General features: G+C 33.3%; 6 protein-coding genes and 1 pseudogene across 14 annotated transcripts; 2 read left to right on the top strand and 5 right to left on the bottom strand.

The window, feature by feature from the left end:
- Window positions 1-7,283: 7,283 nt before the first annotated feature.
- On the top strand, window positions 7,284-11,880 carry LOC125861437 (methylthioribose kinase). Its single transcript, XM_049541336.1, has 6 exons — window positions 7,284-7,631; window positions 7,817-8,126; window positions 9,608-9,782; window positions 9,903-10,104; window positions 10,821-11,035; window positions 11,451-11,880. Exons 1-6 carry the CDS (start codon window positions 7,446-7,448, stop codon window positions 11,623-11,625), a joined length of 1,263 nt encoding a protein of 420 aa, XP_049397293.1. The 5' UTR covers window positions 7,284-7,445; the 3' UTR covers window positions 11,626-11,880.
- Window positions 11,881-12,007: 127 nt separating this feature from the next.
- LOC125861520 (uncharacterized) lies at window positions 12,008-13,008 on the bottom strand. The gene is made up of 2 exons (XM_049541396.1): window positions 12,697-13,008; window positions 12,008-12,612 (listed from the first exon to the last, which is right to left on the bottom strand). Exons 1-2 carry the CDS (start codon window positions 13,002-13,004, stop codon window positions 12,207-12,209), a joined length of 714 nt encoding a protein of 237 aa, XP_049397353.1. The 5' UTR covers window positions 13,005-13,008; the 3' UTR covers window positions 12,008-12,206.
- A 6,841-nt stretch (window positions 13,009-19,849) lies between these two features.
- Window positions 19,850-20,729, bottom strand: LOC125851702 (uncharacterized; annotated as a pseudogene).
- A 4,678-nt stretch (window positions 20,730-25,407) lies between these two features.
- On the bottom strand, window positions 25,408-43,320 carry LOC125861316 (DNA repair protein REV1). Of its 9 annotated transcripts, none has more exons than XM_049541247.1 (25): window positions 43,073-43,320; window positions 42,731-42,875; window positions 42,247-42,362; window positions 42,073-42,149; window positions 41,473-41,972; window positions 40,220-40,363; window positions 39,921-40,053; window positions 39,745-39,833; window positions 39,590-39,640; window positions 39,310-39,513; window positions 38,426-38,545; window positions 37,040-37,132; window positions 36,481-36,540; window positions 36,314-36,400; window positions 36,099-36,182; window positions 35,938-36,010; window positions 35,243-35,311; window positions 35,064-35,162; window positions 34,331-34,561; window positions 34,147-34,217; window positions 33,426-34,024; window positions 31,307-31,367; window positions 27,534-27,629; window positions 27,330-27,402; window positions 25,408-25,444 (listed from the first exon to the last, which is right to left on the bottom strand). In XM_049541247.1, the coding sequence occupies exons 1-23, from the start codon at window positions 43,273-43,275 to the stop codon at window positions 27,573-27,575; spliced, it is 3,366 nt and encodes a 1,121-aa protein (XP_049397204.1). In that variant the 5' UTR covers window positions 43,276-43,320; the 3' UTR covers window positions 25,408-25,444; window positions 27,330-27,402; window positions 27,534-27,572. The 9 variants fall into 9 exon arrangements, with proteins under 9 accessions (XP_049397204.1, XP_049397209.1, XP_049397225.1 ...); XM_049541252.1 differs by having other exon boundaries at window positions 25,408-25,495; XM_049541268.1 differs by having other exon boundaries at window positions 27,330-27,629; window positions 35,076-35,162.
- Window positions 43,321-47,093: 3,773 nt separating this feature from the next.
- LOC125861514 (transcription factor bHLH113) lies at window positions 47,094-48,966 on the bottom strand. Its single transcript, XM_049541393.1, has 5 exons — window positions 48,672-48,966; window positions 48,475-48,588; window positions 48,329-48,394; window positions 48,109-48,249; window positions 47,094-47,529 (listed from the first exon to the last, which is right to left on the bottom strand). The coding sequence occupies exons 1-5, from the start codon at window positions 48,936-48,938 to the stop codon at window positions 47,377-47,379; spliced, it is 741 nt and encodes a 246-aa protein (XP_049397350.1). The 5' UTR covers window positions 48,939-48,966; the 3' UTR covers window positions 47,094-47,376.
- A 4,800-nt stretch (window positions 48,967-53,766) lies between these two features.
- On the bottom strand, window positions 53,767-54,512 carry LOC125861559 (LYR motif-containing protein At3g19508). Its single transcript, XM_049541424.1, has 2 exons — window positions 54,208-54,512; window positions 53,767-54,069 (listed from the first exon to the last, which is right to left on the bottom strand). The coding sequence occupies exons 1-2, from the start codon at window positions 54,415-54,417 to the stop codon at window positions 54,016-54,018; spliced, it is 264 nt and encodes an 87-aa protein (XP_049397381.1). The 5' UTR covers window positions 54,418-54,512; the 3' UTR covers window positions 53,767-54,015.
- A 3,249-nt stretch (window positions 54,513-57,761) lies between these two features.
- LOC125861545 (uncharacterized) lies at window positions 57,762-60,208 on the top strand. Its single transcript, XM_049541413.1, has 3 exons — window positions 57,762-58,402; window positions 58,489-58,615; window positions 59,983-60,208. The coding sequence occupies exons 1-3, from the start codon at window positions 58,305-58,307 to the stop codon at window positions 60,097-60,099; spliced, it is 342 nt and encodes a 113-aa protein (XP_049397370.1). The 5' UTR covers window positions 57,762-58,304; the 3' UTR covers window positions 60,100-60,208.
- Window positions 60,209-63,070: the final 2,862 nt, after the last annotated feature.

The raw sequence follows: 63,070 nt of genomic DNA on the forward strand, positions 1-63,070 counted from the left end.
TAAAAAAGTACTTGTAAAGAATAATAATTTATGTTTAATTAATCAATTTTTAAAATAATTGTCTTGATATTGAAATAATAATTTATGCTTGATCAAAATTTCAAAAATATTTATGTGATTTTTTTTAATTTCTAAAAAACAGCTCATGTTACTAAGCTACTCAAAAGTATTTATTTTGTCAATAAACATTTAGTCAAACACTCCAACTCTCCAAAATAAATATTTTACTTTAATAATAATAATTAAAGTAACACTTTTAACTTTTCCATGAATTTGATCAAGCGGGTCATATGTGTCCATGGATGATGAGGTGGATCTAGCCTTACAATTAGTGGTGGCAAATGGGCAGATTGGGTCAATTTTAAATGGATTGAAACTGAGTTAATATAAAATGAGTAATAATTCAATCCGTCCATATTTGATATGGATAAAAAAGGATTGGGTAACAAATGGGTTGGGTAAAATACTAGTTTACCAATATTTTTATTTATAAATAATACTCTACTTAAGAATTCAACGTGGAGAAAATATTTTAGTCTTCTTTTAGATGAAAAATGTTGAAAATGCTTCATTTAATTTTATTGCACATAAAAGTAAAAAAAAAAAACCTAACTTTTCAATATAAAATAAATTTATGTAATAACAAGGGGAAAATATTTTTAATTTCAAAGTAAATAAATAGTTGCATTTTAGGACTAAAACATGTTTAATGCACTTTAAGCAATGTCAATACTAATGCATGATTTGCGTATTTTACACTATTATTTATTATCCAATATAAAATTTAACAAATAAAAAAATATAATTATAATTAACAAAAAAAATGTACATTTAAAATATATTTTTTTGGAGGGGCAAAGATTTCACCTTTTCAATTATAGAGAAAAATAATTAGTTCTATAGAAGAATATAAAAAGGAAGAGAAGTTACAATTTTTTTTAGTGATATCATGAATTTTGAGCGAATAAAAGTTAGAAGTTTAATCCATTTGGCTAATTCAAACTTTACCCATATTTTACCCATATTTTTGTGGATTGAATATGGATATCAACCCATATTTTACCCATGTAAAAAGTCACTCACCCAACTCATTAAAATATGGACGAATTGGACGGGTTACCAAAATATGGGCTCATTTTACCGGCACTACTTACAATCAATAAAACTTTTGTTTAAGCTCTGTAATTATTCTAAAAATCTACTAAATATTCGTAAAAAGATAATTATAAAATTAATTATTATTTTATATTAATTTAAGAACCTAGTAGAGTTTCATAAATTTAAATTCTGGATTAAGATTAGCTTTGGATGTGACTCATATGGGAATTTTCCATTGTATTTATAGGCACCAATTTCAGTGGAATGGACCACTGCATTCATTTTCAATAGACACTTTTTTTTAACGAGTTATCTCGAGATAAATTATTTCATAATAAGTTATTTTGGAATAAGTTATTTCATTATGCATATGAAATAATTTATCACATCACTAGAACATAAATGGTGGATAAATAACTCAGGACTGCCAAATATCTCTAACCAAACACATTATAAAATAATTTTTCATTTTATCCATTAAATTAGTATACCTTATAATTCACACCAAACGACTTCTTAGTACTAGTTTCTGTAGAAATCTCACATCTAGGATTAGAAAAATCAAGGATTGTATTGATGATTAAAATTGTTAAGTACATACTCCTTATATAGGGAGAGTATTGTAGAGTCCTAAGTTAGTTATACTTAGAGTCCTACTACAATACCTATTACTACTAAAATAATAATAATGCAATTATAAATAATCTAATCCTAGTTGTACTATAATCCTAATCGTAATCTAATCCTAGACGTAATATAATCCTAATAGATATAAGTAGTCTAATCCTAATGCGACTTTAATTCTACAGCAATGTTGTAAACTCGTTAAATAACTTTGTTGGACCTGTTCCTTTGACATGTTCCAATCATCAACTTCCTTCATCTTCAACACTTGTTGTAGACTCGTCATTCAGCTTCGTTGGACTTATTCCTTTGACATGTTCCAATCACGAGCTTCCTTCATCTTCAACACTTCCCCTCAAGCTAGAGAGTAGAGGAATGGTTACTCCTAGCTTGCTTTGAATACCCAACAAAAACTTTGAATACCCAACAAAAACTTGTTTTGTCAATGCTTCAGTATGAATATGATGTCTAGTCGTTGCTTGTGATAGTTAATTCATCTGCAGATTGATACGAGTAGTCCCATCAGTAAAAATACTTAAGAGCGGTATGATTATTCCTACCACATATTTGACATGACTCATTACTATTTTTATCCTTATTTTCACTTCTGAAACTTTTATTGTTCGGAGAACCTAGTCCATATTGACTATTTTGAGAACCCATTCCCTGTCCAGTAGGCTTGAAACATGTTTCTCTGGAGCTGATGTTGTTATTTCCTCTACCCTTACCTTTTGGGTCAGAGAATATCATGTTATGGTTTTGTTGTGACACATCTTCTTTATCTTTCCTTATATCAAAACTCGTGAGAGCATAAATAAATTGATCAAGGGTGGGATATGGTGCCTTACCTAATATGACAGCCCTAAAGGTCTTGTATTTGAGACCTAAACCCCTAGCAAAATTAATTACTTTTGTTGCTTGATTATAAGATTTTTCCAAGCATTTCCACATTTCCTTGGCAGTTGAGAAACCCACAATTAGGTACATGTTTTTTTCGATCAAGGTGCTTGAGATCCAACTTCTTAGTAACACATCTTTCTCCTTCCAATCATCAATGGTGCCACTATCTTTTGCATCCATCTTAACCACTACAACTTTCCCAACAGTCTGTCCAGTGGAACAACTGCTTTTACTTGTTCATTTTCTGTGATGAGATAGGTTAGTCTCATTACATAAATCAATTGGGATATTTGTGTCCTCCATATGAGGTAATTTGTTCGCTTAAGTTTAATGGAGCAAGCGTCAATAAGTTGGTGAAGTGAGGAAGTCAACATAGTGTTGGTACAAGTGGTCATTGCAATTTAACATGTTTTTATTTTTTTATTTTTTATTAATACTCAGAGAGCGGAAAAGCTTTTATTCTCTGATACCATGTACAAATCTCACGTCTAGGATTAGAGAAATCAAGGATTGTATTGATGATTAAAATCGTTAAGTACATACTCATTATATAGGGAAATAATTGTAGAGTCCTAAGTTAACTATACTTGGAGTCCTACTACAATACCTATTACTACTAAAATAATAATAATGCAATTATAAATAATCTAATCCTAGTTGTACTATAATCCTAATCGTAATATAATCCTAATAGATATAATAGTCTAAAGTGACTCTAATTCTACAGCAGTGTTATAAACTCGTCAGACGGCTTCGTTGGACCTGTTCCTTTGACATGTTTCAATCATGAGCTTCTTTCATCTTCAACACCTATTGTAGACTCGTCAGTCAGCTTTGTTGGACCTGTTCCTTTGACATGTTCCAATCATCAGCCTCCTTTATCTTCAATAGTTTCTTGGTTATATTAAATAAGGGTAAAATTATTAGAAAATATTTATATTATTTCAATTATGTAAAATATCACTCATCGTAAAACAGAATAAAAAAAAGTAAAAATACCACTTGCTTTGAAATGAAGAGAGTTTTATTGAGCTATAAATACGTAATTAAAGTTCATAGTCCCTCAATTTCAAAAGAAGTTATGTATTCTCTCTTTGTCCCTGATTACTTGTCCATATTTGAATTGACACACTTATTAAGAAAATAATGATTGGCATAGTGAGTTTACTATTACCCATATGAATTATGAAATTGATGAATTAAAAACTTAGGATTTTCAAGAAGTTCTACATTTTTCAAAGTAATTAATTGAGGGTATAATATGTTAAAAAAATTGTTCTTTCTTGATTTGTCAAAATGGACAACTAATTAGGGACAACTAAAAAATGAAAAGTAATTAGGGACTGAGGGAGTACTCCCTTGTCCCTAATTACTTGTCTACTTTTGAATTGACACACATATTAAGAAAATAATGATTGACATAGTGAGTTTATTTCACCCCTATTAATTATGAAGTAGATGAATTAAAAACTTAAGATTTTCAAGAAGTTCTACATTTTTCAGAGTAATTAATTGAGGGCATAATAAGTAAAAAAAAGTTGTCCTTTGTAATTAACTGAGGGCATAATAAGTAAAAAAAAAGTTGTCCTTTCTTGATTTGTCAAAATAGATAAGTAATTAGGGACAAATAAAAAAGAAAAAGTGGACAAGTAATTAGGGACAAAGGGAGTATTTGATCACACCTCTTAAAAAAGAAACTACTCAATTCTGAAAAATAAAATGTATCTCTACTAACTTATTTTTAACAAACACTTTGAAAAATCCTCCATAATGTTGATAACTAATACGAGGAACTTTCACATATAGCCATTCAAAAATAGCCTAATTACTCTCCATAACTATAGTTTGATAATTACAATTCGTAGCTATATGTTATAGAGATGAGAGAGGCGAGCGAGACTGGGAGAGAGAGGAGAGAGGCGAGAGAGGGCAAAGAGTGGGAGATAGGTGAATTGTATATGTATATTGGTTAGATAATTCTATATTATACATATGTATTTGTATATATGGAAAGCGAGATTGGGAGAGGGAGATGAGACGTGAGCGAGATTAGGAGAGGGGGGAGAGAGGCGAGCAAGATTGGGAGAGGGAGGATAAAGGCGAGCGAGAGAAGGCAGAGAGTGGGAGAGAGGTGAATTGTATATGTATATTGGTTAGATAATTGTATATTATACATATGCATTTGTATACATGGCAAGCGAGATTGGGAGAGGAAGGAGAGAGGCGAGTGAGATTGGGAGTGGGAGGAGAGAGTGGGAGAGGGGTGAATTGTATATGTATATCGGTTAGATAATTGTATATTATACATATGCATTTGGATATATGTCAAGTGAGATTGGGAGAGTAAGAAGAGATGCGAGAGAGGCAAGCGGGAGAGGGAGGAGAGAGGCAAGCGAGAGAGGGAGAGTGGGAGAGAGGTGAATTGTATATGTATATCGGTTAGATAATTGTATATTATACATATATATTTGTATATTCTGGCGAATTATACATATATAAACATGACTAATTATACAAACTCGAAGTCAGCCCACGTAATTAATATATAATGTTAGTCGCGAGTGGTAATTATAGCAAACTATAGCTATGATGAGTAATTAAGTAATATAAATTTGCTTAACCACATAATTTTCCCAACTAATATTAGGTTTAAGACCATTTTTTTTTATAATCCTCTATTTTTAAATTTAAATATAAATAGAGACACGAGTGTTATGTGATGCACTTGTTAACATAAGAAAGGTTATATTTGGAAAAATATTAGTCCTATAAATATCAATTATAAAATTTTCACTATCTCTTTCCCTCTGGCCTATTTTAAAGGGATAATTGTACATAATGGCAAACTATTAATTCAAATTAAATGGTATAACCACACTTTGATTTAATTGTGCCCTGTAGCAAATTGTTTGTCAGTCACCTCTCTCCCTCAAAGTCTTGCTTGCTCTCTTTGTCGCTCGCCTCTCTCGCTTTTATACAAACAGAAATGCATTTTTGTATAAAGCGAAAGGAAATTGTATATACACATATTTTCGCTCCCCTCTCCCAAATCTCGCTCGCCACTCTCCCAAATCTCGCTCGCCTCTCTCGCTTATACAAACAGAAACGAAATGTATAAATTGCGCTTCTGTTTGTATAAAGCGAGAGAAAATTGTATATACACATGCAAATACATATATCTTCGTCCTATACACTTCTAATTATACAATACAAATATTTTCCTGCCTAATGTTCTTTTGTCTTTCTCTCTTTCTCATTTTATACATACACAGATTATACAATTGATCTTTTGTATACAACTGCTTTCTTTTGTATATGTATAGCGAATTATACAACTGCTTTCTTTGTATATGTATAGCGAATTATACAACTGCTTTCTTTGTATATGTATAGCGAATTATTCAACTGCTTTCTTTGTATATGTATAGCGAATTATACAACTGTTTATTTTTTTGTATATGTATAGCGAATTATACAACTGTTTATTTTTTTGTATATATATAGCGAATTATACATATATATGTTTGCTATGGAGCGCAATTATGCAAACTTTGCTATAGCATACAAATATGAATTTTGTGTTTGCTATATGTGAAAGTTGCTTTATTTTAAAAGGAATATGACGTTGTTGGGCCTTACTCCAGTTAGCCCTTGGCCTCATAGAGCTAGGCTGAATTGGGCCAGTCCATTTTGAAAAGATGAGTGTAATGCCAATTTCATTTTCTGTGGCAATGACTTTCCACATCTTACAAAGTTAAAAGTAAAATCTCGCTGTGAATAATTTGCTCGAGAAAAAAAATCGAAATTTATCGGTAACGAATATTTATATCAAGTCATACTAGCATACTATAATTAAGTGATAAATTAAGGTCAATATATATAAGTTAACTATGATGTACTGATAATCATGTTTGTAAAGACCTATCATGTATTTGAATTGATTGGTTGTATGCTTGGAATCATGCTAAACAACTAACTGATCTTTGAGCACTAATTAATATATTCAACCCTTATAATGTGTTAATAATAACAGGAAAAAATTAAAATAATTATTCTCTAAACTTATAAAACTACATTGATCATAATAATACTACTCCTATTTAATAGCTGAGAAGTAAATAAACAGTTAATACACAAAACATTACAATTGATATGTCAATTTCTCCGATCAAGTAACATTTTACAAATGAAAGCCAAAGAAATACATAAGCTTGGATAGATTTGTACAGCCTGGAGCCTAAGCCCTAAGGAACCACTTTTTTCAAGCTAAAAGATCAAGGGCAAATGAAAGTTGAAATACAACAGAAAAATTAATCAGTAGAATAGCAACAACAAATAAATTAGTTAACGTCTTAGACCAAACGAATGGATTAACCCAACTTATTTTTAATTGAAAGTCACCTCCTTATGGATGACTCAATTATTTATTTAATAATTTTAACAAAGCGTTTGAATTTGGATAATTCTATTCTTTAGGCTTATTTGAAATTGAATTACAAGTAATTCTTTTGATAAGCACTAATTAATACATTATTTTTATAATATAATTGGAAAATAACTAAATATACTACACAAGTTAAAATTAAATATACATATATAAAACTTAATTTCTTTGTGAGAAAGCTTAGAAATTAAGCGAAGAGTTGGAAATATTGGGAAAAGATGACCAGGTACAATGTAACTATGACTACTCAATATAGGCATGGTACATGCGTCGTTGAGATTCAGGTCAACCTAAATACTTTCCAACTAGTATTAATGACACAAAAATAATAAAAAAAAGCAGCATTTTACTCGTGCTTCCCCTTTGCCCCAAATCAACAATGGCATCTGATGGGTTTAGGCCGTTGGACGAGAAGTCACTAGTGGAGTACATAAAATCGACTCCTTCTTTGGTTTCAATTTTGGGGAAACAGTTCGATAAACTTGAAATCAAGGAAGTTGGTGATGGAAATCTCAACTTTGTCTATATTGTTGTTGCCCCATCTGGTTCGATTGTCATCAAACAGGTGCCCTTCATCCTTTTCTGATAGGATAATCATTCTTCATCTTTTAGTCTACTACGCTGGGCTATGGAGTTTTCAAGTTATTCAATTTTCCCCCCAAATTAACTTAGGGATTCCCCTATTGAATGGCAACTAAACACTTTTCCTATTATGTTGTTGATGTTTCTAAATGGGGATTGTGTATGCAGGCTCTTCCTTATATTCGATGCATAGGAGAGTCATGGCCAATGGCAAAAGAACGTGCTTACTTTGAAGCCACTGCACTAAAAGAGCATGCTCGTCTGTCTCCTGAGCATGTACCTGAAGTTTACCATTTTGACAGGACTATGTGTTTGATTGGTATGCGCTACCTTGAACCTCCTCATATTATATTGAGGAAGGGATTGATTGCTGGGGTTGAGTATCCATTGCTTGCACAACACATTTCAGACTATATGGCAAAGACTCTTTTTTTCACCTCCCTGCTTTATCTTACGACAACGGATCACAAACGTGCAGGTGAGCCATAATAATCTCAATGGCACCTGTGTTTATGCATTAAGCTTTATGAAGTTGTTCACAAAAGTTTCAGTTTAGATGGATAGATGTCAGTTGTGTGAATTTACATGATTGGTTGTTCTATAATCATACTTCTTACAATGGTTGAGCTATATTAGTGAAGGTAAGCGACATTACTGAAAGTTATCTAAACTTCTGGTAAAAATGGTAGATATTGGTTGTGAAGCATGTGCTTTGGTTTCTCCTTGTTTAGTAAAAGTTGTATTAGCTGTGGACTCTTCACTTTTTCGATGCCGCACCCGTGTCGGATTCTTCAAAAATAAGCTACTTTTGGAGAATCCAACATGCACCTATCATTTTTGGAGAGTCTGAGCAACATAGCTTATGAGAAATCAGAGTTTGACCAGGAGAGCTTTTACACTTCAATCAACTAAGTTCATCTGGTGAAGAACAGTTTATCTATTTCTGATTTAAACGTTCGGTGATGAGCTCTGTGTCAGCTAGCTTTTTGTCACTGTCATTTATAGCCATGATAATAGTCATTGCCAATTCAAAATCTGGATCTCTTAGCTCATTAATACATCTTAACTTGCTCATCTCATCCTCCATGTTAAGGAAAGGGAAACATCGGTGTGGCATTGCTGCACTTGTCATCAATAATAACTTGCATTTGTGGTGCATTCCGATTGATACTTTGTCATTGTTGCTGTCCCTGTCTTTTAGTGAGGCAGTACTTTTATTGAGGATGAATATAGTTAGTCAAATGATCAGAAACCACTTCATGATCAAATCTGAAAGTTGGTCGAGCTATCTATTTGCTTATATATTTTTTTTGACAACGATGGTGTCCGGCCTGCTTGGATGCACCTCAACTATTGCACTAGGTACCTGCTAAGTTGGTTTAGCTATCTTGCAGAATTGGTTCAAGTCCTTGCAAGTGTTTACAGTTCTACATGTTCAAGTGTATGGTCTTTTGTACTGTTACTCTTGAGCTTCAGAGATTTGTAATGGCGGACAAGAAAAAGGAGAACAAAATGGAAAATGCGAATTTTTGGCCAAAATATCTGAGATTCTGATTCAGTGACTTTTGGATTAGAATTACAAGTATCTATACAAGTTCAGCTAACCACCCAATTGTCACTAACATCGATACTAATGTATGGAATTCAGTTAGTAAGTGCCAGGTCCAAAGTGTTATTCCTAAAACTTTTCCCTCTCATTCATTTTAAAACAGCCACATGCCCTTTTCATTTCAAATGCAGTACAACACCTCACCTACACTCACTCATAGCATTTACACATATCTTCAGCCTTATAAGGGTGTATGTATATGATGAGTGGCATCTGTTGGCACATTCCAGAGCCAATTCATTATTATCCATTAGAACTATTTACTTTTGGTTTTTGATGGCCACTGGCGAGCTATATCATGGCCATGACTGTTATTTCTATTTGATTTTGACTTCTATTCATTTTTGCAGTTGCTGAGTTTTGTGGAAACGTCGAGTTGTGTAGGCTCACTGAGCAGGTTGTCTTCTCGGACCCCTACAAAGTGTCCGAATATAATCGCTGTACATCTCCTTATCTTGATGCCGATGCAGAGGCAGTTCGCAACGATAATGGTTTGAAGATTGAAGTTGCTGAGCTTAAATCCAAGTACGTTTGTGATTTTTTGAAGATGTTGCTTTAGTGCATCTAACTGATTTGCTTGACTTTTTTCTGTTTTTGTTTTCTTTAGCTGGAAAATCACAACAATCTTTATTTAATACTTTACAGGTTTTGTGAGAGAGCCCAAGCTCTTATACATGGCGATCTCCATACTGGTTCTTTGATGGTCACTCATGATTCAACCCAAGTAATTGACCCAGAATTTTCTTTCTATGGGCCAATGGGTTTTGATATTGGAGCATTTATTGGAAATCTAATTCTGGCGTACTTTTCCCAAGATGGACATGCAGAACAGGCCAATGACCGTAAGGTATATCTGTTTTAACATTTGCCTTTTTGTTCTCTGTTTTTACTACTGCAATCTCCTTGATTCATAGAAAAGGTCTTTGTATGCCAGAAACCAGTTTTTTTTTTTTTTTAAAAAAGATACATGTCCTAATGTCATCACGAGAAATTGAGGCTCGTCTTTAGGCTACTCTTCCAAAGATATGATTGTAAATTTAAATATTCATCTAGAGATTTCAATGAGTTCATAAATTTCTTTACAAGCTAATAAGTGTTCTGAATATATAATATTTTCAAGTGTGGTTTCTTGACTTTTAAATTCTTTAAACATGTTCAAATTAACTTCCTGTGAGATGAAAGATCCTTATATAACCTTCGTATGCTGATGAATTCTCCAATGATTGAGTATGAAAAGAAACTCTGTGTTGTGAACAAAAGTTAGCAGGTCACACCCTAGTCTCCCTACAGATAAGGTCTTAAATTAGAGGGATGGACAATAGTGAGAGATCAGACCACCTTTATTTTCCTTTCACGTCTGTTGTCCATTGGTTCTTGCTTAAATTTTAGTGATGCGTTCCTCATCTTATTGGTTTTTGTATTAGATTTTTTTATCCGGTGAGGACATGTTGATGTGATTATGGATTGGTAGATTTGACATTTGTTTCTTTCTTCAATATTTGAGAAGTCAAGAATACACTGACATATAAAGTTTTTGGCACTTGTGAACTTGTTTGTTTTCAGTCATATAAAGTTTGGATTTTGAAGACAATAACAGAGACTTGGAACCTCTTTCACCAAAAGTTTCTTGCACTCTGGGATGAGCACAAGGATGGTCCTGGTGAGGCTTATCTTCCTGAAATATACAATAATACTGAGCTTCGACAACTGGTAAAGCAGAAATATATGAAAGAACTCTTTGAGGACACCCTTGGATTTGGTGCTGCTAAAATGATAAGGTGATTGGTGAATTCTTGTTTCTAATCTTGCTTGTATGCATTTTCTCTCTCTATGCCTTTTTTAGAATAAAAATAATATTAAATTTAACAACCCCTTGCACAGGGAAGAAAGCAAGTAGCTTGATTCCCACGACAATTTTGGTAACTCAGATGGCACAAAGGTTCTCAATGAACAATTATATACGTGTCATGTGTGTGTGTGTGTATATACAGATGTATGTGTGTGTTTATTTATGAAGGTGGACAAGATGCAATGCTTTCTAATGCCAAATAAGTTCTTTTAGGAATAACATACATTCATGTCAAGCAATAAGTCTTGTTCCGCAACTCAAGACCAATGTCCTTCTTAATCCCAAGAAAGTTCTGAAGTCTTGGTGCATGTGATTGAATGTCTTATTTTCTTAATAATACACAGGAGAATAGTTGGGGTGGCTCATGTAGAAGATTTTGAATCAATCAAGGATGTTGCCAAACGAGCTGATTGTGAGCGACAAGCGCTCAGCTGTGCAAAGAAGCTTCTGAAAGAAAGACGAAACATCAAGAGTATTGAGGAAGTTGTTTCCACAATTGAGCAAGTTCAGTTGCAGTAATGTCTTAAGTTAAAATGGATGATCATGTAACGCCTTTTGACGAAGCGTTGATATGTTTGCTTTATGACTAAGCATTCTGGAGTCTATTAAGATATATAAAATGCATATTGATGATAAATAATCCCCTTTTAGGTATACATTATGCATAAAATGGTGAGTTTTCTTTGCTCAATTGTCATTCTATTGGTGGAGGAACATTATCATTTCCAGTTTATTTCAGCACCAACTTCATATATTTTCACATTCTGTTCTATTTAGTCGATCTTGGTAACTCACTCCAGCTAGCATGACTCTGCTTTTATGGTGACATGCTTCTACTTATTTGCTATGGATATCTGAAGGCATGGAAATAATCCTATAATCTTTTGAAGCCATGGAGAAGTACCAGGCAACATTATTTTGTGGACATTTAACTAAACATATAAAAGAGGAAACGATAGTTGGATAAATTATATAGTAGCTTCATAATTAAGTCATATGAGTGAGATAACTTGTAGTTAATCCCTTGTGCTTATTATTATTCAACAAGGCCATGACACATGTAGCCTTGAATTTGTACAAAGGCATTTAGATAATATTTTTCATATTTGGTCTAATAAAACAAGTTCATTCATTGTGGGGAATTTAGCTTTGTAATCCCTCCAAAGTTGATCAACTGTCTTTCCCATCAAGTCAACAAAGTACTGATTACTATATCCAGTTCTCATCTTCTTGTTAAGCTGTGCTACGAACCCACTTTTCAAGCTGTTACAATAATCAAGAAATCGAGCTGTCACATCGTATCCCTGGTCCCATCGATCACCCTGCCCTGGTTTCACCCAGTGGCTAGGTGCATAACCAGCTTTGAGCCTCACATAATCAGCAATCCCTTCAATTAATCCACCTGGAGCCCGTCCATTCCCGTTCCACTGCCAAATGTGAGTATTCTCGTGGTATAGTACTCCAGTAATCTCTCTTTTGACGTTACCAGAGTAACTCTGAATGTACCTACAAAACATGAATTTATGTGGCACAGTTGAAATTTCATCACATGCATCAGTTCTTATTTATTGAATCAATTTTTAAGCATACCTGGCGCTAACATGAATCTCGTTGCCGCTAGTATAAGCTACTCCACCCATGTCATCGACGTACATATTAATTTTTTGCACGTTTTTGCGGTCAGCAGGAGAGTTCTGCTGGAAAGTGTTCCATATGAAGGAAGTGGCAGCTGCCAATGTTTGCTTGCTATATTGTGCACCAATATCTCGGTTGAAACGGGCACCACCAGGGGTGTTCGCGGCCCTGTTGGTGACCGTGTAATCAACTGCATTGATTTTTTGGGTGAATATTGCAAGAATAATTATCAGAGAAGCAAGAAAGGAAATCATGTTAGCCATATTTTTGCTCAAAGTTAACAAAAACAATCACTTATATAAGTTTTTCTATAAACATAAAATATTTATACCGGGACTAAGTCAGTTGAGTATTCACAATTTTTTTTTCTTTTAAAAGGAGAAGACAGAGTCAGTTGAGTGTGATATGAGGTTTTCCATTCCTTATTCCCATTTATATATTACAGTTTCTTTCCTGTTTTAGCAATTTTTTTTATTTATCGATGAGATATTTATTTATTTAAGAATTAAGATAGACAGAAGTTCTTAATAGATATACTATGAAAAAGAAGAAAAGTGGGGAAAATATAATTTTTAAATTTTAATAAATTATTCTTCGTCGGGTCCTTTACAAATATGTTTTTGAATTTTTGGTATACTCAATAAAGAAATTATATAATAATAATCATCATACGGATTATTACTAAATTATCTTATATCTTTCTTCAAGAAATAGTAGTATAAATCATTTATTGAACAAAATTAAAATGAACTAATAAATATCTTTTTTATTTCCCAAAATTGACATTTGGTTTAGATCAATTTTTGCTTGGCTAAAGGTGTAAATATGAAAATATATAAAAGGCTTGCTTCAGGTGCTGGTGAACATACGTACCGAATTTGACCATGGAACCAATGAAATTTCTGTTTTTTTTTTTTAAATAAAAAAGAATAAATAAAAAAAATTGTCGTTAAAAGCCGCCGAGTAAGAGAAATGGAAAATTCAAACTGCTTTTTAAATAATATATTATACAGCGTGATACTACAGTTATTCAAATGTGTTATTAGTACTAGAAAGGGGAAGTAAAAATTAAAGGAATTACATCTTATCCCAATTAATTTTTTATTTTACAAAAAATCTCTTAAAAAGGTAGGCGAATGATACATAGCTAACATTTCAATACATTATTTCTGATACAAGGTAAACAGATTATTGTTACGCTAAAAAAGGAAAAAAAAACGTAATAATTAATTCTATTAATTTAATTAGCTTGATTTACACCTAACTGATCCTAAACAATCCATATCCAAATAGGTAGCCGATTCAGAGATTACAAATTTCAAATTTCAAAATTACATCTTCTCTATTGAAGAACAATTTTTGAAAATTCATCGATTTCGAAAAAGTGAGAAATTCGAATAAAACTCAAAAATTTTGCTGATACATCATGAATATATCAATTCTACTGAGGCATTCAGAAATTTGGGTGAGCAAAGTTAATTATGAAGGTTACAAAAGTGATGAAATCGTTGTTGGACAATCAATTTCGATTTTGAATCTCAAAGCAACAATTTCAGCTGAGTTAGATATCGATGTATCAAGGAAAAACATTGAAATTCGTTACATCGTAGAAGGTAACTCGTCTCCGATGAAAATTAAGAACGACATGGGTGTTAAATTATATTTAGAAGTGAAACAAAATGAGCCAGGATTTGCAATGTATCAATTATGCATTGACACAAGTGAGAAGATTGGCGGTGATGTACATAATGTTGATGGAACATGCGGAGAAATTATGTGTGTAGAAGGCACTACACAGGATACAGAAGCTCTTGCCATGGTTGAATCAAGAATTTTTCCAGAGACACGGTCGAAGCACGCCCGTCCAGTGTGCTTCTTTCACGACATGCTATAGTCTTGGGTGTCTTCTAGTGGTCTTCTAGCCTTAGGTGATTCATATTATATTCCAGAATTGGAAGTTACAAATTACATAATTGATTAAAAAAGTATAGAGGTGAAAACACGTCAGTTATATAAGGATAAAACAACACTCGTTGATGTGATGACGAAATATAAGATACAGAGCAACTTCAATTGCAAAGTAAAGAGATCTGATAGACAAAGGTATGGGAGTACTTGATATGTTTTGTGAAGAACTGTGTTTGATTTTTTTAGATCTATAAATGGTGATACATTTATTTTATTTTATTGTATGATACATTATTTTTTTTAGAAAGTCTTTGATGGTGATGTTGATTTTTATTTAGTTTGTTGATTATGATATGTGGTAGATTAATAATGATACATTATTTGTTGATACATTAAGTTAAAACTGTTGATACATTAAGATAATATTGTTGAACCATTATAAAATTTAGTTGCAACAATCATATAGACGATACATTCCAAAATTTTGTGATACGTGGATAATTATTATTTTTTTGAATCTGATACAAATTATTTGTGTTGGTCGTTAATATTGTTGATACATTGAGTTAATACTGTTGATATGTTAGGATAACATTGTTGAAACATTAAATAATTTAATAGCAACAACCGTGTAGCCGAAACATTCGAAAATTTTGTGATACGTGGATAAATATATATTTTTTGAATCTAATACATAAAACTACACTAAATAAATTGTGTTGATTTCTGAAAACTGTTGATACATTAATGTATATCATTCTTTGATTACTTTGAAAATTAATGTTTTATATATTATAAAATATAACCGTTATATGTATTAATATGATGAAAAAAATTGTACAACTATGTGTTGGTATGCTTTTCGAATGAATGTGGCTGCGTTATGAAAGCTTGAAAAAATCTGATCTTTTCAAAGTTAGATACTTTAACAGTGAACATACATGTCCAATAAGGGATATGGTACTAACCAAAGTCCAAGAAACAGTCGGGTTTGTATGTGGTGTGACTGCTCCAACATTGGTCAACCATAAACGTATTCATACTCCAAAAGATATAATTGCTGATATTAGAGAATTCTATGGTGTTCAAATATCTTACCAGCAGGCATGGCGTGCTAAAAAACGTGCACTAAAAATGATAAAGGGGTAAACTCTATGATAGATATAGGCAGATGTTGAGATACATATACATGATAAATATTGTGTATCTATATTCTTATATAAGGATGCAGAAGAATGAGGAAGATGAACTTATGTATCTGTTCGTCGCCTTAAGACCATTGATGAGGGGGTTCGATTACTGCAAATCAATAGTTGTTGTCGATGGTGCACATCTTGGCGGAGCTTACAAAGGGACATTTGTATCAGCAAACACACTTGATGGGGCAGGTATGTATTTTTTTTAGTTGTGAGCTGTTTGTAGATGTTATGTATCAACTGAAATAATGTGTGTTGTTCTGTAATAAGGTTGCATATTGCCATTGGCATATAATGTTGTGGACACTGAAAATGACTGTTCGTGGGCATGGTTATTCAAACAATTCAAAAATACATTTGGCGAGCGTGAAAATATGTGTGTTGTATTAGATAAAAATGAGAGTATTATGATATCAAAATTCAAGATACCTCCGTTAACCTGTCTAATATGCAACACCTTTGAATTGCCTTGTTCCAACTCTAACAACAACAAACATTTAGTGATTTGATCCTGAAAATTACATTTAGGGATGTCTAAATATGGTCCAAAGATTGTAGCTCTGAACATTTCAATAACATCATCCCCTATAGACTTCTGAAACTCCTCCAAGAAATTTGTGTTAAAAGGGGCACCAAACCTTAAGACATGTGTTGCTACCTTTTTTAAAACATATTTCATTGACTGCAAAATGAAAAGAAAAAATCATACTATTTATAATGATGTTTTATGATACATAAATAAAAATATCAGTTCACACTAAACAACAATTAACTAACACTAACAGTTACACTTTACTACCACTAAGAGTAAATGATTCATAATAAAAACAATTCGATACATAAAAAAAATACATGCTACCAATCTTCAATTGTCTCATACATCAATGTTAGTTGAACTTATTGTATAACTTGATACATTATACAAAAGGATGACCTGTCTGATACATTAACGACTTTTTTGTTAAATTTGACCAACATTTTTTTCATATTGAGATTTTACATGTATTATCTTCTTCGATACACAGGGTTTTATATGTGTCGACCGAATCTAAAATCAGTATGTATCAAATTAAGATGAGATTTTTGTATGTATCATTTTTTGCCCCAATAAACAATATAGCATAACACATGTAGTTAATGTATCAGTTAATTTCAATCTAACATAACAAACGCAATACAAATCACAAACAAGTTTAATAAAGATTAAAAACACGCACTCAAGGCAATGAAGGTCGGGAAATAGCAGGTGTTGCTTTTCTTCCCTTTTTTTGAGGTTTTTTGCAACCTTTGGTTTAGACGATTCAGGCACCTCTTTGTTCGACTGATTCCTCAAATTTAATGGGTCATGCAAACTTTTTGATCTATTTTATGCCCAGTTTTCATCATCTAAATCGTATATTGTTCGATTAGTATTAGAAGAATTTGATATAGGATATGGATCCATATGTATCAAGAAGAAAAAATTGAAAAAAAATAAAAATGAAAGGAAGAAGATGAAAATTGATATGACAAACTTTTGAAGGGAGAGAGGATGGAGAAGAAGAAGTTCGGAACTGGTTGAACTGAGAGAGAAATTTTAAAAATCAATTTGGGATATTGATTTGTAGCTGATAAGATATTGGAGTGAATTTAGGGAGAAAAAAAAGGAGTGAAATAGGAGGTGGTGAACGTGGGTTGTAGAAGTGATTTATGTATCTGTCAGTTTTGATATTTAAGAGAAAGAAGAGATTTAAGTAATATTTTAAAAAAGTAGAAAAAAATAGACAGTAAAAAACTTAAAGTTGTCTATTTAGGTTATTTTTCCAAAAATGTAATACTAATAATTTTACTATGTATTTATTAATTATAAAAACTTATCTAAATATTGATAAATAAATATTATTTAATAATAAAGACAAAATAAGTATAAAATGTTAAATTATTTTTCGATTTATTTCAAGTCGAATAGTAAAAATAAACATCTATTTTGATATTGTACACTAGTAAAAATAAACGGAAGGAGTACTTATTAAAGAAATATTTAAGCAAGTTTAAGAAAGTACAAGTCCTGATCGATTGACATTAGGTCTAAATCCTATATAAAATTGATACATTTTTTTTTAACCCAAAACTATTTTGTATATTTTAATAGATACTACGTTTGTGCGGGCAAAAAAAAAAAGTCCACTAATTATAGCAATTTATGATTGACGTGTACAATAGTAATTGCGAATAGAACTCCTAAAATATACGACAATCAAATTTGAGAAGCAAGATAAATCAATTTCTATTTGAGAATGTAATTAATTGATAGGGAATATAGACCATAGACAATCAAATTTAAGGTATGAAGGGTTTGAAGGATGTAATCACCTATATTTTTATTTACTTAATTATTATGTTTAGATTTGATTTTTTTCATATGTCAAATACGTGAATTTGTTGTGAGATTCGATCTCAGAATCTTTATCTGCTCTGATATCAAATTAAATTAAAGTGTGACTACCTCATCAAAAAATTTAAATGATAAAGAAATATCATGCTTTTATTTTTGGGAAAAGGGTCAAAAATACCCCTCAACTTTGTTTTATTAGTTGACTATACCCTTACCGTTAAAAAGAAGTTAGTTTTACCCCTGCCGTTACTAATCTCATCATTTATACCCTTCAATTGGATGGAAAACCCTAAATTAACTTAATGTAACCCAATTTCAATTGAAATTACCCAATTTTATATTTTAACCCTAACCCAAACCCGACCCACAATACTAAATAGTAACAAATAACAACAAACCCATCTCTTCTCTTTCTCTCTCACATCTGATAAAAAACTTAGTCATGTAGGATAAGAATATATTCTTTCAAGTCTGATGCTTTATATCCCGAATATCGTTGAAGAGTTGCACTCCATAAATGTGCATTTGGTTGTAGTGTAAACCTTGAAAGGAATAGAACAGAAGCAGCCACCAAAGAATGTAAAAATTTCAGTTGTAATCTATTGCCCACCACCACTTCCTTCGTATATGTATGGCCCGTAATGTAACAAAAATCTTCAACATATGATGGACTAATTCCTCGTACTTCCTGTAAATCACCATATCAAAATACTCTCGTTAGCAAAATCAAATACATAACCGAGTTTTTCATGGGGGAATTCAATTCAATTCAATGTCAGGCGATAATACATACGCAAACAATGAGCATCAAGGAAACGCCTAAAAGCTGAAGTTTTTGCCGATATGGGTTGAGTAAGATGAGCTAAACGGTGTTTGAGGAGGCAGTAATTATTATGGGTTTGAGCAACGATTGCGAAGAAACACCATGAATGGGGTCCAGTTATCTTCAATGGTGTTTCAATGGAGGAAGAACATTAGAAGATGGGTTTGGGGTTTAATTTGATTTTAGTGGGTCGGGTTCGGGTTAAAAGAGAAAATCGGATCATTCAATCTAAGTTGGGTATTTTTAGCTGATTTGGGTTTTCCATCCAATTGAGGGGTATAAATGATGAGATTAGTAATGGCAGGGGTAAAAATAACTTCTTTTTAACGGTAAGGATATAATCAACTAATAAAATAAAGTTGAAGGGTATTTTTGACCCTTTTCCTTTTTTTTTTNATCTCTAGGCAGGGCCAGCTCTTGTCTTTGTAAATTAAGGCTTATGTCTTAGGGTCCCAAATTTTAATCAAAAATAAATTATGTGTTAAAATTTTTATAGAAAAAAATTAATTATTTATGATATAAAGTATATTCTTTAAAAAAAAAAAAATTAATATTGAGTTGATAAAATTTTACCTAAAATCAATAACCGAAAAACAACATTAAATACTAATAATTTTCATCTAAATAATGTAAGAAAAATACATTTTGAATAAATACGTATACGAAATTTGTTTATATTTTAGGCCTCAAATTGAAATTTCTCTTTAGACCTCTAATTATGTTAAGCCGTCCTGTCTCTAGGTAATCTAAATTGATCACCTTATTTTGTTCATTAAAATTTATATGATCATGTAATGCATAAAAGGCTTAAGCAGAGTTATACTTTGCCTTGTAATCAACAAAAAGCTGGTCACGTGTCTTGCCAAGCAATTCAACAAAAAAAATTGTTACTATAACCAATCCTCATCTTCTTATTCAATTCTGCTACAAATCCATTTCTCAAACCATTACAATAATCCAGAAAACGTGCTGTGACCGAATAACCTCATCCCATCGCATACCTTGACCGTTCTTCGCCCAGTTACTAACCACATAACCAGCCTTTAGTCTCACATAATCTGAAATCCCTTCTATTAATCCCCCTGGAAGCACTCACAAATTTTGATTTCGAATCAGTGAATTCTGTTTATTTATAATACGGTAAGTAATATACAATATACATACATATAGTCCTAAATTTGACATGTCTATATAATATACATACATATAGTCCTAGCTAGACACAACGAGTTCACAAAACCCGTTGTGTCTAGACTCTAGTCTGGATCCGCCACTAACCTGGAATCGAGGAATTGCCAAACATGAGTTGACTCATGAAATATGATTCCAGTGGCTCAGTTTTAATGTTTCCGGAATAAGACTGAATGTAACTTGTGCCTAAATGAATTTCATTGCCAACTGTATAAGCAATATATCCATTAGTAGTATTCTAAACAAAAGCATTGAGAGCTGTGTATTGTTTCTTGTCAGCATCAACTGTTTGTTGAAAAATTGCCCAAATGAAATTTGTGGAATTGGCCAGTGTCTGTTTGGTGTAATTTATGCCAACTGCGTTTGTGAATCGAATGCCTCCAGCTGAATTTGGATCCCTATTTGTTACTGTGTACGTTACAGTAACTGCTTGGCCTCCTTTTTGAAATGCTACGAAAAATAATCAAGAAATTACTATGAATAAAAACTTAGCCATTTATGTGTGTATATATATCGATGTTGTTGGTTTGGTGCTCGTCTAAATTCGATCATTGGACTATGTATTTATAGCACTACTACTACTAAATAAAGAACTGTCAAGTTGATCTTTGGACAAAATAATCACAAAACATTCAAAATCATACGATCAATTAATGTTAACAAGAAAATTAGTATTACAGACGAGTTCAACTAAATCTGGATTCGCACTAAAAAGTCTCACTGGGATAAAACGCACCCTAACAAAGATGAACGTGAAACGTGATGAAAGATTAGTTACGCACCCTAACAAAGACGAACGTGAAACCTGATGAAAAATTAGTTACGCACCCTAACAAAGACAAATGTGAAACCTATTATTAAAAATGAAAGATGAGTTACCACGATGCCACAATTGGTTGGTGACAAATCTAATCTTTTGTTTTGTCTTTGTGAGCCTAACATAATTAATTTGATTAGGAGAGGACGACAAGTGGAGCAATAATGGGGGAAAGCGTGAAGATTTGATGGTCCAATGTACTAGTTGTGTTTGGCCGGTTACGTTAAGAAAAAGATTTCTAATGCATTAAATCGATTCTACTAATTTTTCTTAAATAGAGTAATTGAAACAACAAATAGACTCGTAACTCAAAAATATAATGACTTGAGAAAATCCTGTAAATCTAATAATTAAAATTATGGTTATTACAGGTATCTATTCCACAATTTAATGGTGGGCTATTCTTAGGTGATTGGTTTGGTACCTCAAAGTTACTTGACCTCATGTTTTGGTCCTTAATAACACAAAGTAGTAGGGCTAACTTTACAAGTGGATTAATGGTCCAATTTCAAATCAGACAAAAATATAATTAAGAAATAGCCATCTTTTAAAGCTGAAATAAGTTTAGATAAAAAAATTGTTCGAAGTTTGACAAGTGAAAATAGTTTAAACTCCAAACTCTTGCCACAAGAAGCTTTTTTCCCATTAATCATTCACTTTTCTTGCATGGACCAACTAATTCCGACCCGTGAAAAGCTTAAATGTTTCGTTAGGCCCAAGTCCAAGTAACATATATCTGAGGCCCAAACCCCGAGCTTGCTTCTAAAGGAAATATATGACCATCTTTGACAACCTTTTTTAGTTATCATATTTTATTTTATTTTGTCTATGATATTAAAGATATGTATTTTTATTTTTACTTGTCACTTTTAACATATCAAGAGTTATTTTACTCTCAACATTAATTGTTTATTCCCCTAGCCATTTTTTAAGATTTAAGACTATATTTCAATTAATACGAATATTATAGTAAAATATTCATGTCAATCATTAGTTCTTTCAGAAATATGCAAAATCCAAATTGAATAAGTAAAAAGGGCCATAAGTTTGCTGCACTGATACTGTAAGTGACATTGCCTTCTTTTATGCCCAACTAAGTTTTTCTGGACACTTTAACATATATATAGTATTTTTTTTATAAGTTGCTTTAGCATATTTTTAGTAAGATAAAAAAGTTAAATTAATATTAAAAAGAAAAATCATCCAGCAACACACCGCAGCCCGCACTTATCGGTAGACGCGTCTACTTGTAGCGCGAGATGTTCTGTACATCGGACATTATTAAAATTCTTTTAATGCTAAGTTAAGTTACAACAACAACAAATATAGCTCTCGTACATCAAACCTGATGTATAGTAATCTAAAAAATAAAGTAATTTCATCGAAACTCAATATGACAATCTCTCTTTTTTCCACTAGGATAACAAAATTATGACATAAAAGAAGATTAAAAAGAATGAAACAAACTTGAAGCTTGCTAGCTAACTAGTGACCTTTACCCCTATGACTTGGCCCAGAATATGCTTTTTGTTTAACTAAACTCTCTACCACTGAAGTAATCAAAGAGTGTTCCTCCTTAAGGTTTCTTAACCCCTCCACTTTGATGCAACTTGAAAGCCACACAAAAAGGAGTATCATTGCAAAGGCATTTAGAAAAGACTTGAAAGTACTCTTATTCATTTTGCGGTCGTTGTATTTTTTTTGGTAGACGAACACTTGCAAAAGAGCGATCGACCCGAAAATGCTAAAATTCTAATTCTTGTTGTTTGATTTGTGTTTCAGAAAGAAGGATTTGTCAATATATAAAGGTGACAAAAAGTAGCATGGGGGTTGGTGTAACAAAGGTATGTTTCTTGGACTTTGGATGTCCTTGTACTTTGACTAATATTTAAGAAGAATTGAACGTCTCTTTTTCAAAGATTGGAATAATTTTTGGTTTGAAAACGTTAAATCATACAGGTATATAAATGTGGCGCATGTTATGAAAGAATTTTAGAAAAGTCAAACAAAGGAACATTCAGTATAATTATATTCCTCCATCAGCTCCAAAGGAATGACGGAAATTCGATCCGTATACGTACCATAGTCAAAACTCAAATATTAAACTCTTTTGTCGATGTCTCATTTTTTTTTTAAAAAAGAAAGGAATATTTCAAAATTGTAAATATAAAACAATGATAAGCAAAAAGTTAAGCACTTACGCTACTGTTTTAATGGTGATCACGGATATATAGTTTATACAGTAACTTTTTATGTGAGCACTAATTAGTCTAAAGGATTTTTTTTTTTATCTTTTATAGATGCGTCTATCCATTTTCTATCGATCACGTAAAGAATAACACGCAAATTTCCGAAATATAATAAAGTCAACCATTAAGTTATGTCACAGTTATAATTATTTTTGCCACCGCAACAAACCAAATAAACGCTACTTTGTTCTTTTCCTTGACGCACCCACCTGGGAGCTACGGTACAAAATTATTTAAAAGGTTTTACATGATCTCCGTTTATAGATAGATTAGTCATTTTGTAACACATCGCCGCTCTTTTTATTTATTCTTTTCGCTTTTTCGAGTGAGTCTTTCACATTGCGATCAAATAAGAAGAGTCTACCAAGACTTTCCCCCACAAACACATTGGTCGAAAACATGCCTCCCTTCCTCCAACCCACAGACAAATTGGTGTTCTCACAAATGTACACGTTCCCCTACAAAATTGTATGAGCTGGTTTGATACGAAAATTTTGACCAAAGATTAGTTGCCTCAGTTATCTACCTTTCGCCCAAGTGTCGAATATAAATTGGACTAAAAAATAGATATACCGACTACATTGCAAATGTTAATTTTTTAGTATAAAGTCTATTATCCTTTTACCAACACAAACTATCAAAATGTGTATATATCCATTTACTACCATCAGATTTACCAAGTTATTAATTACTGTTGTTTTTTTCAGTTTGACAGCACGAATATTAACTCTTTAGTCTTCACACGTTCTTTCCACGGATTTTTAAACCACCATGAAACACATGATAGTTAATGAAATGTGAACATTACAACAGGATTCCTTCGACGGCATGTTAGGACACAATCTAAAATTCAATCAAGACGACTACCAAATCCATGGGACTAAGATATGTAAGCATTTAATAAGAAGGGAAAATTATGCAGAATAACAAACATTTACCTTACATTAAGTACTATAGCTACAGTTTAAGAAAATTGTAAATCGCAACTACAATTTCCCCAATTCTTGCTATTCACTTAATTTGTATAAATACGAAATTTACATAATTCAATTTCTGATTGTATAAATACAAAATATTGGATATGTTAACCCCCGCTATTTATATACAATTTATGAAAAATACATAATAAATTACCATGTTTGGCAAGTAAAATATACAAACGAGACTCTAAAAAAATCCTTAAATGTATAAATACAAAATTTGTATATACTTACCCCTATTTGTATATTCACAAACGAAATATACAAACTGCAGCCTCCATAGCAAACAGAACTATATCTATGTAATGAAATCAAAAAAATTGAAAAGCAACCGTACGGTTTCAATGGGTCAACAGTCCCAACATATGCTGCGCGCTGTTCGAAAAATGCAATGGCAAAACGTGAAGACTAATATGAGAGCACGAGCAGGTATTCTTTAATTTTCATGGTCAAGCCAGGTGATGGATTACCCTTGCATATAAGCTTAATTTATGAACGTGACAGGCCACCGTTTTTCATGAAAACAAAATAGCTACCCAAAATTCAGAAAATTATCTACCTGACTCGGCACAAAACAAGCAGTGTTCAGTATAAAAGATATATTCCGAAAAACGACATACCTTCTGAAAATTTCTCGAACAGTAAAGATGGATAATAACGTTTAGGTGTTGACTGTAGCAGTGATAAACAACAACAACAACATACCCAGTGAAATCCCACTAGGTGGGGTCTGGGGAGGGTAGAGTGTACGCAGACCTTACCACTACCTCGTTGAGGTAGATAGGCTATTTCCGAAAGACCCTCAGCTCAAGCACATCAGATCCAAGTACAATGACTGTAGCAGTGATATGAGGTCAAAAAGTTACGTACCTACGAAGAAGAATAACTTCAGTTGAAAAGAGAGAAAAGTCATTTTCTAATATCTTATGACATGCAAACACAATAAAAATGACTTATTATACCAAAGTTTGGTATAGTCATATCAGATCATAAGATATTACCGTCCAAGAAGTCTAATGAACTCTAAAGAGTTCCTTCTAGCACTTAATTTGGGTTAACCATGAACTTAGCACCAACCATTAGTCTGCCTCAACACTGCATCTTAGCAATCCACAACCATGGAAACTGCTCCTCACTCCAATCAGCAGTTACAGTGTAGTGAGGCCTGACCAATAACGCCAAAGTACAGATAAATGCAGACTACTACAATTCCTTTCTGTAATAATAAAATAAAAGATGAGCACTATCATCACTGGCAAAATTAAACTAGAAAAGAAGAGAAGTGGGAAGAGCATAGCATACATAAAGGCAGATAAATATACCCTTAAACAGAAGAATCAAGCAAGTCGAGAACAAACAGGCACTGCTTTCCGTCAAACCAGTTTTCTTGACAGCATACCAAAATAGAAGTTTTAACAACCAAGCTTTTGTGAAAACAGATGTAATCAAACTGGTGAAAGCATTTTTTGTAGTACAGGAGCTCCCTAGATACATCACCCACACTAATTTCTCAGTTTTGGAGATGTAAGACCTACTAGTTTGAGCAGTGTTATTAATAAAGTTGTTTCAAAAGTCTTACATAAAAGGATACCAATAGTGACCCTGTTATTTTACCCTTTTCCCCCAAAATATAATAGTTAGGATTTATTATTTGAACGTCACTGTTTGAATTTTTTTAAAGCATAGTGCTAGCTGAAAAAGTTCAAGGTGATGTGTACTGAGTTAAGGGATGATATAATAGAGGTTGTCCAAGAAAATATAGTGGGTGAGGTAGAGGATGATAATTTCAATGATCCCGATCACGTTTTTAGTGGGTCGGGCTAAGTGGGCGGGTCATTAAATGGTTTAGATGGACATTTTTTTATTTTTTGAAATTTTGGTTAGAAATAAAAATTTCATGTAAGCGAATTTTAATTTAAAAAATCAATTAAATAGGTAGAGTGACTTCGTAAGTAAAAACTCATAGTTGAGTGACTTTTCAGTTAAAAATCAAATTGAGTGGCTTTCTGATAAAAGAGACCATAGTTGAATGACCATCTGGACCTCCACAAAGTAAGCCTAAGACAAAAATGAATAGATTGTTTAACTGATTCAAGCAGTTCATGACTTCATTTCACCTAACGTTATCCATCCAAAGAATGAAGCCCCGCTCGACTTCAAGCAAGAGGGAAGACAAACGTATACATAACACAAATTGGAAATAACACTTCTGTAACACACAGGTACCTACCATGATGATCTCAAGCTCTATCACTTTAACCTGGTCCCCCACACTATATGAGATTTCAACTTAAAGAGGAAATAAGTGAAAAATGCGAGAACTACAAGTAACATATGAAAATAAAAAGAAGATACAAAAAATCACAAATGGAATGTGGATTAAAAATACCCTATCACCCTCTTGGTTTACAATGACCACTTGAAGGTTACAAAATCTTCAACAAAACAAAAGCAGCAATTAACAGCTTCAGAAATCAGGAAATATCTCCTAAAGTTAAGGACAGATCTAGGTACTACTGAGACACATGAGCAGAGGGAAAGAAGAGAAATCAAGAAGAAGGAGAACTTACATATTCAATAAAGGGAAAAAGGACAAATATACCCCCAAACTATCATAAATGGTATGCAAATACCCTCCGTCATACTTTTGGGACATTGATGCCCCTGCCGTCCAAAAACTAAAGCATATATACCCTTTATACTAACGGACATACACGTGTCATAATCTTATCCACCGATCCGACATTTATCGACGGATAAGATTGCGCCACGTGTCCCTATTTAGTCTTCCGTTAGAGTGAAGGGCATATATGCTCTAGTTTTTTGACGGTAGGGGCACCAATTTCCAAAAGTATGACGGAGGGTATCTGCATACTATTTATGATAGTTCGAGGGTATATTTGTCCCTTTTCCCTTCAATAAATTTCTCAAGGAATCAAAAGCAAGATTGATGATATAGAGTTTTCACATTTTTTAGTAAATGCTCATTAAGAAACTAGTTCCAGGAAGTTCAAAGAAAGATTGCTAGTGTAGAATGAAGAAGCACTCACATGCATAACCAAAGGCACTATCCTGGGAGACTGGACGTCAAAGATAACAGGGCTCCTCTAACATCATGTGGTACTGTCAAAAGTTCACAAGATCTTCTGTTAAACCAGGTGTGAGTTTTTGTACAAGAGGTCCTTTGCATCGATACACAGTTTACAAGTAGAACAAGTGAGCAGGCAGAATGTGGATTTGTAGGCATAGAGCACCTGACACTTTTTCTTGGTAAAGAAGGCATGCCACACACATCATTCCGTCACAGAAGCAATGTAAAAGCTGCCACCATAGTTCTCACTAACCGATGCCTACAAATTGAGATAAAAAGTTGATCAGGTTAGGTCACAAATTCACTGTTAAAGTAGATTCTAAACTTGAATTTGTTATTGTAAAGAAAAGATTGCTATTTATCTAAACCAATAGTTTCAAATTCAAAGACATTCTAAGATGTCACACTCATTTTATTTTATTGCTACTTCACATTTTCTCTCATCCAGATATAATAACAATATATCCGAAAAGATGCCCTAACTTTATACTTTTACCTTTTTAAGCAAGTCTTCTTAACCACTATCAAAAAATAGATTTTAACTACAATTAAAATTTTAAGTATCATCTAAAGTTTAACTGGGTTTGCAACTAAAAGCCTGCAGTTACTAATTAAAAAGGAGGACCAAAGGAAGCTATTTAGCGGCAAAGACAACTCCAACCAGAACAGCCCTGGTTCTATCAAAGCAGTATTTAACTACTAAACTTGACATCAGTGTTTTGGACGGCGAAAGGCGACAAAAGGGAGGCGAGCGGTGAGGCGCTCGCCTTTTTGAATTAAGGCACCAATTAATACCAAAAAATTAAAATTTTAATTGCATATATAAATATCCAAAATCTTAATAGCAATAACATATATTAGCAAATTTTCAATTCAAAAACTAATAGTAGATACTAAAAGTGTAGAACTTGAATGACTCAATAATTCACAAGACAACAATTAACAAGCAATACTAGAACTCTAAAACTCTAAAAGCAATACTAGAACTCTAAAACTCTAAAAGCAATACTAGAACTCTAAAACTCTAAAAGCAATACTAGAACTCTAAATACTATATTAATTAGTATAAAGCTAAATTAAGTACGGAAGAAATAATTATAGAAGGATTAAAAAAATTTTTTAAAAAAATACAGGCAGATTTCAGTGAGCAGTGAGCACTGCAACAGAACAGAGCACTCAGTTCACGACAACTGAAAACAGGGGACTCAGGTCACTACTACATTACCACTGGAAAACAGAGCACAGTGAAAAGGAGGTCGCGAAGAAGAAGAGAAGAACTGAAGAAGAAGAAAAGAGGAGGTCTCGTCTCGTACCTGGCAGCAGTCGCGAAGAAGCTCGACTCTCGACTCGAAGGGGTCGCGACTGAGGAGAAGAAGAGCGAAGGTCGCGAAGGTGAAAGTTTGCAAAAATATCCAAAAAAAACCCTAATTTTGGCTTTTAATTATTAAATAAGACCTTAAAAAATAATTTTTTTAAAAAAAGGCGAAGCCAGTCGCCTCGCCTCGCCATCACCTTTTCGTCGCCATAGCTCGCCATTTTCAAATCGCCTCGCCTCGCCTAGCTGCAGATAGGCGATAGTGCCTCGCCTTGTCGCCAAAAGCGAAAGGCGAGGGCCATTCACAACATTGCTTGACACCCTTATATTACAAAGGGAAAAGGAATAAACTAATTGAGGTACACAGTGAGACCATAACATACTTAAGAAGAACATAAACACATGTGCAACCGTTTTGATAATGAACTTTGGGCCTAGCTCTACCCCAAAATCAAGCTCGTGAGGTGAGGATTGCCTAAGACCATATAACGAGATTTTTTCCTCACGCAATCGATGTGGGACTTCCACACCCCCTCGCATGCCCAGGATTGAACATTTGGAGCGTGGACAATACAAGTTGGGGGCCTAACATCGGGTAAACCAAAAATTAGAATGGGCGATCTACTACCATGATGTAGTATATGGTATCATCTCATCTTAAAGCTAAGTTGTTACACAGAGCACATTTTTCTTTACCTTTTTTTTTAAATAGGCAACTTTGTATTCACACAAAAGACTCATCAAAATCGATGAGGTGGGATTTACAAACCCCTAGGGGGTGCCATCATACTCAAAACCAAAAAGACAACTAAATTTACAATTGGCTTTTAAACTCCACAAGGCTATCTACTTCCCCCACTAAATTTTGCTTACACCAAAAATACAAAAGACTAAGACATCTCATCTTGATCTCCTGTGGGCTGCTAACCTTTCCTTCATAACATCTCCCATTCCTTTCCTTCCATAGTGTCCACCATATGCAAGCAGGGATATTTTTCCACCAGTCTTCTTTTGATCCTCTCTTTCCGATTCCTTGCCAGTGTGTTAGGACCTCAAAAGTGGTTCTGGGCATTGTCCAGTTAACCCCAAACGAACATGTTCCACAGATTTGTGGCTATCTTGCAATGCAGAAACAAATGACCATTTACTTCAGTCTTCTGTCCGCACATGTAGCACTTTGAACAGATCTGTATACCTCTTCTTTGTAGCACTTCATGGGTGAGACAAGCTCTTCTAATTACCAACCAAGTGAAGCATGCAACTTTTAAAGGAACCTTAATTTTCCAGATTAATTTCCAGGGCCAAACTGTTGTCAAGAAATGATTGGTATTCCTCTCCCAATAACATGACTTAACTGTAAAAACCCCTCTGCTATGCAGTCTCCAAACTGGTTTGTCAGGCTCTGTGACAGTGCCTGGAAACAAGTTTAAAGCATGCAGTAGGTCTGCTACTCTTCCAACCTCCCAATCATTTAGAGCCCTTCTGAACATAAGGTCCCAACCTTGAGGGCTCCACATCTGCACTATAGTGTCATTCTGCTGTAGACTGATAATGTACAGATCAGGAAAAAGTATCCTCAGATTTACATCACCTAACCAGGTCTCATTCCAGAAACTGGTCTTCAAACCATTCCCCACTCAGAAGGTCACCTTTGCACTAAATCAGGCCACATTCTCCTGATGGTTTTCCATACAGAGCACATTTTTATTTACTTAATTCTTTCTGCTCCGATACCTTGGCAAAACTCAACTTAAAAAAGTTAGCTCATGAGGTGAGGATTGCCCCCAGACCATATAAAGAGACCAACTTTCCCTCCCCACAGCCAATGTGGACTTCAACACACTTGTTAACTGAAAGATTGGAACAATTTTCCATGCAACATATGTCAGCAGACCAACAGATTGGGTACTCCCTATTTGCAGACTTGAAGGAGTTTTTGATGGATTTGGCAAAAAAGAGGATAGTCAACATCCAACACCAGTACCAGATATGGTGGGGAATTGGCCACCCATATAACAATCTAGATGGGTAGACTTCAATAACATTTTCCAATATTCATAAATGAAGTATCACAATGTATTGTAACTACTGCAGTCTGCAAGATTGTAATCCCACACACAGCATTCTTACGCAATATCATCACCCTCATGTATTGTTAAAAAATTAAACAACTCTTAAGAAGTAAAACTCCCTAGAACGATAGAAAGAATCTAGAAGAAACCATATCAATTAATGGGTTAACAAGAACAGCAGGACAGCCTGCCCCGTTTTCTGCAAATATGGTTAAATCAATATCTAGTAGAAATTCTTTCAACAATGCATACGAGTCATTTCATTCTTTTGGTAACATGCCATAAACAAGGGAAAACAGTTTACAACGTGATACCATTGCAGACTGTAACTATAAGCAAAAACCATAAAGGGACCTAAACAAGTATCATGTGCTTAATCTCGCAAGGCCGACAGCCAGCAAACATATTTGCTTCCAGTATAGCTAAATTTCATGATTTCCACTAAGAGTCGGAAAGACAAGTTTGAGAAGAAGATCATCCGAACCATATTTTTCTTTATATATGGATACACATCTCAACAAGAAAATAAATGAAACAACTTATTGTTACCTGAAAATGTGGAAGCAAGTTGTTGTAAACTTCTACGAAAACTTTTGACCTTGCAGTTAACCTGATATCACAATCTCAATAATGTCAGACCCAGTCTTCATTCATAACAAATCACGAATGCATTTTCCCTGTTACACTTCCCATATTTATTTGTGCTACTGCTTGCAGTAAAAGAGGTAAACAGTATTATTTTAATTTTTTTAAAAAAACAATGCAAAAGGAATCCAAAATATCCAAACAATAAAAATATTGATGAGATGTCATCATTGTGCTAGACAAGGTATTTACCAAAAGCACCACAAAAAAGAGGATGAAGTTGGAAAGACAGTTTTCAAGAGTCCCTCCAGTTAATCTTCCTCACCAGCTGTTGTGGGGAATGTCCCCCTGTTTGAAGGTAAACGACAGGAGAAGCCCTGTCTCCTGTGTTAATACTTACATTTAACAACATACTTCTTTTTATTTATTTATTATTTATTTATTGTGGAAGGAGCAAGCATATGACAAGAGTACCACAAAAGGTCCTTCGATGGGTGAGGGAAAAGAAAGGAATTTCACATTAAATATATCAATGTCATAAAGGACATGTATTAAGGAGTCATCACTTACATGAGAATAATAGTAGGAGATACAAATACAAAAGAGTTCCTCAGAACAGTGGATCTACACTAGGGATCAACATTGAGCCCCGATTTGTTTATCCTAGTTATGGTTGAGCTAACCCACACAATAAAAGATGAGGTCCCATGGTGGATGCTATTTGCTGATGATAGTGTGAATCAACAAAACTAGCGAGAGCGTCAACCAAAAGCATGAACTATGGAGAAGCCTTTTAGAGAGTAAGGATCTTCGGTAAAATAGAAATAAAAGTGAATATATGCACCAAGTTTAGTTAGAAGAATAAAGTTGAGGTGAGCCTCGACGAAATTGCGGTGCCCAAATACAAACAATTTAGACACCAAGGCTTGTTGTTTCAAGAAAACGGAATAATAAATGAAGATGTTACTCATAAAAATAAAACTGGATGGTTGAAATGGAAATGTGTTACTGAGGTGTTATGTTGTAAAAGGATGGCTGCCAAAGTGAAAGGTAAGTTCTACTGAACAACTATAAGACCGACAATGTCATATGATAGTTGCTTAAGTCCAACATATCCATGGGATGAATGTCGCACAGATGCAGATTCTTAAAATGAATGTGCAGTCAATATTCGATAAGATTAAAAATGGTCACTTGCCAAAAGGTGCAAATAGCATGCAATGAAGATAAAAAGAGAGGTCGCTCGAGATGATGTCATGGTAGTACGTAGGTGTGCAATTATGATGCACTAGTACGTAGGTGTGCAATTATGTTGAGTGAGGATGTTAAAACGGATGACAGGGTAGACCTAAATCACATGGAAGGAAGTTGTCGTGAAAGACCTACAATTTCTTGGAATCAATGGAGATTTAGCTAAAGATAGGATACAATTGAAGAAAAAATCCATATAGATGATATCTACTAGATGAGAATAGGCTTTAGACTTGTTAGAGAACTTCTAATACCATTGATTGTTATTGTTATATATATTTAATTTATTTTTTACATTAATCAAGCTGAGTCAAGTCACCCTATAAAGAGAAAGCTGCGCAACCAAAGTAGCCCTTACTATACAAGGAGGGAGGAGCGCTAAGAAAGAGAAAGTGTTATCACTATACGAAATGAATTTTTATTTGGTATGATGATGACATGAGTTGAGCTTAAATAGAAAGGTGAGGATTCATATAGCCGACCCCAAGTTGTTTCAGATTGAGGTGTAGTCGTTGTGTAATACAACAAAGACCGCAAGTCTGCCAGTATGTGTCCTTCAAAATTTTACTTGAGAAATCTTATCAAAATATTTACTTGGAAAACTACACTTCGTGGCAGTCTAATTTCCTCATCACCTTGGGTTCTGCATGTATAAATAACACCACATTGTGTTTCTACTTTAAGATTCCAAGGATGAAAGGAATACAATAGCATCAAGAAAGAAATTTACGATCGCAAAGAGGATTAGAAATACAGAAGCAAGTGCCAAGAAAATAGATGTGCAGAAGAAAATGAACACATACTGCAGATACGTCTAGTCTCTGGTACATACCTTCTTAAAAGACAAGAACATATGTAAACCTCTTCAATATCAGTTGAAATTTTTAATTTTAGATACTGCTTGATAAGCTCGCATAAGCAACTAACAGCCTCATCCCATCCATCAGTACCGACATCAGGGAGAATGTAAATCTGAGACATAGTCCTCTGCAGTACAGAAGATAACTGTTTCTTTTCCCCTGCTCTTTGATACATCTCTGCCAAAACGCACAAAATCTGACAATTGCTGGCTTTGAATATGTCAATCCATTCAGGTGGATTTCCAACCCACAAATCAATGCTTGAAATAGAAGGACTACAGTTCTGATTATTAGCACAGACCAAGGAAGCATCTAGTGAAGCTTCAGTGTTCCTGTGTGCAGGGAGGAGTTCAAGTATATCTGTCCTCAACTCCTCAGGCAATTCTTGAAAAACTGAGGTGTCTACTTGACTTAGAGAAGAAGGCATTAGACTGATGCCTCCTGAGACAGGAGCATTAATAACCACGTCCATATTTGGTACACTAGCATCAGACACTGTCTCACTTTTCATATCAGCAAAAAGCTTATTAGGATAAGAGACCACTTGGATTTCCTCTTCATTATACTGATGCTCCAATTATATCCACCAGAATCAACACCATGAGGTTGTAGAAACAAGAAAAACATCATCACCAATATTAAACCAGGACAAATACTAAGCTCGCCCAAGAAGAGGAGAAAAACTAAAGATACCTCATGAGCAGCAAAAGCTTCACCAGGTGCAGCAGGGCAAACAGAAGATATGTTTTCTTTTCCTGATACGCCTAATTTAAAAGATATGAGAAGTGAGGCAAAATCTTGTAACAAAATGGTATATATGTATAAGCTAATTGGGTTAACCAACTGCCTTCTGAAAATTAAAGGACTGCATCCTCACCTTTGCTTCTCTTTTCATTAATAAAATGAGCCAATTTTCCATTATACATGTCATTAATTTCTGAAAAGACCTCAAGAGGAAGAGACTCTATAACTCCAATATCAAGTTCGTTCATAGGAGGCAGAGTTCCAGCAGTACCAGAGGGCGACGCTGCAGTCATTTCAATGAAAGGTGTACTTGAATCACCCTGCAACTGAGCCTGGCGTTCATCAACACTGTTTTTACTGTTAGCTGCAATATCAGAGAAGCATATCGAATTCAGACACATCCAGCATGTCTTCAGTGGAAAATGAACTCAATACAAGTTCAGACGATACTTTTTAGGTAAGAACTTGTTGAAAACATAGAATCGATGTTGGAATAAATTGACATGAAGAAGAAACATAAGACCATCATACTAACTTTTTAACAGAAGCATTAAAAAATATATTTCATATCCATCAGTGCTGCTGCAATAAAAATCCCATTGAGTTTCTCGTGTTGTACAGAGAAAGGAAACAATCTAAGATAAACAATTATGATGTCCTCAAGTATTTTTAGGACACACAAATTAAAGAGATTCCTTTAAAAGGTCTACCACTTTTCATGAGCTAGAACACAGCCAGTGGAAGGAACCACAATAGAGTTTCAGTACCAGTTTAAGTGTGTTGGAAATATTTCTATCAAGCAATAGGCATGACTAGAGACAATAAATATTTGGACAAGCCAATGAAAATAAGTGAAGAAGTCAAACCAGCATCAGCACCTTTCTCATGACTACTGCTTCTGTTTTGGTTATTGGTCTTAGTAGAGGGAGCAGTGAGCCAAGATCTGATGGAGTATCTCTCTTTGCCTGGATTTATGTCAATGAAATTAGTAGAAAAGCCAGTTCATAACTGGCATAGAGAGATATATGAAACGCAAAGAAAAGACCTTGCTTGGAACTATCTGCAGTTTCAAGCTTTGAGACCTGCAATCCCATGCCTCGTATGTCCTCCACATCTGCACAGCAATAGTCAAAACAGCATTTATATTAGAAGAAGAAAACAGGGTAGACTACAAGTCATACTGAGATCACACTGTGCATGTTTTTGTTGTTGCGGAACAAAGAAATGGTTGATGTGGAAGAAAAATCTAAGTTTCTTACTCTAAATTCACTTGGTCCAAAGGGAATTCTAACATCCTTAGAGAAAAATTTTGGTCTGTAATGTTCAAAATTCACCATGACGTGATTGATTCTGATTCGTCTAAAAATTAAGTGAAAAGAGAAATGCCACTAATGCAGAAACCAAAGAACACCAAAGTTGCACTTAAATGTTTCATCAGCATCAGAGCTGCTCCAGTATACTTTTAGTTTCCTTTCAGGCTAAATATAAGGTTTTTGAAGTTTCATGCAAATAGCATTCTCTGCCAGATCATTGAAATCAGCTAAAATTTCTAAAGATAATCCATTTCCATTTTGGCATTCACCCTAGAAATAAATCACCTAGTGTTTTTTTGTCTTTGCTGGAATTTGAACCTGATCTCCAAGGTTTGCACCCAGTTCATTGAACCACTAGGCCACACTCTTGGGTGCCGATTTGAACCCTTATTTTAAAGTGTATCATTCACATAGGGAAAGCAATTACCCACGTGTGAAGTCGTAAAAAGCTGTGAAACAATTCTCTCAAGCACATCAACACTATCTGTAGCCAATGGCACCTACAAGTGGCATAATGAAATTAAAGGAAATAGAAATTTCTTCAGTTAGAAAACATGGAGCACGAGGTTATCACAGAAAATATAATACCGTGACAGAATGGCTCAAGTTATCACAAACACCACAGCCCAAATACTTTACTGGCTCCCCTGCATCACCCTTTCTTTTCTTTATCTGTATTGATAAATATAGGTGCAAAAGCAGCATAAGAACCAACTATACAACTAGTTTATGCTAAAAGTTCTCAGTAATGAACAATAATCTCAATAAAAAAATAGTGGCTTCATAAGGCAAAAAACAGAGACCTTTAAGGTAAACTTCCTCCCTATCACTCCACACCCCTGCAAACGTAATGAAACCTCCTTGCAAAGGTTTAACAGAAAATGTTGTACCTGAATTGAGAAGGTGTTTACTGTCAATAAGCATTAGTACAAAGGGCCAAAACAACAATGATATTTAGTGGAGATCTAACGTCTTTCAGATCCTTGAACCTCACGCCCCAGTTAACATCTGCACCTATGGATTTGCTTTCCTGCAAACGTTATCGAGAAGTTTATATATTTGGCTTGAATGCATGACTGATTATAAACAAAATGACAAACTTCATGATGCAGATTCACGAAACATGTAACCAGTATCTGCTTCATTTTGACAGGTACTAGAACAGCTTTTTAAGACCTCTACAGAAATACGATGCAAGTGTATATGTACTACTTACTACATTTGAAACAGAACGAAAACTTGCTCTGAAAATATCATAAATATATAAACACACACACAATACCACTTGAGAGACATACTTATATCGGCACCAGAATCAATGACGCAGGTTAGAAGCAACCAGCAGCACAGGAGGCAAAATAAACACTCATCAATCATTAAGCAAGTTTCCAATATTCAAAACAATAAGAAACAGTGAAATAAAGGAGTCAATGGGAGTTCGTGAGTCAGTTATGTGACTATGACAAAAATCCAAAAGAAAAGCCTACAAATAAACGCAATAAAGTAAGACATTCTGTGTTGGTCCTAACCTGTATCATGCCAACCAACCGGTCATCTATCCCTCTACTGTAGTTCCATAGCATACTGCCAGTTTTAGAACCAAAGTCCTTCTGGAGAGTTTCCTGGAAACACAACAAATGAGTAGGAGATATATAGTCCAATATTGAGTATAATGCATGTCATCCCTAAAACATGGCATGCCACATATATAAAGCATTCTTTGTGCCACCACAATTGGTGTATCGATAAGTATCATATGAAGGAGAAAAGCATCCCACTCGACCAGCTGAATAACAGCAAAAAAATTATGAAAGTATTCACCAATAAAAAAATCACTTCTTTAATCAATAAGACAAGTCTTGAGCAATTCTAAGAAAAGATAACCAATCAACGAACAAACAAGTGCTGTAATGTGTTCGACACACTTCGTTCTCAAAAGAAACAACCCCCATGCCAATAAGGAATTTCTTAAGCACTGATTAATCTTAGTTTCCACTAGACAAGATATTCTCATTTTATTGAATGATCATACATTTGGGAACATTTTAACCATGAGTTTAACAAAACATCACTAGTTGAAATAAACTCCAGGAGCTGAGTAAGCCAAATAGGTGTAAATGCCATCTTAAATAAACAATGTACCTTTTCATCAGCTCTAGTAAATGAAGGTTCCAAGGATGCTAGACTTAACATGGGCCCATGAAACTAGGGAACAAGTGGCAAAGAGGACTCTGACTCGAGCAGACAGCATGAAAATAACAAACCTCATTTTTTAGCTATAGTTGAGATTACCTGTCAAACTTGAAACCTTTTTTCACAAGAAATGGAAAATATAGTTTCATGGAGAGCTTTGGATGGAGAAGGCATCTAAACAAGAAGATTAATCCACTGAATACCTGCAACCCCCACTGGCCTAGGTATCAAACAACACTACACCACCACAACACCTTCCTCCTCCTTCCATAGCGTAGGAAGGTCGGAATAATTCAACTAGTGTCGTCCATGCTAGACTGCAATCCTTGGTTTCCAAGGTTGTCACTCCTTCTCCTAAATGCTAGGCCACCCGGCTTGGGAGAAATTCTGCTTATGAACTCTTACAAACATATCCCTTGATACAATTTTGCAGTACCTTCAAGCTACTAGTTTTAATAAATACCATTATCTTATTATTTTTATAAACAAATATACTAGCAAACATACAATGAACAAGAAGATCTCTGTAGCAAGAGATTCAATGATTCATGAAATACTCTTGTAGTGGTTCTTCAAGCATGAAACATATCTCAGGGAAACCAGATCAAAAGAGATACAGAACAGTGCTTGTTGTAAACAAACTATAACTAGATAGAAAATCAAAACCGCGAGAGCAATTACCAATATATTGCAGAAGGAAACAAATACTAAACAATGAGAACCTTGGAAATCATACGCAGCTGCCCACAAGTTGTGATTTGTCTCCTGTTCAACTTCTCTTCCAACACGTGACCGATTCCAGGAAGTGCTTTTACTGGAAGTTCACACAGGTGCTCCTCCACCTAATATAGCCAACAAGATAAATCAGCACAACAATTATTTCACTTCTCTAAAATGATCTTCAAGTCTTTGTTTTCCTCTTCTGCCACTACATACAGTAGACACTAAAATAAAAGATGATCAAAAAGGAAGTAGTAAATCAACAAAGATGTAAAAACAAAAGAAATGTGTTTGATATAGAATAGTATCTGTGATGGGACAAAACTAAGTGATCAAAATAGCCCTATTCTGGGACTTATCCTTCATAAAATATTCGCAGATTGTTTTACATTTTTATATGGTAATAAGAAAGTTGTGATTTATTTTCAAAAATTAGTAAAATAATTCAAGAATTCAGTTGATTTCCATCTAACTCCAGATTCTTGCAGCGGAAAAGGTAATCATGCTTGAACAGGATGGACATAAACAAAGTGAACCAAAAAAAGCCTCATGTGGCAATGGAGAAACAGCTCACGTGGCAAGGGCATGGAGAAGCCCTGGCAGAAACTTCGCTTTATGACAGTGGAGCCAATAAAATCTGATTTGACTTGCAGACATGTCCTTTCTAGAAGTACGTGCAAATTTACAATGCCTAGCGGACTATCGGGTAAGAAGAGATTAACTACAAATAGTTAAAGAGAAAGCAATGACATGCAACCAATAAAGATGTAGCAGCAAAATTGTATTTTGTAATACAATAGAAGATACACATATTTAGATGACAAAGATCAAAACATAAGTTCTCCCCCCTCTTCATACATCAAAAAGACAGCTCGAAATAAGCTACCTTCTCAGCAGGGATGTAACACTGCCCATCTGGTTTTGCAATCCTAGTAGCAAGACGCGCCATAAGCATATTCCCAGCAATACCAGCACTAGCAGTACAGCCTGTCGCATCAAGAATCTCCTCTCTGATCACTGAGACAAAAGTTTGAATGTCCTCTACTCCAGAATCAGTGGCATCTAAAAATGCTTCATCACAACTTACGGCCTGCATTCAGTAGCAATTATCAATCAAGAGAAAAGAACATCACGAAGTTGTTCAACAAGCAGTTTCGAGGCCATACCTGCACTTTGTTGCAGTACTTGTGCAATATGTTATAAAAGCGATCAGCAACCTGCAAATGAAATCAGATTTTATAGGACTCGATATCCAAATACAAAAGAATTCAATTGAAAGGGGAAAAAGAACAAAATGAATAAACTGAAATATCATGACCACCTCCTCATAAGCCTCGAAGTCATAAGAAAGAATTACTAGGTGAGGGCAACATGACTTGGCATCTCTGACAAACATTCCAGCCTTAACTCCTATGAGAAATAAGCTTGAATGACGAACAAATTTCGAATACAGGATAATATTTAAGAAAAGATTGAATTACTGACTGAAAGACTGACCATAACCCCTAGCAGGATAATTCGCTGAAGATATTTCAGCTGTTCCGCGTGGATTATCTGAATGGCAAATGGCAACAGGTTTATCCTTCAACTCGGGGCGATTCCTAATGACCACAGACACAAAAAAGCAATCCTGAACAAGTAAAGTTGAACTGATTACAGAGACAGGTAGTATAACATATATATGAGATACCTTTAGATCAAGGAGAGTGAGAAGGGAGGAGAGCCAGAGCATAGACGCAGTCACAACAACATAAAGAGGACAAGTTAAGTTTCTAGACCATCGAAGCAGAAATTACCATATCCACATGAATAATCATTGTCTTATTTGCTGTTGCTGAAGAACTAGGGCCTGAACTTGTGCATCTAAACCCACCAGGGGAGCTAGGAAATCGTTTACGGTACCGGTTTCTCCAGGTCCCAATGAAATGCAACCTCGAATGCTGAAGGCAAAAGCACACGAGGAATACGTCAACCACTTTGTCACAAGGTGCTTTTAGTATTTGATATGCAATTACTTATCAATGTGCACATACATTTATATATATTAGTTATACAATGCAATAGCTGCAAATAAACAAATTCAAAATAACAGATCCACAAGCAAAATCAAGTAGTCTCATCGCATCAGAAGGCCCAAGAAAATCTAGATGCCAAGAATTTAATAGAAGTAATATAAGCAACACAATATCTAGGTATGATGAGTTGGCTGTTGATTCTTTGTATTCGGTTTTTTCTCAACTAAAAAAAAAAGAATTAAGATTAGATCTTCCACAATCTTGAAAGGTCCATCATTTTGTCATCCCATATCCAGCAACAGCAGAAGCAAAAGCATAAAGTAAGTTGATAATGGTCAGTAGTTAAAGGAAATTTTAACCCAAAAAGAGACGGTTGCTATGTGCATGTGGATACTGTTTTGGCAATTGTTGTGAAAAAGAATACCAATGTCATATCACCCTTCAACATGTTTTTCTTTATGAGCTCAGCCTTGTCTATCCTTTGAGAAAAAGCTTTTTGCACATGAAAGGCCCCTCTTTGGTGCCCTATTAGGATAAACATAACATGCGCTGGCATTTCACCTATCAAAGGTGTTGGAGATACATAACATCCCATACATGTATTGTGTGTGTACTACATCCCACGTTGTTTGTGTAAAGGGCATCCTGGGGAGTTCATCCTAAGTTACTTGACCCATTGCCTCAAAGTTCAGGTTGGATGTTTAGTCTTAACACATCTTTCAAAATCGACTTCGTAAGCCCATTTTCAGACTTATTAGTCCGCATTGAAATTTACATGTGAGCTCCAAAATCCAGGCTATATATGCAGAGAGGTGTTGTAATATGTGATGATAATTAACTTAACAATGATAACAATATAAACTAACTTTCCAGCGCCTCTAGCAATAAGGAAAAAAGAAAAATGAACTTGAGAGTAGATATTGTTCATTACAATAATTTTTTTGTTATTTTTTCTTTTTTTGCTTCTTTGGGGGAGATAAATACAAGATGTTCTAGCAAGAGCAAAGCCAATATCAAGATAGCAACATATGTACCTTAAAGTAATTTTCCACAAAATTAGCATCAACTAAAGTTGAATGTTGCTGATTAGGAGACCTAGGAATCTTTAAATTTGATGGGCCCGCATTAACGGGATCACTCATCCATTCGCTACAAACTGAGGCATCGTTATGAGGACTGGAAGGTGCTGAAAATGGAGCTTGGCTTCCATCTCCACTTGCAGCATCACTCAGTTCTTGCATTGCTATGCTACAACTTGACTCCTCAACTCTATCTACATTGTAGTTTGTTTGCACTAGATCTTTAGATTGTAGAGCACAAGGCTCCAAATCTTCTGCAGATTGCCACTCTTCAAATGATATAGGATCTTCAATTGGTCCAGAATATGACAATGGGCTCCCAACTCTAGATGTGGCTTGGATAGTTGAACATGTTGTTGTATCATCATTACAAGCAATGTTTTTTGTGAAGAAAGCAGATAGCTTAGGCTGGTTATTAACTTCACTTGCAAGCTGATCAAGCTGATAAGGAACCCCTGAAAACAACAAAACAATGATAGAAGAGCTCATAAGAGTAAACAAGTGGACAACTTGCTGGTTTGCATTAAAAATCAAGTCATAGAAATATAAACTTACAATTCAGAAGCTTATTTGCAGCGACAGAATCCAACACCCATGTGGGTTTGACAACTGGAAGTCCCCTGCTAAAGGACCTATATCAAATTCAAACCAATCTTAAAATAATCACAACTTCTATTTTCAGCAGAGATACAAAATAAGAAACTGATTGAACTTGGTTTTACAGCTGACCTTAAATTCTTGACCTTACTGTCAGGAAGATTACTACATATTATATGAGTAACACGACGCCTAGAAAAATAATTTTCAAAATGGCCTCCATGCTTCAACATATATCCTCGAAGTTCCTGGAAAGACATTGTTGAAATCAATAAACTACAAGAGAAGCAACCTAATCTTCCATCTGAGAAAATCCAGTGACGTACAGAAAAGAATACGATAGCTATATAGTCAAGGTATTGATTACAATGAAGATGGATGTTTGAATACGGGTTTACATGCAGACTGAAATGAACTCCTTACAAGAATACAAGTAATCGTTAGTCTCCCAATTCAAAAGTTAGAGAAGTTTTTTATTGATGAAACAGTATTCGACATCATTCATAGTTCAATTCAGGATCTTTTAAGTCGTAAATCTTGAAGCAACCATAACATATTAATCCCCGGCAAGAAAATCACATGAAATAGACCAAAAAGAAACCATAATGTAATAAACCTGACTGGAAGGAACCGTGTATCCATCAACAAAAATGGATACGCCCTGAAATATAGGTTTTGAAGAATTTGGACCACTGATAGAAGTGCTTGATGCCTCCGCCTCAAACTGCTCGTGAAGCTTCTGATTCTTGACGGCCATGTAACTACATCAAAGTTTCAAAAGCCACAATAAGAAGATCAACACGAACTTTCTTTATTGATGAAAGTCTATTCAAAATCAATTGAAAACTAATTGATTTTCAAGATCGTGTATAAATATTCAAGATTGTATACAAAAATTCAAGATAATGTACAAAACTTTGCAAAATTAGTGCAAATAAAGAAATAAGTAATATTTTGCCTGCCAAAATTGGAGAAAGGTGCATTATTGAAGGCGGGACGAGAAGCAGAGCGAGAACTGGCACCCCAGGCCATGCCTAGGGTATTTTGACTCGTCTTCTTCTTCTTGTTGCTTTGATTGCTATTGTTACTCCTGTTGGAATTTGAGGTTCGTTTTGAATTGGAGCCGGAGTTGGCAGAGCGTGAGTGTTCCTCCATGCTCATCTCCGATTTCTGAGAATTGAAATTGAATTGAAACGCTGATAATAGAAACTTACAATTATTATGAGTTAACTATACTGTTTTATACTAAAGAAATTGCGCATTAAAACGCGTCTCCCTCAAGCTTTATTTTTACGCTAATCGAATTTAGAATGTCTTCTTGTTAGAATTATTTATTTTTACGCTAAAAGGTTAAAGATTGAGGCGTCTCCCTCAAGTTTGTTTGTTTTTTTACGCTGTGGTTTTTTTTAATTATAATAATATGTAGAAAAACTATAGAAAAAATTACTTATATTTTTTTTGAAATCTATATATTATAATTACAATAATATTAATATATAGAAAATTTATTTCCATCATTAGAGCTAATGAATGTGATACCGTAAGCACATTAAAACTTTGTTACGTTATATTTTACTTTTCAGGACAATTCATTTCTAAATTAAATTTTCTCTCACTTTTTTCTTCAATATATTACTTTATAATTTGTTTCAAATGTTTATACAATATCAATGCGTCATTTATCGTCTAATTGGGAAACCTGAATTTCAAGAAATTCTATGCTGCAAGAAAATTGAAAATTGCATTAGCTTATGGTGAGTTAGCACATTTAATGTTCGATGAATATATAAATTGTTGATGTCTTTAAAAAAATCATTGATTTTCATATATTTTCGCAAGGGGTATCTATTTTCCACGATGTAGTTATCTCTCTATATATATATATATAATATTTGCACCCGCTAATATACAAATTCTTGATCAACCAATTCATATAGCTTGTTTCAAAGCCTTTCAAATTTCTGTCACTTCAGCTCAAATATAATTTGTTTGTGGTTTGCTTTGTTGTAGTAGAAATATTTTTATTTATTTTGATTTTAATATTGAAAGTATTTATTAAAAAGTTGATTTCTAATTCCACAACAATAAAAACAACGGATCATGAAAGTAATTTTATTTCTACATATAATAACAATTATCTTAATGTTAAATTCTAAATTACATTAATAAAAAAAATTGATATTGAACACAAAATATCATGCCGCAAAAGTAGAGTTGTTTAAAATCGAATCAAAACCAATAATTCAAATCGAAAAAAAATTATTGATCTATTAGTAATGAGTTATTGGTTTATTAATTTCGGTAATGGTTTTGATTTTTTTTTATTATTGGTTTATCCATTCTTAACGGCTTGAGGTTTTTTCTTGATTGTTTAACTGATAACTCGATAGTAAATTAATAAATTATATTAATATCATTCAATATATAGAGTTCGTGACTTAGGGTTTAGTTTCATTCTTTTATTTTTTATTGTTTCATACTCTCGATTATTTTACAATATGTCGGTGTTTATTTTTGAGCAAAATGCAATTTGTCAATTCATGTGCATGGTTCATTTGGTTTGTCACATTGTTTTTAAGTGATTAACAATGATTTTTTGTGTGTGTCAAACTCAAATCTCAATGTTAAATCGGTAACGATCAACAATTGATTAATTGATACCCGATAAGTTCATATATTAATTGTTCTATAACGATTTAGCATGTCTATGAACCGATAATCGATAACCAACAAGTCGAACCGATATACTTTAAAATCGAACCGAATCGACCAATATACAATTCTACCTAAGAGAAAACTTTGAATCTTACCCCCACAAAATAACCAATATACTTGTTTTTCTTTTTCCAATTTTTTTCCCTTTATTTATTTTTTTGTTTTTTTCTTCCTTCATATTTCTCAACATAGCCCCTTGTCGTTTGACTCCTCATTTTTCTTTAGTTTGTTTTTAATATTCTTCAGAATTTGAATATTATGCTCTTTTTTTTCTTCAATTTATCTCTGTTAAATAGTTTATCATATTTGATATTTAAAAAATGTCCCATTGTACATGGAAACGAAAAATTAATATTTTTTAATCGTTCGATGAATATATTATCAAATTAATAATTTTTTGATAGTCAAACATCGCTTTCCCTTTAAGTCATTAAATTTGAAATTTTCTTTAAATTAAATAAAAAAATATCGATACATCATTTTTAAGACTATTTTAATCAAGATACAACTTAATAGTGGTCATATTATATAACATGATACTAAAAATATGTTTAATCTTTAAAAGTATTTTTGTAGGAACAAAAAATTAACTACTCAAGTATATTTTATTTTAAATTAGTTCAAAAATTTCTTTCTAAAACATGTCCAACAAGCTTAACATTTATTATTGTTTGTCAGAAGTTAACCAATAGACATACTTCATTTTAACACAATAACAAAAATATTCTTATGGACTTGATTTGTATTTTAACCTTCATTGTTTGTTAGAAGTTAACCAAAAAAAGTAAGAAAAAATATGGAGTTTTCTAGATTTTCATTTTAACCATTAATTATACAATTATTATTTTATTCATAAATGAAGTTAACTTACTAAAATGTAATTGATTGTCCTTTTATTGGTCTTTTATATAATAGAAATTACATATATACACCTTCTCAAAAATGAAACTAGTACAACCTTGATTTTAGATCCTAACACATTTGAGGCCCAAGAAAGAATTTAAGAACAATTTTTTTTCACATAGATAATATTGAAGATTATGAGGGGAAAGAAGTAAAAATAAATAAATTATATTAGAATGTAATATACTTTTTAACCAAAGTTTAGAACTTTGAGTTAAAATGCGCAAATCTTTGTACCGTTAATTTTTTTTTTTACAATAATATCTAAGGTAATATATCACAAATATATGGTTAACTTTTTTATTAAATTCTTACGATTGTGAATAATATCATTATTATATAAAGAAAAATGCATGTCTTTAACAATATTACGCTAAAAATTAATATAAAAACCCCACAAAAAGTAAAATCGCTTAATTCAAACCACCATTTTTCTTTTTCCTTTTTGGAAAAGGACATATTTAAGGCATACTCGCTGAGCTCTTTATATAAATATTATATATTCGTTCCATACTATGTGCACTCATTTCATTCCAAAAATTAACGTGGTAACAAGAATTATATTTCTGGATGATCAATGCATAATCCACCAATGATCCATCTTAAACCTTTTTGATTAGCCTATGTTCGAAATGAACTCAAAATATATAACATTATAGTTAATATATTTTGTGCTCGAAATTAACTCAAAAAATATTACATTCTAATTAATATATCTTCTATTCAAAATTAAGTCAAAAGATATTTACATTATGGTTAATGTACATAGTGCGTTGAAAACACATCGCTTCAACCATTCTCCAAAAATCAGTTTAGAAATTTATATCATGATTTGGAATTTTTAAATATAAAAATTGGCCCACAAGTTCACATTTTATTAAAATAACCCATGTTATTTCATATATAAATAAAATTTATAATCATATCATTACTTTTAAAATTTTATTATTTATTACTTTAAATCAATTCCTACTTTATCATTTATATTCATCAAATTCATTATTTTTTATCAAATTTATTACGACTACTTTAATGCTTAATAAAAAAATGGTTTTTCATTGAGGTGGGTGCTATATTTCCTAATTGTGATTTTATCATTCTAAACTCGATTTTGAACGATTTCACTAGATTTCTACCCGGGCACCTTCTAATTATGTTTTTCCCATTAATTCGTCATTTAATTAGTGATTTTATGAAACTAAGGAGTAATATGATGGGAATAATTTATCTTACCCCTGGTGTTTATAGAAAAAATGATATCTTATGACCTAAGAAACTTTCAAGTGAAAATAAAAACATTTCTTATAGAAATGACTTAAAATTAAAACTGCATTTATAAGCACTACAAAATCATTCCTCCATGATGCTATAGGATTAATTATACCACTTTTAACATTATAACTAGGGAAACAAGAATTAATTAAAGACAAGAGACTGGAGTCCACGAATCCCCTTCGAACTGAAAAGAGTAACACTTTTCCATTTCCCCAGAAGTTGTACAATTTCCAACACCCAGCAGTGTTACGTTTCAAACCTGCTGCTACCTACTGGTTTTGATCATGTCTTTTTAGTTTTTACATCCAAAAATGGGGGCTACAATACATCAACCCACCAAAACAAGAAAAAGGAGAGCAAAGGGATTGTTCATTGGGTAATATTATTGTTCATCACGGCGGCAGGTGACCAAAAATCAGCGCCGTTGAGAGTAGTATCAGCTACATGGACAGTCAGCTCTACTGGGACTAGACAAAGTCCTTTGCTCCTCAGCAACACCTCATTTTCCGCTTCTCCTCCCTCCTGTGTCACATTAATTTATAACATGTTAAAAAATAATTACACATGTATTTATCTGTTGTTATGATCAGGGTGTCTAGACTGAGCTCGGGTGCACCTTAACTATTTTTGCAAGGTGGCTGTTACCTCTTCTCATCATGATATGTATTGAGTAATAAAGAAAAATAAAAAGAAATTACTCATGGCTACCTCTACCATAAGAGGTCACGGTCGCAATTCATTTTATTTACTACTAGGTTACACTGTAAATATATATATATTATTATAAGTTTAATTGTGGTCATGTCAATTGAAAGTTAGTTAAAATAAGCAAATACGCAAACTTAATTTTACGTAAAACACCCTCGTCACTTAGTGGTACAAGTTCGGCCAAAAAAAGTTACTCCTACTATTCACTTTTTTTGTGAAATAATTTCATTCTATTTAAAAATGATGAAAATTTCACATTCTTAACTCCAAGACAATAAAAAGGGAGGCCCGAAAGGAAAGGGAGGTTGTTGTACTAGTAACTAGTCCAGTAGTAAAAGTGAGGACTTTTTAGTGAAAAGTGAATTGGTCAAAAATCAAAATGAAAGTACTTACACGTAAAGAGGGAGGCTGTCTGTGGCTCTGGCTCTGGCTCTGGCTCTGGCGCTGCAAGTAAGGAGAACACAAGACGTGAACCTGATCGTGCAAAAACCTGATATATCCCATCGCTTCATGTAGCACTGATGCTGTGTCTGTCTGCACTTTCACATCCATTTTAATGTCACCATATTAATCTTACTTACCACAATTAAATTACACAGGAATTCAAATGAACCTTGCCAAAGGGAGATACAAGTTGTTGTAATGCTGTGATTCTTTCACCAAGCTTCTCTTTCTTAACCTGCAATTATTTTTTATTATTGTTTAAAATTACAAAGAAGAAATTGAGATGTAAAATTTGTGACTCATCTGTTTTCTGACCTTTGCATGAGTTGTCACATTTGAATTTTCTACCATCTTTGTCCTCTTGCAATTTCTCTGATTTCCACCTTTTGTTTTTTCAACCGATTCTCTCTCTGCCCCATTTCGCTTTTTCTGCACAAAGACAAATAATCCACAAACCCAAAAAACCAACTCTCTCACACTAAAAAATAAACAAAATTAAAATGCTTACATACATTGGAGTTGTTAGGCTTGCTGATGTTGCTACTTGAACAAGCAGATGGTGAATCTCCACTGCATGTGAGTTCAGATTTTGGGGTTTTTTGTTCTGGTGTTTGTACAGAACAAGTTTCAAGTACAGGAGTATCAGTACCAAAACAGAGCATTTTTTGGGAAGATGAAGTAGTGAAATTGAAACATCCTGCTAGGCCATCATTGTCGTCGGCAAATAGTAGTTCTGAATAGGTTCCTCCGTCCAGTGAACTCTCTTCTTCACCCGCCATTGCTCTATCTGACACTAGCTCTGCTGGATTTTCTAATGGAGAAAAATGGGGGATTTGTTTTATGGGAGTAAAAGACGGAAGCTTCTTTTAAAGTTATTTTTTACTAACATGGACGGGACAAACATAGATATATGCACTCTGCTGTTTTCTTTTTTGGTACATTTTAAATTATAATATCAAAATATATATTCAAATAAATTAAATAAATAAAAAGGAAAATAAAGAGGGAGTTCCACGTAACAAGAATAATGAGTTTTGAAATAAGGACGTGTCTGTCGTGTAAAATTGAGTGGAGACGTTACGGCCGTTGCAAAAATGAATGGGGACTTTAGCTTCGGTAGTATCGTCGCTACTGTACTGTATTGTCTCAGTCAAACAATTCACCCGAGAAACCGTGCTAACCTTCTCTCGTCCACACTCCCAAAGTTTTTGTTTTGGGCTGGTTTTTATTTGATCATAACACTCGTTATGAATGAAGGGGTAGTCATCAATAGTCCTTATTGTTACTCTCACCGTCAATTTTTAGTTATTATGATTTTCTTTTTTAAAATTAAACGATAAAAAAATTGACTAAAATTTTACAATATATTTTTTCGTTATGTTATTATGCAAAAAAATTACAATTTATTATTTTTTTTGTATAGTTTTTAAATAGCTAATTTATTTATTTTTTAAAAATGAACGGAAGAAGTACTTATAGTGGTTTGGTGTTTGGCCATTTTATTTTTAAAAAATACATACACAAGTGTTGTTTTATTTATCAATAAAAAAAATTAAATTGATTAGTCAACTATTAAATTGTTGTTTTCCAATATTTCTAATTTAAATATTTGACTAAACAAGCTACTGGGGTAGAAAGATATGGAGGTTGAAAATTAGGTATAGGATTAATAAATAGTCAAGTATATATTGTCATACTGCTAGTAATATGATTTAGGTATCACATAGTTTTTTTTTTCTCTTCTAAATGTATATTAATATCATTTGCTACACGTATTTTGTACATTACTCCGTCCATTTCATATTAATTGAATTGTTAAGGTGTTTCACACCCTTTCAGAAAAGAAGATAAAGACATAAATTAGGTTTAACTTTCCATTTTTACCCTTATTAATTATTATCAAAATTATGATTAAAATAACTAAAAATTAATTAATAACTAATTCTAATACTAACTAATGAAGGGTAAAATTGGAAAAACATTCTAAAAGTAGTCTTGAAAATTGAACAATTAAGTTAATTTGAAAAATGAAAAATGTCTCAACAATTCAATTATTATGAAATGGAGGGAGTACTATTTTATATCTCTTTTTCTTTCTTATATTCTCTCCGTCCCATTTTATATGTCACCTTTTTTACTTTGCACTTGCATTAGGAAATGATGTAACTTTACCCTTCTATCCTTATTTAATTTTTTTGGAACTCAAGTTTTCAATGAATGAATATGAATTAATTTATTTTGATTAATTAATTTAACCAATGAACATGAATCATTTACTTAACTTTTCTAAGTTGGTCAAATTTCTTGTTTTCAATGCTAATAACTCATAAGGATAAAAAAGGAACAATATGCTAATATATGTATTGGTTTTATGAAATGACAAGTATTATGGATCAACTATTTATAAAAAAGAGTGACATATAAAATGGGACGGAGGGAGTAGTTTCTTCTATTAATTACATCTCTTCTTAATAGAAGGTCTACCGAAGTCTCCCTACCCCATATAAATTAAATACAGGTTAAACCAGTCCATTTCTTGGAAAAGTAATAGGATGGAAAACCTTCAAATAGCATAAACTCTTTACTGTTTGATACTCAGACCCCAAGAATGGAAAGGACATTATTCAATTGAGTCTACAATCTAATTAGCATTTTTAAGTAAATAAACAATATTAAAAGTACTATCAATTGAGTATTCAAATCGCATAGAATTACGTTCAGAACGGTGATTTTTGCACGTGGACAAGATTATAGAAGTCGAGGCAAATCTAAGACAATGTTTGACAAGTGCAAGAAAGGGATCAATATACCGTATATTTTAAGGGAATTGAAGTTTGTGAATGAGTATGCATAAATTGTTCATATTTTATGATTAATCCATATTTGACCCACTTTTAAATGATGGAATAACTCATCTATTTAAAATGGATTGGTTCAAGCCGCTCACGGGGATAACCATAAATTTTACTCCGCCCCTAAAATATATAGTTAGAAAACGTAAGAATTACGCAGATTGCTGCCATAACAGATAGTGCATAGGGCTATGTACCAACTGCACAAGGAAACCAGAGCCAGACATTTTAGCTTCTTTGGACGATGCAAAATTGGTCAATCTCTAAGTTCGATTAAACTTCTACTCTCTGCTGGTCCAAAACCCAAACACTTGACCTAGTGTTAAGTGCATGCAAATGAGCAAGATTATAGTACTAATATATATATATATATATATATATTTGTTCGATACTCATGCTCTAAAGGCTGCAATAGATTCGAATACAACTAAAGGCAGCTAATTAAGGATCCAAAAAGATATCATTACTCTTTTTTTACCTTACTTTAGTCATTCCTGTTGCAGCTATTTGATCTTTGGAACAGATTACTACATTACGCGATCAAGAAGTCACAATTAAAAGCAGGCGCGATTAAATACACTCAACTCAAACCTTGATAGAGTTATAAATTTTTCACCCATTGTCACCACTTACCGCCTCCATGTTGCCTTCAGTTGTCCATGGAAGCAAGGCGCTAAAGCAGGAACTAACTAATACATATACAGACACAAACTTCACTGCTACAAATCACCCAAAACCTCTTCATCCGACTTGTAGAAATGACTGCTCAACAGACACTACATATGCATACATTGAAAAGAAAGAAGAAACATAATGATAGAGATGTAAAATCACACTTTTCTAATCAGGGAACTAGGAAGTAAGGCTACAAGTGCTTTTCCATTTCCCATGGCATTCACACATCCTCTATATTTCTTCATTTTAGAACATACCATCTTTAATAAAATAAATTACATCAAAGTGACAGAAATAAAGCCACCTGTTCTTCCTGAAGAGAGACAGAGATAGAGAGGAGGGAGGGAGGGGGGGGGGGGGGGAAGAGGATGTTATTCACGTACAAGATGAGGGGAGGGGAGGGGGTAAGAGGATGTTATTCACATACAAGATGAGGGGAGGGGAGGGGGGGATGAAAATTAATCTAAGTCTCATAGAACTAAATTCTAAACAGGACATAACTAATGAGTAGAAGACAGATGCCATCACCTATGAAGTAGAAATCAAGGTGCCTAGGATTGACAAGAACACGGATTGAGCCTAATATACCAATGCATATTTGCATCTTGACAAGTGAACTTTCATTGTAAGCACTATGCACTATTTTGATCAGCACAATTGACAAGTGATTTACGAAGAACTAGCAAATAAAGTTTGTTCCTTCCTCAGTTTTCTACTATCATCCCCGACTAAACTCATCAAGGGAAACCGCTGCTGCATTTCTGTAGGAACAGGACCAGCACAACTTACACTATTGTTTGGTTTTCAAAAAAAGCATCTATCTATTAAGAAGTGAGAAAACAAAGAAATGAGGACACTTCCTATAAAAGCACATTGGCCTGTAATGGAATGTGCCTCTAATATAGTAAGCATTTCAACTTTCACTAATTCATGAACCTGAAGAAAATTAGGATGCTTTGTTTGATATATCATATAGAAGAAACTACAATCTATGAAGTTAATTCTACCAGCTGCTGAATATCTCTAACAAAGTAGAACTTAATGTGATATTGATCTGGCACTTTACATCTCTGTAGTGCTAAACACAACCAGATTTAGGAATGATAGATATGTTGAAAATCAGCAGTTTGAAGTTATATTATCAGAGATTTCCAATAAAACTAGAATTCACACACTTACTAAACCTTAATTAAAGCAAAATAATTTAGCCATTTCATTGTCCAACATATAACTTCTCTCCATACTGAAGGAAGCTTCAACTTTGTTGTTAGATACAAAAATACGACCCACAAAAGACCGAAGAGAAACCTGGGTAGAGCAAAGAACATATCTGCAATTGTTTTCTTTAGTGTATACACATTTCATGCATAAACCAGTGATTCTGAAATTGGAACCAGATGGTAACTTATGATCCTATACACATTCTCCCCTAGCGAGATTCATGTGCAAACTATACGTGAGAACTATCTCAAAACACAAAGCATACAGCAGCGCCCTAACAATACTTGGAGACGCAATAATGTAAGGTGATTAATTATGCCAAGAGTTGGCCGGCTTCAGATTTTAATTGTTTAACCTCTTAAAGTCTTACAAAGCTACCTTTTCAGGATCAGTAACTCTTCAGGACTAAAACTGACTATACGACTGAAGTCTCTCCAACATGGGTACATCTTAATACAATAGTGTAGTTCAACACCATATAAACAAATATACTGCAAGACTCTAAGTGACACTAACACCTCATAAAAACTGGAGATCATACACTGTGATAGTGACGTATAGTTTGTAACCAGAAAGTGACAATAAATAAGGTGTCTAACTATCATAACAACCAGAGACTATCATCGTGATGCACCTAGCTATTAAGTAAGACGATTGGCTTCAAAAAGTTTGGTAAATCAGTAAATGTGTTGGGTTTCTAAAGCCCCATTTATGTGCAAAAGAAGAAATGAGTCTTCAAGCATCTGTCCACCCATTTCCTATCAAAGTACTTGTCCGTCACATGTGAAAGTTTGACTCGACCTCATTTATATCATAGATGGATCTTGGACTTAAAGCCTTCAAAAATAAAAAAGATACCTTACTAAAAATTACGTAGTTATTTCTCATGAATTCTATTTTGAACAGTTATTATCAGAACTTAACTACATTGCAAAAGCTACCGCCTTCTGTATCCTAATATCAGAAACACAAGATTATGAAGTATCAGAAACTGTATACCAATTGTCTATGAATATCCCAATTTAAAGTACAAGCAAGAAAGAAAGAGCAACAAACGAACAAATCTCTTTGTGAAATAGTAACAAACAGTTGGTAGACAAGCCGGACATCAGTCAGAGCATATATTTTTCAAGCGATCCGCCGCAGATTGGTCCACTGAATACTGAAAAACAACAAGAAATCGCACAGTGGTCTATCAATTACTCGATCCAATTCAAAATAAACGTTAAAAAAACAACGGTGCTACTAAATTGTACAATTGCTAGACCGCAAGTCCCTCTATTTTAGTGCTAATGGATACCTTTTTGAGGACCCAGAGGGAATGATTGTAAGTTCGTTGAAGGAGTTCTTGGAGAGCATTTGGATCATTTGAGTCGATTTCTCTGTAGTTGACGAAGTTTTCTCGGGCGTATTTTGCGTAGTAAGGCCGTGAGTCCTTGGGAAGTTGCCTCACCAGCCTCAGCACTTCCCTGTAAGCACCTATAGCTTTCTGCATTTCTTGAAGAATCATTTAGCACCGATCCTAATTTGCAAAAAAAATGTTCCCCTCTTCTCCAAGCTATCTAATGCGCAGTGATATACTTTTCCGAGTCGTGGAGCCTTATGGATCGGGTCCAGATTTAGTGCCGGATTATTGTTGAACCATTGACGTAATGCTACATTAAATTAAATTGAAAATAAAAAATATAAAGCAAGTTTTTTTTCCAAATAACAAAGGCAAGATTCAGATAAAAATGGTAAACATAAGTTTTGTCAATCTGGTAAAATTTATGAATATTTAACCAAATATATAGAATGAAAGATTGTATTTAAAGTTATGTTCAATTGATACTTGATATAACTTGTGAACCATTAATAAGATATATAAAAAATTGTATCTCATTGACATAATTTATGAGAATAAGATAAGATCTGTCAATTTCATTGAACTCCTAAAAATTTAACAAAATAAGTAAAAGTTGAATAATATTTATATTAAAATTTTGTCCCGCCGGACATAAATTGTGAAACTGGATTTTTTCGTTCTTATGAGTTATGAATATGTAGCATTAGTCATTAGATTATTATAGTTTTAATATTTTAATATTAACGACGTTTAAACAGTGCCAATTATACAATTTGTGCAATCGGTTTGCATCGGTTATTCGTTAAAATCAAAACCAAATCAACTTAATCGGTTTTAAAATTATCAAAATCAAATCAAACCAAATATAATATATATTTATCGGCTTCGGTTTGGTTTGGTTTGGTTCGGTTATTCAGCTATTAACCATACACAAAAATAAAAGAAAAAAATCATTCAAAATATGAAAAAAGTGACAACAATCCATTCAAGACAAAAAAATTATAGTTAGAATGACTGGAATTATTGAACTTCCGATCACTGAATTTATTATGATTAAAGCTTTAAAACTCACTATATTGGCTTAGAAGGAAGAAACATTAACATTTTTAGTCCCACAAAGAATTATCATAGACACTCTTATACATGAAATCAATAAAATAAATGTTTTCACCTTAGACATTTTTGCTTTCAATAAGTAAATTCTAAAGAAATTATAATGAAAACATATAAGATCTTTAAAATTATTTATAAAAATAATATATTAAGTATGTATATTAATAAAATGTATGTATATAATTATCGATTTGGTTTGGTTATTTTTTCGGGTTTTTTTGAATAAAACCATAACCAAACTAAATACTATCGGTTTTCAAAAATCTAAAAAATCAAACCCAAATAAAATTGATTTTATTTTATTGATTTGATTTGATTTTTTCGATTTGGATCAGTTTTTATTCAAACCGTGAACACCCCTAATTATGAGTGAGGGCCAAAACCCAACATGGTACTGGGCCTAATGTATTTCTCCACTACCAGGCTGGCTCAGTTTAATTTGGTTAGCTACTCCTAGTCTCCTACTATTAGGATTGGCTCCCTCCATTTTGTTTTACTTTTTTAGAGTTCTTATTAGAGCAAATTTTAGGTTTAGCAAACATAAAAATTATTGTATGATATAATTATAGTTGTATAATTGCGCTCTATAATAAATTTTATCTTTGTTATGGCTATTAATATGTATATTTTGGTATACATATACTACTAGAAAAGAGTAAATTACATGGGGATATTATATGGGGAAAATTTTCGCAGGTAAACTTGCAAATTTTCTTGCAAAAATTTTAAATTCCTCAATATTAGAATATATTACTTGTGAAACTTATATTTCCAACAAATTTCGCAGCTAAAGTTGATACCATTTTGCACTAAATTAGTTCTTGCAAAATTACCTAGGGAAATATATCCACAGGAACAATATCTCTAGCTAAATCCCTAGGTACATGGACCAATTTTTTTTAAAAAAAAATCCTTTTAATCTGTAGGAAAATTTCAGATTGTCTAAAAAATTATTTATGGGGATTTACCTAGACATTTTATTACCTTGAGAAATAATTGGGAATTTAGGAATTATTATACCAAAATTTAGGAATGAAAAATAATTGGGAATTTAGGAATGAGAAATAATTTACCTAGACATTCCTAAATTACTAATTCCAAAAATAATTAGTAAGTTATACGGAGTATATCTTTTAGATGATTAGATTTTTTTACACTTATATATATATATATATATATATTTATTTATTTACTTATTTATTTTTTGGGGATAATAGACCAATTAAAAACTCAATTAAAATTTTAGGAATTGGAAAGTGATTGTAAGACCAATTATACTCATTTTTCTTCTCTCTAACTCACTTTACACTGAAGCTTCTCTCCAAAACCCATTGAAGCTTCTCTCCAAAACTTACATGCAGAAGCAATGGTGGAAACGATTTGATTTTCCAAAGCTTCAATCGGTGTAGCTCCAAGTTCCAAGCTCATCCAAAGTTCATATCCAAGCTCATCTCAAAACTCTCCAAGCAGACCTCATGCTTCTCTTCAGGCAGAGTTTCCCGAAGTAAAGGACTATAGATCGGAAGATTTGCTTGCCAATCTGCCCAAAAATTGAGGTTAATCTATAAATTTCAATCTCTGTGAAGTTAATCTGTAAATTTTTGTTTACTGATTTAGTTTGGATGAAAATCGAGTGAAATTTTCTTGCAAAACAAATTTGTCGCTTAAATACTTGGCCAATGATTGTTGCGGTGTTAAGTTTAGCTCATTTTTCTTTTTCATTAGCTATATTTCTTCTTAGGTGCTTGTTATGTTGTTAGTCTTTTGTTTATGATAGCGGTGTTTGGATCAACTGTGCATACTTCAGGTAATCGTCAAATAGATTGCTACAGCCCACACCTATACATATAGATGTTGGTTGGTGGGTAAACTTGCCACCAATATTGGAGAAGATGAGTGCATCTCCTTATTATGTTTCTTCTTTATAGATTATTGAATTTTAATATCCTACAAATGATGTTTGTTCTAGCATCTCGACTATTACTTTAACTCAACTACTCCTTTAATTTGGTCACTTGTGGCTGCTGGACTGTATTACGTTTAAATAGTGTCTTTTTTGTGGCTCCTCTGTAATTATTATTGTTTAGCAATTTTAAGTGTGGCTTTCAGCTCCTTCAACTTTTGTCTTATATACTTTAACTTAGAAGTACGAATATATTCATAGTTCATACTTTATTTGGTCTATTATTGTTCATAGTTCATACTTTATTAGAGAGGAACCAACACATGAATTATATGTTAACCACTTAAGAAAAACTGCAAATGAGTAATAGAGTCAAGTACAATCTGACAGAGAGCTAAAATTAGAAGTACAAATATATTCATAATCTTGAAACTTTTATATCACTATCCATTTACCAAGTACCTGTATCTCCCTTGATCTTGTTAACTTTTATAATCTATTATCTGTTAAGTTGAACAAAAATATTTCTTGCATTACTTTGTCTTGTCTTCATTGGTTTTCATTATCACTATGTTTGTTCATGTGTTATTTATTGGTTACATTACTAATACATTATTTTATTGTTCTTTGTTTGTTGCAGATGCCAGGTACAAGATCTAAGAGAGTAAGACAGCCTAACAGTAAAAGAGAAAAATTAAGTAAAAGAAAGATATGTACAGTAGAGCGACAAACAGTTCAACTGCCTACCATAATCCCATCAGGAGCCCTCCAATCTCATATTGGTTCACTTCATGTCAATGAATCTCCAATGCATCAACCTAATCTTGAAGTGAATGAATCTTTACCTGATAACTCTAAATCTCGACCTCCCATAATCCCATCATGATCCCTCTATTCTAAAACTGGTTCACTCCATGTAAATGGGCCTCATTTGCCTCAACCTAGTCTTGAGGTCAATCGATCTCAACCTCGTAACACTGAATCTCAAGCTCAATCTAATCAGTCCCAACCTATAAATCAAGAATTTGAACAATTGATGTCACCACCGGCCAATAGGACTCCAGTCACCTCATCTAGTACAGTTGGCAATGGAGACAATGATCATCAAATCTGGATTGTACCTGAGGAGGACGGGTAATAAAACTAACTTTTAATAATACATTTGCTTAGCTGAATTGTTTATCTGTTTATATTTTCGATAACTACTATATTTTATATAGGTTTGATCCTCACAAGATAGTAATTAACGAAATTGCTAGTTGCATTCGTAGTAAATTTGAATTGGCTAGACCCTCATGGAATAAGTTTCCACAAGCTACTCATGATATGTGGTTTGAGGAATTCAAGGTAAGGACACTATACACATATGATTATATCAAGTCATATGAGTTTGATATTAACCTGAGTTACTGCTTACTGCCTTCACTGATATTCTGTCAATCTCGTCATGATATTTTGTTTGGGTCATTTTAGCTCTTGCTTCTTTTATATAATTCTTCATCTTGCTCATTAGGTTGTTGAGTTTCCCTTTCATGGTCATTAAGATTTTAACTTCTCGACATGTCCGGCTAGGTTCAGTTTTCATTTTTTATATGTTTTTGGGGCTACCTGTTTATGACTATAAATAGTAATGCTAGTCTTGATATTGCTCGGTCTCTTGGTCTTTTTCTTGTTGCCTACTCCTATTTTAAGATTTCCCTGTCTTCAGTCCTCTGCATTAAGTCTTAGTTCGGTTAATGGTAAATATTGCATCAGATTTATGTAAATCATATTTCTATCAATCTACTTAGGTGCATACACGTCTGTTTTTGTTTTTTCTTTACTGTCTTCTCTGCATTTATCTTTAAGCAGTGACCTTTGAATGTGGTTAATCTGGTCTCTATTCATGTTAATAGTTCAATGCTGAAGGGTCTGAACAAAAGTAAATGTGAATATATTCTTCGATTCTTATCTTAATTCTATCTGAATAATGTTGTTTTCTAGAAATGCTAACTCAACTTTACATTATTTTTAATATTGATTTGGTTCTGAGTAGTGTATATCATAGTGACATAACAACACTTTTTAGAAAAAAATTAATATGGTTGTTTAGGCTTGGTTTCAACCATCTGGGATATAATGTCTTCTTTTCCTGAAAGCAATTCTATTGCTCTCTTCCTTTCTGGNTAATCTGGTCTCTATTCATGTTAATAGTTCAATGTTGAAGGGTCTGAACAAAAGTAAATGTGAATATATTCTTCGATTCTTATCTTAATTCTATCTGAATAATGTTGTTTTCTAGAAATGCTAACTCAACTTTACATTATTTTTAATATTGATTTGGTTCTGAGTAGTGTATATCATAGTGACATAACAACACTTTTTAGAAAAAAATTAATATGGTTGTTTAGGCTTGATTTCAACCATCTGGGATATAATGTATTCTTTTCCTGAAAGCAATTCTATTGCTCTCTTCCTTTCTGGAACTGTGAAGTGATATGTATCGATGTATCGAACTACTCGATTTGACTCAACTGTACTACATGAGGTACATTCACGACAGTGAGAGATCATATATATTATTCCAAACTCAAATGAAATACCGAGCCTATTTGATCCGTTAAAGAAACTCTCAGAATAACGTTACCATTTGCAACACTCTAGCAATTCTCAAGTGTCTAATACATGTGGTGTGAGCTTGTATAACTAATGTTGTTTTTATTTGCTATATACAGAAGAAATTCAAATGGCTCCCTCACTATATTGATGCTATAAGACGTAATTTTGAGAAATGGGCATCTGCAAGGATGACACAACTTTTTCTCAAGATGTTAGGAAAAACTTGCCACTGAAACCACATTGGATGGGGGATGCGGTATTCAAGGAGATGAAGGGGTACTGAGAGTCTCCTGCATTCAAGATAAAGTCTGAACAAAACAAAAAAAATCATGATTCAAATGCTGGTGCATCACTTCATACATGTGATTGTTATCTCATCGAGTGATCTATAAGAGAATGGTAATCATAAAATCTTTTTAGATGTATTTCTTTTAAGAAAATAACATCATACTCAACATTGATAACACAAATATATTCATTCATTATAGAAAGAATCTACTGGAAAGGATCCATCAATTTCAGAATTTTATTTTCGAACTCATCGCAAGAAAAGTGATAAAAGTTGGGTAAATGAGAAAGCTGAAACTGCTTATGTAAGTATTCGTTCGCTCTATTCTTTTGTAGATTAAATATTTTATTTAAGTTGTGTTAAATATCTTGGTAAGAAAATGGAATGATCTTGTTGTAGCCAATTAGTATTGTGGCCTAGCGGTGAATGAAAACCATGGAAAACCAGGGTGAAAATTCCAGCAGAGACAAAGTGCTAGGTGATTTCTTCGGTACTTAAAATGGTGGGAGGTAGCAAGTACCCGATGAAATAAGGAACGTGTGCGCGGCAGGTGGCCCAGACACTACGGCTTTTTAGAAATGAAATGATCTTGCTGATAATCTTAAAGCTCTTTGAACCAATAATTATGAGAAAAATTGCCTTATTTTCCAACTGTTTGGAAAACTAGAATTGTCTTCCTTGTGACCCCGTTCTACTATAATTATTTAATACTAGTGGTAGATGTAGTTGTCTTCCAAGTGAAGGCAATCATAAGAGAAGAACATCTCGACACTTTTACTTCCAAGTACAAAGAATAAGAAGTTGGCAGTACTCTATAGAAAATGCCATGCTAGTATATGCATTATGTAATCATATTTTATTTGTTAATATCAATGTTGACAAGTATATTGCTTTTGATGGTTGCCAGTTAATAGTGAGAGCTAGATATTTGCCTTTAAATATTGTCTTAAATAACTTGTTTTGATGCAGAATACTTTTGAAAGAAAGAAACAAGAATTATTAGCTTCTCAAAGTGCATCAGTTGCGGAAGGAGAAACTAATTTAGCTGGTCAACCTTCTTAATTAACATAAATGGATATCTGGGTGCAATCTGTTGGTGGAAAGAAAAAAGGAAGAGTTAAAGGTCTTGGATCCCTGGGTCGATCTATAAAGCCATCGTCTAAACAATTAACATCAGCTTTATCGAGAGAAATTGATGAGATGATTAAAGCTTAAGTAATTGCTTCCACTGCTGACTTATATGCTCAACTGCAGAAAGAGTGTCACGAAAATAAGAGGATGATGAGGGAATTGGACTTATTGAAGAAACATGTATACAACGCATCATCTTCAAATGAGCAATCATCTCAAGAAGACAATCAAGCTTATGAGAATGAAAGTGGCGATGACTCTGATAGTGTGAATGATAGTGGTTCTGCCCATGATAATGTGAATGATAGAGGTTCTGCCCATTATAGTGCATCATCTTCAAATGGGGATTGAGATAGTTGATGGTACTATTTAGGTTCAAATTTGAGTTGTATTTTGTTTTTGTATGTTTAAGAATCATATACTATTGATCTTGCAGGTTTATTTTCATAGGAATTATGAATTATGAATTTTATTTTTTTGTTGAATGAAGTGATATAACGTGAATTGTGTTTTTTGCGGGTTTCTTTTCATTGGAGTTATCTTGAGCAATACTTTCATATATATCCGCAAGAAATTTCCTTTTGTTTCAAAAAATTTCATTTCCAAACTCCTATGGATTTACTTGGGGATCTTCATGGGGAATCACTTGCAAAATATTTCTACGAAAATCTGCAAGAAATTTCGTTTTTATAAGAAATTTTAGCAAAAATTCGCAAGAATTTTTGTTAGTTATGCAGATAAATCCGCAAGTAACACAGCTGCGGATTTAAATTTCCCAGGTAAATTACCTAGGGATTGTATAAATCCGCAGGTAAGAGTGACCTACGAAGGTTTTTCCATCAGATTTCATTTTGCAAGAAAATTCGCACGTAATCAAATTACCTGCGGATTTACTGTATTATCCCTAGGAAAATCCCCAGGTAATCAACACTTTTCTTATAGTGATATACAAAAGAATCAATTGTATAATCTGTTTCGGTATAGATATACAAAAGAATCAATTTATAATCTGTTTTGGTATACATACACAAAAGAATCAATTGTATAATCTGTGTTTGTATAAAGCGAGAAAGAGAGAACGACAAAAGAAAACTGGGCAAGGGAAGATCTGTATTTGTATAATTATAAGTGTAGAGGACGAAAGTATATGTATTTGTATTTGTAGATACAATTTTCTCTCGCTTTATACAAATACAAACGCAATTTATACATTTGTGTTTATATAAAGTGAGAGAGATGAGTGAGAGTGACGAGCGAGATCCTTTGGGGAGAGAGGCGAACGAAAAGATATGTATATATACAGTTTTCACTTACTTTATACAAACACAAACACATTTTATACAGTTCAACAGTTTGCTACGGGTTACAATTAAATCAAACTGTGGTTATAGCATTTAATTTGAATTAATAATTTGTTATTTTATACAATTTTTCCTTCTTATTTTCTTATTAAATGGACACGTGTCTATTTTAATTAGTAGTATAACAATTTCGACTTNNTACAATTTTCTCTCGCTTTATACAAATACAAACGCAATTTATACATTTGTGTTTAAATAAAGTGAGAGAGACGAGTGAGAGTGATGAGCGAGATCCTTTGGGGAGAGAGGCGAACGAAAAGATATGTATATATACAGTTTTCACTTACTTTATACAAACACAAACACATTTTATACAGTTCAACAGTTTGCTACGGGTTACAATTAAATCAAACTGTGGTTATAGCATTTAATTTGAATTAATAATTTGTTATTTTATACAATTTTTCCTTCTTATTTTCTTAT

The sequence above is a fragment of the Solanum stenotomum genome, chromosome 1, assembly GCF_019186545.1.
Source record: "Solanum stenotomum isolate F172 chromosome 1, ASM1918654v1, whole genome shotgun sequence".
Taxonomy (NCBI): Eukaryota; Viridiplantae; Streptophyta; class Magnoliopsida; order Solanales; family Solanaceae; genus Solanum; species Solanum stenotomum.

Excerpts from the sequence above, each read along its gene's own strand:
- LOC125861437 (XM_049541336.1), top strand. The coding sequence starts at position 7,446 with ATGGCATCTGATGGGTTTAGGCCGTTGGACGAGAAGTCACTAGTGGAG. Across the intron at positions 7,632-7,816 it reads GTTCGATTGTCATCAAACAG|GCTCTTCCTTATATTCGATG; the intron begins GTGCCCTTCATC and ends TTGTGTATGCAG. Across the intron at positions 10,105-10,820 it reads AACAGGCCAATGACCGTAAG|TCATATAAAGTTTGGATTTT; the intron begins GTATATCTGTTT and ends GTTTGTTTTCAG.
- LOC125861316 (XM_049541247.1), bottom strand. The coding sequence starts at position 43,275 with ATGAGCATGGAGGAACACTCACGCTCTGCCAACTCCGGCTCCAATTCA. Across the intron at positions 40,054-40,219 it reads TGATTATTCATGTGGATATG|GATTGCTTTTTTGTGTCTGT; the intron begins GTAATTTCTGCT and ends TTACTTGTTCAG. Across the intron at positions 39,834-39,920 it reads TTATCCTGCTAGGGGTTATG|GAGTTAAGGCTGGAATGTTT; the intron begins GTCAGTCTTTCA and ends TATTTCTCATAG.
- LOC125861545 (XM_049541413.1), top strand. The coding sequence starts at position 58,305 with ATGTCACCACCGGCCAATAGGACTCCAGTCACCTCATCTAGTACAGTT. Across the intron at positions 58,403-58,488 it reads ATTGTACCTGAGGAGGACGG|GTTTGATCCTCACAAGATAG; the intron begins GTAATAAAACTA and ends TATTTTATATAG. Across the intron at positions 58,616-59,982 it reads TGTGGTTTGAGGAATTCAAG|AAGAAATTCAAATGGCTCCC; the intron begins GTAAGGACACTA and ends TGCTATATACAG.
- LOC125861514 (XM_049541393.1), bottom strand. The coding sequence starts at position 48,938 with ATGGCGGGTGAAGAAGAGAGTTCACTGGACGGAGGAACCTATTCAGAA. Across the intron at positions 48,395-48,474 it reads ATGTGACAACTCATGCAAAG|GTTAAGAAAGAGAAGCTTGG; the intron begins GTCAGAAAACAG and ends AAATAATTGCAG. Across the intron at positions 47,530-48,108 it reads GACAGCCTCCCTCTTTACGT|GAGGGAGGAGAAGCGGAAAA; the intron begins GTAAGTACTTTC and ends AATGTGACACAG.
- LOC125861559 (XM_049541424.1), bottom strand. The coding sequence starts at position 54,417 with ATGATTCTTCAAGAAATGCAGAAAGCTATAGGTGCTTACAGGGAAGTG. Across the intron at positions 54,070-54,207 it reads CCCTCTGGGTCCTCAAAAAG|TATTCAGTGGACCAATCTGC; the intron begins GTATCCATTAGC and ends GTTGTTTTTCAG.
- LOC125861520 (XM_049541396.1), bottom strand. The coding sequence starts at position 13,004 with ATGGCTAACATGATTTCCTTTCTTGCTTCTCTGATAATTATTCTTGCA. Across the intron at positions 12,613-12,696 it reads GAGATTCATGTTAGCGCCAG|GTACATTCAGAGTTACTCTG; the intron begins GTATGCTTAAAA and ends CATGTTTTGTAG.